This window comes from Macaca thibetana, chromosome 7, assembly GCF_024542745.1.
Source record: "Macaca thibetana thibetana isolate TM-01 chromosome 7, ASM2454274v1, whole genome shotgun sequence".
Lineage (NCBI taxonomy): Eukaryota > Metazoa > Chordata > Mammalia > Primates > Cercopithecidae > Macaca > Macaca thibetana.
Genome location: NC_065584.1, coordinates 24,615,414 through 24,687,502, shown reverse-complemented (window position 1 = coordinate 24,687,502; position 72,089 = coordinate 24,615,414). Strand labels below are relative to the sequence as shown.

The following is a 72,089-nucleotide window of genomic DNA, read 5'->3' as shown; positions in this document are numbered from 1 at the left end:
CAAATGATGATTTCTCTAAAGCTTTGCACATTCTGTTCCGTCTGCATGGTATAACCTCCATATCCCAAATCCTCCTTTATTGGACTGATGGCTATCTGTCCTGGAAAACTCTGACCTCTTCTAAGAAGGCTTTCTAAACCTAATTAAATGAGTTTTACACTCTATTCCTGTAATCTTAAAGCATCATAAAATCCGAAGTCCCAATGTGAATGTGTTGTTCTTTCTAAACCTAACCAAATGGGTTTTATGCCCTGTCCCTGTACTGTCAAAGAGTCATAAACTCCAAAGTCCCAATGTGAAGGTTCTGTAACATGTGTTTACTATGTCTTCACCTCAAGACAATAAAGGCTGTGTCACACAGTTTTTTTAGCACCAACAATACCTTACACTAAGTAGGCACTCTAAACATTGGCTGTGTGATAGTTGTATTTGCCTCTCCTTATGTGCCCCCATGTAGATACTGAGATTTCTACAAATAGTACTCAGTAGTATTAGGGTATCTAACTCTCTAAAAATATCATATGTGTAGTATACTGTCCAAAGAAAATTTCCTGAATATCAGTAGTTTAATACTAAAAATATTGTTAGGCATTTTTATTCTTGTGTTCTTGGCTATATCATTATGCTCTTATTTATAACCTAGTGTTTAATTGGTGTACCTTGTTCTTCAAAACAGATTGTAAACTTTTTGTGGATAGGATTAAGAGTTTATATTTCACTTTCTTTTCCACTTGACTTATGTTAAATCCATAGCAGGATTTTTACTTTAGAATTTATTGTTTAACTAAATGTAGTGGATGTATTTCATTTTCTTTCAAAACCATATAATCACCATCCAAATTATCTGTACTTTTAGAATAATTAAAATCTTTTATTTTTATTCTGAACAAAAGAAATGTGGCTTTGGTATAAACATTTGTCTTAAGTTTCAAAAACCTCAATCTAATTTCCTGAGACAAAACAGTTATAGACATAAAAAGCCATTTTTTAAATTAAAATTTCCCAAATTATTTCTTACAGGAAAAATATTGCTTATTTCTCTTAGAATTTTGTGAAAAATATCTCATTAGTAACAATGTTGTTTTGTAATTACCTAGAAATCTGTCTATGAATTCTGAAATATGAAGGCTTTAATATTCTTCTAATTTGCTTCTCTAATTATGTTAAATATCATTAGCTAGAATTTCACATACTCAGACCTTTAAGATAATTATACATGAGCTAGTCTGAACTTTATTTTGGAATTACTTCTAAGAAAACAATGTGCTGAGAAAATACAAGCAGGGTATAGATGCAATTTTATAGGCTATAGTTAGATTAGGAAAGAACATATACTTTAAGTGTCTTATAGTTTTCAATTACACTTCACGTATACAAAAGATAAATACCGACTATATACAAAAGAGCCAAGGTCCTGGATGAAAGGAGAAACAGACGCTGTGCAGCCAAAATAGAAGCCACATGTCTTTATGTTGATGTTACCTCTTTAGATAATTAACACAAAACTATCCACACAATTGTATCCAGCACTGTCTCTTAGTGTCCCAGTTACACAAAGGAGAAGATACCATAGCACAATGGCTGGGAATACTGCTAGAAGCAGATGAAGCTACAGAAGAAAAGAATCCTTACTGGCAGGCAGACACCAAGTTGGGGGAATCATAAAATAGGTAAAGAGCTTATGCATGAATCCAAGGTGTGGCCATTCAGCGCTATTAATGTAGAGAAAAACAAGTCTAGAAACATAACCAGTCATTTATTTGACAACATGCCACGTATTTCCTTCATGGTAACAAATAATGACTAAAAATAGAATGTTATATTTTAAAAAAGTGATTTTCATGCACACCCAGGGCAGATGACTAGAATCCATTCTGACTGGATGTTGCAGTTTTGCTACCAGCTTTTGAAAAGTTTTCAGGATTATCACTACGTGTGTTCTCTCTTGTAATCTTGAAGAAAAATCTCTCTTGCAGTTGTAATGGTTGCTCTCTGCTGCAAATGTAGATATGCACATATGTATATATTATTATATATGTAGACACATATAATAGATTTTTGTGTTAATCATTGAATCTTTTTTATATATATAATAATTTTTGGTTATTTTATTTTATTCTTTTAGATTTTTAAATCTAAAATAGTTGAGTGATTCACATAAAAAATAAAAAATCTGAGATCAGACTATGCTTTAAGACTCCAAGACTCTTTCCAGTTTACATTTTGAAATGTAAGGCAGATTATGTTGGTCCTCGAGCTTTCCATGTCTTCAAGATGGCTGCCATAATTCTAACTAACACATAGAGTGACAGGATAAGTTGTAGCCCAAGATGAGAAAGTAGCTGCTCTTCAAAGACCTGTGATCCTATTATGTAGTACAATTTTAGAATTTTAGAATGTATTGTTAAAGTAGCTGTTGTTTAACTAATACCTATTCTTTTTTATTAAATACCAAAACTTTTTTCAGAAGCTACCAGCTGATTTCTCAGTTTGCTGTTGCAAACGGTTGTCAGGGCCCATGGGAAAGCAGACAGGAGTGTAGATTTAAAATGCACTTATTTAGCACCAGGGAATAGGCTAGAGATAACTCATTTCTGACAATCAATACAACTTCTAAACCATCCAATGTTAAGTTTGGTGTAATCTTGCTTTTGTAGATAGAATAACCATCCCAGTGGAGTCCAAGTCCCTTGATAGAGCCTGTTCTCGATTTGAATTATTCTGCATAGCATCTCCTAGTTGCAATCACCAGAGAAATGAAAACAAGCCATAGAGTATCCTATTCATATTAACCTTCATGTTACTGGATACTTTATAAAATTAACTCTGTATTTTCTAGTGTTAAATGCTTTTTTCCTTCTCATTTAAAAATGTTAGATATTGTTTCAACTCAGTTATTCTCTAGTTGTGACATTTTGGACGTGTTACTAAAGTTCTCAGGCTTTTGTCCTCACCTATGAAATGAAATAATTTCATCAGATTATTTCAATTGTGCTCTAATTACAAGCAATTGAGAATATGTTACTATGTGCTTGTGTATATATACATATATGTGTGTGTATATGTGCTTGTATATATATATAAGCACATACAAATATATATTTTTATAGCAAATATATAAAATATCCATTCCTTGTTCATTTATGTGATGTTGATAAATGTCATCTACCTATTTATTAGAGATACTTTCTGGTCAAATATTCCTAAATAATTGTGTAGTTGGTTCTATTTTTTGTTCCCTTTCTCTTTCTCCATACCCCAACCTGAATAGGAGGCAACTGTTAAACTTTCATACTTTCACACGTGCATTTCCAACAATGTAAAATAAAGTATTGATTAAGGTCAATAACAATATCGTAAGCCTACACACACACATATTTTGCTTCCTACCCTCCACACACATATATATTCATTGGAAGTATATACTCTTTCTCTTCTTCCTTAGAGCAAACAGTTTTTAGAAGAACTGAATAAAGCTATTCAAGTTTCTCTGTCATTAAAAAATAAGATTAAAATATGTTAAACCTCAACCCGAAAATTAAATTAACCAGAACACCTCATTCTCCAAGCAACAAAATACTTTTCCTTAAAAAAAAATTGTTAATTGGTTTTCTGTTAGCAATACTTGAACCTGTTTACATAGGGCTCTCCAGAAACGCTTTGCATCATGAAAATATCCCAATCCAATAAAGCTCTGCTGTTGAATTCTTGAGAAATAAAATGCCTAGTACTCACACCATGGGAATGAATATACAATTGTTTTCTAAGAATGAAAGGTCTTGAACAACTGAAGCAAGCTCAATTAAGCATTGTGTTTAATGGATATCTCAGCTGAAACCGAAGTGAAGTAGCAACCCAAGGTAAACCATTGTTAATACCGTCAAGAAACAGTACAGGTTCTTATTAAACACTCAGTATAAAAAAAAGAGAGAGAGAAAAGTCAGGGGAAAGTTTGCAAGAGAGAAGAATGACAAAGTTGGAATTGGTTAAATATTTTCTTTAGAAAATTAAAAATGCTGCATTATTTGCTATCTTTCTTAAGGTGATTGATTGCAATGGCATTATACCCACATTTATGCCTCTGATAAGCAAATGTCTGTGACATCTGCTGTGGTGTCAAAAGGGTCAACAATATGAGGAAGCCTTCTACAAAAGTACTTTCCTTTTATATATGGGGTTAGGCTTTGTTCAATGGAGTATTTTTGCAGGAAAATGCACATAGGATTGTTGTGGGACATTTCCATAGTTCAGCTAAAGATGGGGTCCTTGTCACACAGCCATGAGGCCCACAGACAATTTGAAGGGTGAATAGGCCAGGGTTTTATTGGGTGAAAAGGAAGAAAAGGGGAAACAGAGACTCTTAGAAAAGTGAGAGCGTGTGTTTCCTGCCAGTGGCCTTCCCAGCTTACAAATTGAATTCCAGGTTCCACCCAGGAAGAGGAGAGGCCAGGCTCCACCCCACTGCAAATGGTGCAAACTTCTGTGGCTCCACCTGAGTGAGCGCTCCTCACAGTGAGCAGGCTGGCTGGAGCTTCTCTGGGGACCCCCTGCCCACCTGGCTGTCTCAGTATGATAGCAGTTTGAGAAAGTCAACATATTTGTTATGCCATGATAATTTAAATCCCCCATCATCTCACCATCAGCAAATGATAATGTTATTAACAAGTTAAGCCACCAGGAGCAAACTTTACACAATAAAAAGTAGGCAGAAAAACAAACATATTAGGACTTATCATCTGGCAATTTCAATGCATCAGCATGTAGACGTTAACAAGTTTTTGTTTATATTTCTCTTGGCTCTATTGAAATACTTAGATTGGACTAGCAATTTTAATACTTGGAGGCAGCATGAGGAAATTGTGAGCTGCCTTTGAATCTCACCTGTATAATTACCCTGCTCTGATATCTTGGCCATAATAATAAAACCAATTTTTTCTTTAATTTTACTTTAAATTCCAGGATACATGCACAGGAAGTACAGGTTTGTTACACAGGTATATGTGTGACATGGTTGTTCTGCACCTGTTGACCTGTCCTCTAAGTTCCTTCCCCTCCCTCCCTACCACCCAAAAGGCCCTGGTGTGTGTTATTCCCCTCCCTGTGTCCATGTGTTCTCATTGTTCAACTACCACTTATGAGTGAGAACTTATGGTGTTTGGTTTTCTGTTCCTGTGTTAGTTTGCTGAGGGTGATGGCTTCCAGCTTCATCTATGTCCCTGCAAAAGACATTATCTCATTCCTTTTTATGACTGCATAGTATTCCATTGTGTATATGTACCACATTTTCTTTATTCAGTCTATCATTCATGGGCATTTGGGTTGGTTCCATGACTTTGTTATTGTAGATAGCGCTGCAATAAACATACGTGTACATGTGCCTTTATAGTAGGATGATTTATATTCCTTTGGGTATATACCCAATAACGGGATTGCTGGGTCAAATGATATTTCTGGTTCTAGTTCCTTCAATAATTGCCATACTGTCTTCCACAATGGTTGAACTAATCTACATTCCCACCAACAGTGTAAAAGTGTTCTTATTTCTCTATAGCCTTGCCAGCATCTATTGTTTCTTGACTTTTTATTAATTGATATTCTGAATAGCATGAGATGATATCTCATTGTGATTTCAATTTGCATTTCTCTAATGATCAGTGATGAGAAACCAATCTTTATATTGAATACTTGCCATGTCTTAGGCACCTAGACACTGGGCTCATCACTTTTTTTTTTTTTTTTTTTTTTTGAGATGGAGTCTTGCTCTGTCACCCAGGCTGGAGTGGAGTGGCGCGATCTCGGCTCACTGCAACTTCCACCTCTGGGTTCGAGCAATTTTCCTGTCTCAGCCTCCCGAGTAGCTGGGACTACAGGCACCTACCACCACGCTTGGTTAATTTCTCTATTTTTAGTAGAGATGGGGTTTCACCATGTTGGCCAGGGTGGTCTCGATCTCTTGACCTCGCAATCCACCCGCCTGGGCCTCCCAAAGTGCTGGGATTATAGGCGTGAGCCACCGCTCCCAGCCTGCTAGTCACTTTTATTATCTTATTTAATACTACAAACTTATGCAGAGGTTACTACTAATAGGCCAGTTTTAAAGATGAGTAAGGAAGGTTGGAGAGATTGTCATTCGTTTCTGAGGGATATCAAGTCAAAACAAGCAAACACTGGGTTAGTAAAAGCAGTGCTTATCAAATTACCTTTATGCCCTTATTCACTGTCTCACTGTCAAAGTCTTCCCCCTTCTGTGGTTATTCCACACGCTTTTATAAGACTCTTTCAATTGCACTGAATATCTCCTCATGTTTAATAGTTGGCCCTTCTCCTTACAAGTATAAGCTCGATTTGGGCACCTATCTTACTTTACTTATTTATTTATGTATTTACTGTTTTAAAGAGATGGGGTCTTGCTGTGTTGCCCAGGCTGGAGTGCTGAGGCAACATCATAGTTCACTGCAGCCTCAAACTCCTAGGTTAAAGCAGTCCTCCCACTTCAGCCTCTCAAGTAGCTGAGACTACAGGAACATGCCACCATGCCCAGCTAATTTTTAATTTTTTTTTTTAAGAGAAGTGGTCTTGCTATGTTGCCCAGGCCAATCTCAAACTCCTGCCTCAAGGAATTCTCCCACCTCAACCTTCCAAATTGCTGGGATTACACGTGTGACCCATAATGCTTGGCCTGTTATCTCTTATTTCTTCCCGCTGTCTTCCCTGAGCCAGGAGTAGTGACTGTATAATTAGATCTCAATAAATACATATTAAGCAAAGTAATATATTTTGTGGCATGCCAAGTAAAAACAATATCTTCAAATTATCACAATCTGTCACTATAAAATATTAGTTTTGATCATGAAAATTAGTAACAAAGGATTATGAAAGGCCATGAGGAAATTTTGGGGGGTGATGTAAATGTTCGCTCTTACTTGGAATGATGGTTTCATGGGTATAGGCATATGTCATAATTTATCAGATTGTACACTTAAAATTTGTGTTATGTATTGGATGTCAATAGAACATTAACAAAGCTGTTAATAGGGCAGAAAATATTGTTGAGCAAATGATAGAATGAATTCAATTTACTTTAGGAAAGTGTTACCAAATGTTTCATATTTTATGCTTCCCTTGTTGATTAATCACATTATTTTAACAGCCTGGCATTGTGACCCAATGGATTAAATAACAGAGGTATTGTAATAGTGATTCCAATCCAGTGACACTTGCTTCAAAGTCAGTAAGTGTAACTATTAAATGGCAAAACATCTCACCTCTATTTGCCTACTTGCATTTTATATAAAATGTGCTATGCTAAAAAATATAAAGTAAATAATTGCTCTAAATATTAGCTCCTTGCCATGCTCTGCATTATTAAGAATTAATATGCATTATGACACTAATGCTTATATATATCAAATATATCTCATATATATATATCTTAAAGAGCTGTTCTTTATAGTGAAAGTGTAAACAAGATCTTATATACTAATTTACACTTGCTACTGCCTGTTATGTTTGAGCATCAAATTTATAACTCATCATTATCATGATTAGTCATTATTATAATTGTAGTTGTGCATGGGACAGATAATCCCAACATGACATATAAACCACTCATATTTCAAACTAGACTGCTATGGAAGCAAGAGAAAAAAATTAATATAAAAATGGTATTCCACATGTGGATAGTCACAATTAGCTGTGTACCTAAGCTAACATAGAGCTCCTAACATAATGTTGGGCTTATTGAGTTAGCTAATGAAGCTGCAAAGTGGGAGTTTTAGGACATCGAAAGCGTATTTAATACTTTGTTAAACAGACCAGGAAGTGAAAGACAAATCTTGCCAATTCTTGCACCATTTTCCTTATTTCCAAGTTCTCTCAGTATAATGTTGATATGCTTAATTAAAAACACTTTCACAAGTCAAATAACTCAGTGGGTTTGAAACAGAAAATGAATGATCATTTTATTTTGCATTAAATGTTTCATTATTTCATGCACAATGATAAACACTAAAAGTAGAAATCTGAGTAATATATGTTTCCTGCCATGATCTCCTGGTTAAGGAGTCTTGATGCTAATATTCAGGAGGGAATATGAATTTGGTAAAATTCAAATCATTTATCTTTCTATCATGAAAGGTAACATTTTATATAATAAACAATTTTTTTTTTGTCTTCATTAGGAAGGTCTGTTAACAAATGACCATTGTTTGAATTACCTGACTCCTTAGGGTGAAATTCACAACCCTTAGCATTTACTTACAATTGTTAGTCCAACAAGCTTTAATGTCACGGGACTAATCTTAAAGATAAAGCTCATAGTTTCTTCTATTATTGGATATGGTAATAGATTTTTTAAACATTTATAGACAACGAATAGGTAAGAAATACTTGGCTTAAAAGTAGAAATAAGAGCAAGTTATAGAATAGAAATGTTTTGCTTCTAATCCTGCAACCATCATTCATTTTTCACCCACTCCCGGTTCAACTCACACTCACACAAACACACACACACAAATAAAAAACACAGATGCCTCAGGAAACCACTCCCTAACTTTTGTGCATTGTTCAGAAGGTTGTTTATGTCTATATAAACAAAGAGCATATATGTACTTCTTTTCTACAAAACATGTTTTGTGAACTATGCTCTTTTTTCACCTGAAAATACACCTTTAAGATCTTTTTATACCAGCACATAGAATGATTCATTCATCTTTTAATCTGCATATTTAACTGGATAAATAAATAGACAGATTGATAGAAAACAGATAGATAATGCACATATGAAATAAAAATTCAAATAACTCCTATTGGTGGGCATGTTGTTATATTACAAACCTATGTGTATTTGCTAAATGTAAAATGATGTTCAGCTTTGCACATTTGGTCATTTCTTGAATGTGGGAAATATTTGTAGAGTATGCAGAGGCAATATCAATGGGTCAAAACTGGAATCCATCAAGCCGGCATGGTGGCACATGTTTTAATCCCAGACAGTCTGGAGGCTGAGGTGCGTGGATCACTTGAGCCCAGGAATTGGAGGCTATAGTGAGCTATGACCACACCATTACACTCCAGCCTGGGCGACAGAGTGAGACCCCAGCTCTAAAAAGCAAACAAACAGCAGCAACAAAACCTAGAATACACCATATCCAAGTAGTCTCTATACTTGCTGCATGGATTTGAACTCCTGTCTAAATTATGTAGAACGCTGGTTTTCTCTAGCCTGTGTGGTGAAGGAGTGTAATTTCAAACTTGGCTTTTTGCCAGTCTCATAGCCTAAACTGATATTTTACTGCAGTGTTAATTTACATTTTCCTCACAGTGAGAGAAGGTAAGCATCCTTTAATAAAATACCATTTATATTTCCCTTTCTGTGAACTAGCCATCTAACTGATTGCCATTATTTTTATTTTGGCTTGTCTTTTTTCTATATATTTTTGGTATCACTTTGTATATCAGAGATACTCTTTCACTGTCAAATAGGTCATAAATACCTTGAATTTCACCTTTTCTTTTGGGTTTGCTTGTAGTATTATGTTGTTTATATATACCAGAGATTTCTTTAGTTTTGTCAGTTTGAAGCATAATAACCATGGTCTTCTCTTATAAAACATATAAAGGAATACTACTATGAGTGTTGTTGTTTAATAATATATTCGTATTTTGTCATGTATAAATGTTAACATTTTTCATGACATTTAAATCAATATGAAATTCATGTAGAAGTTCAACTTTGTTTCTTTAGATGACTAGTCAATTTTTCTACCAGTTAGTGAAAAGTCATTCTCCCTCTGATTTAACATACATTTGTCATAAAGTGAATTTTCATGTGTCTGGGTTCATCTGTGACATGTTTATACTTTTACAACTTTTTGTGAAGTGCCTGTCTCTACCCTGGGCCAGTTCTACATTTTCTAACTTTTGGGGTTTACAATATGTTTAAATAGTTGATAGGCTGTTACCTCCATATTGTTTTATCCTGCTCTATTTTATTTTTCATGGGTCTTTTGCTAATTAATGTCACATAGGAACAGAATTGTCATTATTAAATTTGGTACAGACCTTAGTGTGTCTATGTTTATGTAATGATATTCACTCGTACAGCACTGACAATAATGATACTCACTGGCACAACACCACAAATGCGAACAAGGCCTTCTCAGCAGACTTCTCATGAACCACATGGTGGCCTGTGCTTTGGGAACGTTAATGATATATTTCAACAAGCTCACATTTCCAGAGTACTCCTTGCATGGTGAGTATTTCACTGGTATTTTAGATGCGGAAGTTAGCAGTCATTCCCAACATTTAAAATCACAGGATCAGGACTCAAATCACATGGGTTTAATTCCAGGGCTGTGGTTTTCTACCTTTGCGACTAATAATAAACAACTTAGTATTCCAAAGTCTCCACTTCTTCATGTGTAAAAGTGATGCTCCCTCTTCGCAGCATTGTCCTATAAAGTAAATGAGGCTGTAAGAGTGAAACCCTTAGCAAAACAGCTGAGGTAAATTTTAGATCTTACAATGCATACTCTATGTTGAAGAGTCTAGGAATTATTGAGAGTGGCCCAGTCACCCTTTCTTTCTAGTTCCTAGCAGTATACAGTTTCTTTTGGAAGAATCTTTTTGATAAAAGCTTTACCATCAAAAATCTGAGGAGTCTTTGATGGTTCTTTTCAGTAGATCTTTATTATGAGCAGCGCAACCATCGAGGCGTAAATTGGCCAAACAGATTTCCCAGCTGAGTCAGGAGAGTGAGCCAGAGGGATGGATATTGGAATTACCATTTCTAGAGGTGATTCCTGGATGAAATGTGGACGGGTCTGTGGGTTTGTTTCTGCTACTGAGAACATATATAACATCTTCCCTGTCACCTCTAAACTTGTTGGTCTTCCTCTCCTTTATCTTGTGAAACTTTCCTTATCCTTCCAATAAAATCTCCTTTAGATGAACTTAGTCAGAAGTAGCTTCTTTACAGTTCAAAGGGATCTAAGTGAGAAGACAATCACTATTAAAGATTAAATCTCTGGAGGATTAAATAACATCGTCCAGATCACACAGCTAGAAATGTTCTATGCACTATCATTAAACAACTACAGCTATGTTTAAACTGATGGAGACTTAGCTTGATATTTAAAAGAGGCATTTTTAAAATAAATCGTATCTGATTTAGACATCTCTGCAGGAAACTACTTTGAACTAAAAATTCTCATTCTGTTATAGGTTTTTCAGAAATTATACTTGGTTGCATATTCTTCAAGAATATAATCATTATTATTTTTGTTAAGAAATTTGTATTTCTTGTCAAGAAAACTGATTTCTCAGAAATACTGAATTGAAAACCTTCCAAGAAATTTTTATCAATTTCAGTTATTGTTGTAGAGCCTGATAATAACATTGAGCATTTGACTAAATATGAGCTTCATTAATGGTTTTATTTATTTAGTTAGTTATATCTTCATCTTCCGTTTCCAATGTGACCATTCGTTGTAGCCCAATTACAGGCTTTTTATTTACTATGAAGTCAGTCTCATTAATCCATTAATAAACAAATATTGACTTTATTTTCTGCAAACTTGTGATGCTTCAGAAGTCATTGTTACTTCGTTTTCAAAATGAGCTCTGATAAATCTTTTCTGTTGCAGAAATTGCAAAAGAAAAAATAAATTTAAAAAATCTTATTGATTTAATAACACCTGGTTTTAAGTTACCAACCTGGTTCAAGGCCAAATGCTCTAGATTCTCTAGCAACCTGACCTGACTGTGTGATTCCTTCTAGACAGAACCCCTCCTTAGCACAGGTGAGTAGTTGACCCTTGAGGAGGCAGGAACTTCTTTTTTTTGAATCTGTCTCTCAAAATCTTATAAACAATCGATGAAACTTTAATCATCTTTACCATAAGATATAATTTCTATAAACCTTCTTGTAATGTTTACAATACTGTATTAAGGAGTAGGTTAATGCTCCAAGAAAACATTGTTAAGCTGCCACAGGGACCGAGATGCTGGTTTTGTGTCAGTGTGTCTTTGATATTAGTGGTTAATTCCTAGAGAAACTGAGCTAATTTTATCTCTTAAAATCAGTCATTGCAGTCTCACATGCCCACATCTTCCTTTACAGTCCCTGGGCCTTGAGGAGTTGAATAGTTTTAATTTCTAGTCCTGTGTCTCACGAATCCCCTTTATATTTTGTTTTAGTTCTGGGATACATGTGCAGGATATGTAGGTTTTTTAACATAGGTAAATGTGTGCCATGGTGATTTGCTACGCCTATGAACCCATCACCTAGGTATTAGCGCCAGCATGCATAAGCTATTTATCCTGATGCTCTCCTTCCCCTGCCCCACTGACAGGCCCCAGAGTGAGTCCTTCCCCTCCCTGTGTCCATGTGTTCTCATTGTTTAGTTCTGACATAAGCGAGAACATGTGGTGTTTGATTTTCTGTTCCTTCATTAGTTTGCTGAAGGTAATGGCTTCCATCTCCATTCAGGTCCCTGCAAAGGACATGATCTTGTTAATTTTTATGGCTGCATAGTATTTCATAATGTTTATGTACCACATTTTCTCTATCCTGTCTATCATTGATGGACATTTGGGTTTAGTCAATGTCTTTGCTATTGCAAATAGTGCTGCAATGAACATATGTGTACATGTATCTTTACAGAAGAATAATTTATTTATATTCAATTGAATATATCCAGTAATGGGATTGCTGGATCAAGTGGTAATTCTGGTTCTACGTCTTTGAGGAATTGCCACACTGTCTTCCATAATGGTTGAATTAATTTACATTCCCACCAACCATGTAAAGATGTTCCTATTTCTCCACAGGCTTCCCAGCATCTATTGTTTCTTGACTTTCTAATCATCACCATTCTGAGTTCTGTGAGACGATATCTCATTGTGGTTTTGATTTACATTTCTCTGATGATAGTGATGTTGAGCTTTTTTTCATATATTTCTTGGCCACATAAATGTTTTCTTTTGAGAAATGTCTGTTCATGTCCTTTGCCCACTTTTTAATGCTTTTTTTTTCTTTGTAAATTTGTTTAAGTTCCTTGTAGGTTCTGGATATTAGACTTTTGTCAGATGGATAGATTGCAAACATTTTTTCCCATTCTGTAGGTTGCCTATTCACACTGATTATAGTTTCTTTTGCAGTGCAGAAGCTCTTTCGTTTAATTAGATCCCATTTGTCAATTTTTGGTTTTGTTGGAATTGCTTTTGATGTTTTCATCAGGAAATCTTTGCCCATGCCTATGTCCTAAATGGTATTGCATAGATTTTCTTCTAGGGATTTTTTTGTTGTTGTTATAGTTTTGGGCTTTACATTTAAGTCTTGAATCCATCTTGAGTTACTTTTGATATAAGGTGTAACAAAGGAGTCCAGTTTCAATTTTCTGCATATAGCCAGTTCTCCCAGCACCATTTATGATATAGGAAATCCTTTCCTCATTATTTGTTTTTGTCAGGTTTGTTGAAGATCAGATGGTTGTAGATGTGTGGTCTTATTTCTGAGTTCTCTATTCTGTTCCATTGGTCTATGTGTCTGCTTTTGTACCAGTACAATGCTGTTTTGGTTATGGTAGCATTGTAGTATAATTTGAAGTCGGGTAGTGTGATACCTCCAGCTTTGTTCTTTTTGTTTAGGATTGTCTTGACTATATGGGCTCTTTTTTGGTTCCATATGAATTTTAAGGTAGTTTGTTCTAATTCTGTGAAGAATGTCAATGGTAGTTTAATGAGAATAGCTTTGAATCTATAAACTACTTTGGGCAGTATGGCCATTTTCATGATACTGAGTTTTCCTATCCATGGGGATAGAATGTTTTTCCATTTTTCGTGTGTCTTCTCTGATTTCCTGAGCAGCAGTGGTTTGTAGTTCTCCTTCAAGAGGTCCTTTGCTTTCCTTGTTAGCTGCATTCCTAGGTATTTTATTGTCTTTGTAGCAATTGTCAATTAGAAGGAACTCTTCTTAAGGAGCAGTTAGCAGTGGATCTCACCACTCTGCATTTTCTAGTACTGTTCCAGGTCTTTTGGTTTTGATTCTATAGTACAATTTAATTATGTAAATGTTTTTGAAATCCTGCCAAATAAAAGTGTGAGGAAATAACTGGTTGATATATTTTTTTTTTTCATAAAACTTTGCTGATTTCTCATGCTGGTAGTCAACCAAGTTATCCAGATAATTGTGGCCCTTTTGACTTCTCCTGAAGTTGCCTTTTTCTCAGCTTCCTCACCTTTAATGAGTGTCTAGGTGTGTTAACTGGTGAAGGGAGAAAGATAAAAAGGAAGATACGAGAACTGAAAGAAAGTCAAACACCAATCTATAGCAATGACTTAATATTTACTTCTGTAACATGCACATTTGAGGATGCTACATGGCATTTCTTGAATTAACTCTTTTCCTAATGTTCCACTTGAAGTTATGATAAGTTATGTGTATAATAAGGACAAAAATCATTTGAGGGTCAAGTTTAATTCTAAACCTAAATAAATTATTTATATTACCATATAACTAGCCTTATTCAGTTGTGAAAACAATGCAGCCAAATTCTCTGTCTCTTTCTGATCGAGAACAACTGGTCAATAAAGAAGCCAATTTAATACTTCAGGTTAGGGCAACTAGAGGGGAGGTAAAATCTCATAGAAGATAAGCCAGGTTGCAACTCTACTACTTAGTAACTATTACTAAGTTCCTCTGAGCCTCCATTTTCTCAAATGGAAAGGAATAATAAGATCCACCTTGGAGAACACTTTTGAGGATTAAGTGAGACACATGTAAAGCACTTAAAATTGTATTTTGTTCATAGATATACTTGCAGGTATTTTTCTCACATATTAGCACTTGCAAATTTTTTATATTTTATATTTTATTTTTTTTATTGCAAATATTTTTTTAAAAGGAAATAGAAACTTACTATAGTTTAACCACATTAAAATAGGTCCTCTTGGTAATATTTCTAAAATTTAAATCTTTTATTGAAGATGGTCTTCCCAAATTCAATTTTTTAAAAGACCCTCAACCCCAGTTTCTTACTTAATTAAAATGCAGTCTAGTTTTCTGAAGACATATAGGTGGGAGAAAGTCAAGGGTAGGAGAATGTTTAATGGAAACTGGCAAGCAAATTATTAACTCGTGGGCTTTCTTTAAAAAGAACAATATGTGCATATTTTGTTGACCAAATACAACTCTTTCTGTGCAAATACTTCATAACTTGGTTGCAGAGAAGACATGAGTCTGAAAACTCCTTTTTTACTTTTATACTAAAGCTGGATTTAAGCATTATAATGATTTGAATTATTCAATACCACAGATGTCCTCAGATCTTCACAACTGTTACAATCCAAGAACCCAAATGGAGTGAAAATGAGACCTCAGGCTCCAAAGAAATTACAACGATAAGTCACAAATATGTAATGGACAGATAAGAGGAAAAAAAATAGGATGAACATGTGATAGCTGGCATGTGGCAAGACGGAATCTGAGAAATGAATTTCATCGAAATGGAAGATGAAATAGGTGATACATTTTATAGTTACCTATTTTTACTTTGAAGATTGGATGGAGAAAAGCTATCATCTTCTTGGTTATATTAGGACTCAGCAAGTAGATATTCATCTATAAGTTAATTCAACCATTCCTTTAGCAACCATAATAAGAAGTGCTGTTGACTAGAAGTAAGAATGCCAGCTCTTTCTTGAATGAGAAGCAAACTAAAGCTATTTCTTCTTTTTCTGGCTGTTTGATCTCAGGCTAGCATGACTGTAAGTAACTTCATTTCAGTTTTCTTATTTGTAAATTAAGTATGCCTACCTCATGAAGGATCACTCTAATAAAATTGCAAAAAAAAAAAAAAAAAAAGGTGGGGGGAATAAAATATGTAAATAGATTTTAGTCCAATGCCTGGCACACAGTATGATCTAAAGTAAGTAATTGTTATCATTTCTGAGTTCCTGCTGTTTACTAGGTACCATAGCTAACATTTTATATGACTTACGTCATTTAATTTGCACAACTTTAGCTTGGTTGGGAATAATTATTCTTCTTTTAAAGAGGAGAAACCCAAGATCCAGAAAACTTACATAATTTGACCATGTTTATTCAGAAGTGGTAGAAATCTGAATTGAACTCATAGCTTTCTGTCTGATGTGGTTTGACTGTGTCCCCCAAAGCTCATGTGTTGGAAACTCAGTCCCCAGTGCAATTGTATCAAAAGATGAGACCTTTAAGACATGATAAGGCCATGAGGGCTCTGCCCTCACAAATGGATTAATGTTTTTGTGGTGGGAGTGGAGGACTTATCACAGGACAACAGCTTAAAGGATTTTCATTAAAACAATGTGTTGGGCCCTCTTCCTCTCACTCTCTCTTGTGCTTGCTTTTTTACTCTTCTGCCTTTGGCCAGGGGATGACACAGCTAGAAGGCTCTTACCCAGTGTGGTTCCTTGATCTTGGTCTTCCCAGCCTCTAGAACTATAAGCCAAATAAACATCTGTTCTTTATAAATTATCCAGTTTTGGCCAGGTGCAGTGGCTCAAGCCTGCAATCCCAGCACTTTGGGAGGCTGAGGTGGGTGGATCACCTGAGGTCAGGAGTTCGAGAACAGCCTGGTCAACATGGTAAAACCCCATCTCTACTTAAAATACAAAAATTAGCTGGGAGTGGTGGTGTACGCCTATAGTCCCAGCTACTCAGGAGGCTGAGGCAGGAAAATTGCTTGAATCCTGGAGGCTGAGGTTGCAGTGAGCCAAGATTGTGCCACTGCACTCCAGCCTGGGTGACAGAGTGAGACTCTGTCTCAAGAAAATAAAAAGAGAAAAGAAATTATCCAGTCTTAACTATCTGTTATGGCAGTACAAAATGGACTAAGACACTGACCTGCAAGTCCTTGCACTACCATTTCCGTTTGTTTCCATTTGTTTTTGCTATAATTTTATCATGCATCCCTCATTTTAAGGACAAGATCATTTTCTCTACAGCCATTATTAAGAGTTATTTAAAACTGCCTCATAATGCTGTTCTCTGGGATTTTCTATATGTTTATCTTCTCTTCCAGAAACTTAATTGATTTCCCTTAAGAAAGATAATGAGTCATGACGTACTTATCTCAGCATTTCCCCTAGGACAAAATGAATACATAGGTGCATAACAGCTGCTAAATAAATGACAAAATAATACAGCATAGGCTGTATTTTGCTACACTGTAATTCAGGTTAAGACTTACATTTAAGGCATCTTTTTATCTTCAGTACTTAGAATGTTTAAATGAATGAGGAAATAACACCCAGTTCAACTAAATGAGAAAATAACCCTAACTAGCCATAAGGAATGTTACTTCATTACAAAACCATCTATTGAATGAATTGTTTATGAAATATTTTCTCCTATTTAAAATTTTCTCATTTTCCAATAACTGACATATAACTATCTTTATATCACTGAAACTTCTAGAAATGGAAAAGAACGCTTGCATCAATCAACACTTGATTGCATTCAGGTATAGTAATTCTGATTACAGTAGCTTTGATACATTTTTATGTTTTAATTTTCTCCTATATTCAAATTGACTTGTAGGATGTTCTTACAGGGAAAATAGAGCAAGCAGGACTTTTGACATAATCAATTCGATTTCAAATTTGGGTTCCATCTCTTGGGTTGTCCTTTCTTATGGGAGAACTATCAGAAAGAATGGAGGCTATTTTGAAGAGAATAGCTATCTAAATCACCTGCATTGGCAAAGAACCATAGTAAAACTGTATACATTCATACTGTTTGTGTGTGTGTGAGAGAGAAAATTTATCTTTAAATAACTACTTTTCAATCAATTAATCAGTAAGCATTTATTTAGTACATAATCTATATTGGACACTCCGCTAAATGCTTTTGGAGACAAATTTATGACATAGTTGTTCCATATACTCTTACACTAAATATTTGATATTTAGAATTTTCCCTGACAAACGTGCTCCACCTAAACTCTTCTAACATCCTATAGCTTCTTTTATTGTCCTGCTATTTTTGCCTGTCTGCTCCCATGGATTTGTCTTTTTAGACCTTCTCTGGCTCTTCAGCTTTGATGTCACCACTTACATTATATAAGTGAATTGTGCCTTGCACAATGCCAGGATGTGTCCATCCTATATGACCATTGTGGATTTATCCCAGATGAATCTTTTCTCTGACTCTTTCTATAAATTATAGGCTTCCTTTTGAAGATGAAATAATTCACTGTCCATGAGTTAAACAATTCTGGGACAGGTGACTTCACTGGTCCTGCCTTAAAACATACTATGACCAAGCAGTATTTTATCCACCAACTAATCTTTCTCAAATCCAACCACTTCCCCACTTTTCAAGACACACCTTATTCAGCTCAGGTTCTAATATCCCATATACACCCTTCTCTAGTTTTCTCACTTTGAGATACTACAAACACTCTTCTAAGTTGGTGTTCTCCATTACTACACAGTGGCCTAATAAAGTGAGCTTTTTGGGGGAGTTGGTAATCAATACCTTTTAAGTGGGATTTCCTTTCTAATATTGTACCCTCTTCAGCCTAACTTGTTTTCAGAGTGCATGGTAACCAAATAATTTAAGCATTAAAAATTCTAATGATTACAGAATAACTGCACAACAGCTGCTAAATAAATGGCAAAGTAATACAGTATAGGCTGTATTTTGCTACACTATAATTCAGCTTAAGACTTACATTTAATGCCTTTTTATCTTCAGTAATTAGAGCATCTAAATCAATGAGGAAAAACACCCAGTTTAACTAATTTTCATTGAAAATTCTTACGGTTGGCCGGGCGCGGTGGCTCAAGCCTGTAATCCCAGCACTTTGGGAGGCCGCGACGGGCGGATCACGAGGTCGGGAGATCGAGACCATCCTGGCTAACACAGTGAAACCCCGTCTCTACTAAAAAAATACAAAAAAATAGCCGGGCGAGGTGGCGGGCGCCTGTAGTCCCAGCTACTCGGGAGGCTGAGGCAGGAGAATGGCGTGAACCCGGGAGGCGGAGCTTGCAGTGAGCTGAGATCCGGCCACTGCACTCCAGCCTGGGCGACAGAGCGAGACTCCGTCTCAAAAAAAAAAAAAAAAAAAAAAAGAAAAAAAAATCCTTACGGTTACAGAATAACTACATTTTAAAGAGCAAAAGGAAAGAAAAAGAATACTCAGAAGAAAATTCCAAAACCCATAAGTAAATGCAGGTTCTGGTGTGGAAGAAATGCCTTCAGTTTTGAATCTGCAAATACATGATTCCATAGGTACATGAGCACTCTCTTTTCTCCTAGGTCTTCTACTTAACTTTCATAATTGCTAATCTCTGTGTCTGGCATGAATCTAAGGGTCTTACATAATTCATTTTGTTTAATCATTACCTCAAATAAGATTTTTATTTTTGTCCCATTTTATAGCTAAAAATACTAAGCCACAGACAGGTTAACTAACTTGTCATTAGGCATAAAGTTAGTAATTGATAAAGCCAGGTGGTATCATAGTAGAACTGAGACTTGAAGCCTCTATGGCATACTACGTTCTTGAAATGTATGTAGTCTTGTTGTCTTAAAGAGGCATAGGGGCATGCTGATTATGACCACATTTGAAACATTCACCAGATGGGTGATGAATGATTTATTCATCTTGTATTATAAATTTAAACATAATTTAATCACTGTCACCATTATCAATTGTGCATGCTAATTTATTGTATAATTTTATGTAAAATACATGAGCATCTTTTGTATGAAAATCCTAAATATCTCCACATATTAACATAATTTAATGTTTTATTTGTATGCATTGTTATGTCAAACTTGAGTGACAAGTTGAAAATATATAATATATTTTTCAATCTTGATTATAGTGGTCAATATAAGATGGTTAGTTACTTTTTAAAACAAAGATAGATTTTCTAATAAAATGACTGAAATATATATAATAAAACTATTTTTTTCACACTGTCCTTATTTCCAAGGTTACTCTCTCAATGTTGTGATTTTAATTTCCTTTATGTTTATATTACTAGGCATGATGGATTAAAAAAACACATTTATGATTAAGATTTGAGAAGATAGCTTATAATTAGTACAGTAAATTGCGAAAATACACACACATTATGGTTGTCAATTAATATGTAAAATTACATTTCTGAAGTAAGTATATTTTATAATTTTTTAAAATATTTGAATTATAATGTGACCTTCAACTTACATTAAATGTTTAAGAGCAATGTATTTCAGGAGGAATAATATAACCAATGCTTATAATGCAGTGCTCATTTACTCTTGTCTGCATTATGGTAAAACTTCCTGACTCCCTTGCCTCTTTTTCTTCTGAATTTCTCTCTACACTGGCAACAAACTGATCTTCATAAAATGTAAGAACAAAATTAACCTTTATTTGAAATTCTCAACTGTCAAATAAGTAAAATTTATTACAAGTATCTAAAAAGGTGCCCAACATCACCAATCGTTTGAGAATTGCAAATCAAAACAACAAGATCACTGCCCATCTGTTAGAATTGCTGTTATCAAAAAAAGATACAACAAAAGATAATAGTGTTGATGAGCATGTAAAGAACGGGAGCCATTGCATCCTGTTAGCAGGAACTCATACTAATACAGCCATTGTAGAAAACAGTACGGAAGTTTCTCAAAAAATTAAAAATAAGACTACCATATGATCCAGCAATCCCAATTCTGGGTATATATCCAAAGGAATTAAAATCAGGGTCTCAACTAGATAGATATCTGCACTACTGAATTAATTGCAGCAGTATTCACAATAGCCAAGATGTGGAAACAACCTAAATGTCCATCTACAGATGAATCGGTAAAGAATATGTTGGATATACATACAATAGACTACTATTCAGTCTTATAAAAAAGAAGGAAATCCTTCCATCTGTGGCAACATGATGAACCTGGAGGAGGTTATGCTAAGTGAAATAAGCTACACAGAGAAGGACACATTCTCCGTGACCCCATTTGTTTGAGGAATCTAAGCTAGTTGAACTCAAAGAAACAGAGAGTCGAATGGTGGTTCCCAGGAGTTGGCAGGGAATGAATAGGTATTAGTCAAAGAGTACAAACTTTCAGATATGCAAGATGAATAAGTCCTAGAGATATGCGGTACAGCATAATGTCTGTACTTAACAATGTTGTACTGTATACTTAAAAGTTCACTGAGGGTCAATCTTATGTTACATGTCCTATCACAAAAATGTAATAAGGAGGGCAGAAGAAACTTTTGGAGGCGATGAATAGGTTTATAGTGTAGATTGTTGTGATGGTTCCGTGGGTATACACTTATCTACAAATTCATCAAGGTTTGTACATTAAATATGTAGAGTTTCGTACATCCATCATAACTCAATAAAGTTTTTTTAAGCAAAATTTAAACTTCCTTGCATGACCTCTAATATCCTCCACAATTGGACAACAGCTACCTGATATTTGAGTCATTCAAGCCATTTTTTTTTTTGGTCTGAATTAATTATATATTTTTAAATCCGTGTGTTTCACTCCTGTTTGGCGTTTGCTCACTCTCTAGTCTGCTAATGCCCCGTGTTTTCTTGGTCCACTATCTTGAAGCTTCAAGTTATCTACTTTGTCAAAATTAGTTATTGGAGTTTACAGAGAACTTTTTAAAAATCTCTTAATTTTCATGTAATTTTTTTCTCTCATCCACCTAAAGCATTGTTTATGTGACTATTCTGTAGCCTTGAAGGTAGAAAAAGGTTTTATTTATCTTTATATACCCAAGACAGAACTAACCACGGTGCTTTCAGAAATTAGGGTTTTATCAAATTAGGTACTACGAATTATTTCCCAGGATGGTTTGTAGACAGTATGGCATATATTATCTTCTAAAAATAACTAACCTCAAAGGGTTTATAAATTGCTGTACTATGAAAGAGAGATATTAAAATCAAACCAATTATTTAACTTCACATAAATAAAGCATAAGATATATTAGAAATTTTCAGTTTCTAAATATTAATATAGAAAGGAAAAACATGAAGCATATATATTTTTAAACAAAAGTATTAATACAAGAAATTGAAAGTGAAAAATTTTAGTCTGTAAACTAAAAGAAAGAAACTAAAAGAAACTAAAACTACAGAAGTTTTAGTTTGTAAGTTTAATCTGTAAACTTATCATAATTCCAGTAAGAAAGGCCAGATTTAAAGGTGGAATAATTATTTTTAGGACTAGTAACAGTTTGTTAAGATAGACAAATAATAACATAACATACATAGTAGCTAAGTTCAAGAAAGATCTAAACAAATGTCATGTATCACTAATTCATGAGTAGTTATTCTAAAAATTTAGAAATCAAATAAGAAAATTATATTATTTTCTTATTACTTAAATACTTTTTTATTACTTAAATATATTTATTTTATAATATATAATATAATTTTAAATATATTTAAATTAATGTATATAATTACATATACGTTTGGTATATAATTATATATCTGAAAATAATACACTATTGAAGGAAGCAGTAATAATAATACTAGTAATAATATTCACCCTTATTTCTAGTAATGTATATCATAAACAAGATATCTCCCAGGGAACCAAAAATAATGGCAGCAGTTTAAACCCATGCTCCCAAATACTATTTAAAATTTAAAACAGAGTATCAAGGATACACAAAAATACCAAAACAACATTCTTTCAGCATGCCTGAAGACAAAGAAATAGTTCAAATTTTAAATTATCTGCATATTAAAAAAAAGAAGTAAAACATGAAATACCAAGAAGCAATATCTCACACTTTTGCCACAAGTCTTTGACATGAACAAGGTTAGTCCAAGAAAAACTCCATGAAAGATGGAAAAGAGGACATAGTAGTTTTTCTCAAATATGGCGCGTTACTGCTCCAAAAAAAGTACCTCCACCGTTTGTATGCAAATATTGAAAAAGTATCCTGGTAGATCAGAGTACTTAAAAACACATGCTGTTTGAGAAGCCCATCTTTGAAAAGTATAACCACTAGGGGAGAAAACTTAAATGGTATGAATAAGTATCACTTGGCAGTTGGATGGTGAAAAAAAAAAAAAAGAAGCAAATTTTATATATTAGGACACTAAAGAAAAAAACAATTATTGAATTAAGAATCATGTAAACATTCCAAATCCACAAAACGAATAGACAAAAATTAATAATATCATTAAAACTTACAAGAAGATTTCAGAAAACATGGAACAAACACGCCTTAGCTGATAACATTCATCCATCCAAACTAAATTTAGTATATTTAAACTGATTTGAGTATATCCAGAATAGTATTTGGGAAAATTAGAAACCATCAATTACAAATTCAAATTTTTTTAAAAAAAGAAATAAATATTTTTTAAAATGTTGATTGAAAGAAGGTTGGTTGGAAGACAGGAACATAATCATCTTCAACATGAAGAATAATTTACAAAAAGTCCAAGGTAAATGGATTTGAATGAAAATTGAGTAAGCCTTTAAGGAAAGTTAACACCATAAAAATAAACAGAGGTTAAAAAAGAGGTGAAAAAGTCAGAGATAAAGTGGTAAAAATGGAAGGCTAATAAAATAATAACAACACAAATAATCAGAGGCCCTAAAAAACAAATATTTAAATCTATAATCCAAGACAACTCCCCAAAAGGCCTAAGTGAATATATTAAAAGGGAATGTGAGTATTTGTGCAAAATTAAGCAACAATAATCAAATCTAAGACTTATAAAACTATTTAATTTCACAAAAGCCTCCAGGCAAAATATTGAATAACTGACTAGGACAAGGGTACTAGACTGGCATTGTCACCCAAACAACCAGAGAGCACACCTAACTTCCAGATTTTGTTTTCTAAAGGCTTACCCTCCCGTAGAAGAACCCAGAGCTCCTTGGAGAAATGGCTGACTTTCTGTTGAGGAAAGAAAAGTGCAAGATGAGCCTTGAAAATGCTGTGGTCCCAGAAAACAAGGAAGTGCTAACTGCAACATTGGCCTTTTCCATTCATCCTTCATTGATATTCCTACAGTTTCCAATGCCCAGGAGTATGGATTTTTTTTCTGTTCCACTTTCATTCAGTCTGCCCCTTCCAGCAGCAAATTCTGTTGCTTTTTGCAATGTGAAGGTTGGTGGGGAGGGTAGATTAAGAGTAGGAAGCCCCCACTGATGAACTGCAGACTCCCTCCCATTATTCTTACCTGGAGTTCAGTGATGTGTCTTGAATAAAGGACTTTCAGTTTGTTGTTTGCCTCAATTTACCGACCTGGTTTTGATAACTTCATCAGGTTTTGTCATTAAGTTTTGGGAAGAGATTTTCATGTTTCTCTCTCTGCCATTCTGGAATCCTCCCAGTCTGAGTCTTTAGTCTTTATCTCCAGTTTCCTTGGCTGAAATGGTCACACAGAACCTTCTTGACTGTCATTTTTATTCAGAATGTATAACAAAATAATGATGGGAACAACTAAAAAGTACTTAATTAGAAGAAATCCAACAATCAAATTATTTATAATAAAAGCATCATATATGTAAAAGGAAAGGCATTATATTTATCTGTAGGTTATTGTTTTCTTTCAATCTCAGCTTGACTACGGACAACGTGTTGGGCACATGCCATTGAGTTTTATCTCTAGATCACAATTTCCTGATATAAAATAAAGGTGTTTGCCTAGATTTTCTTTAGACTTCTTTCATTCAGAAATTCTATGGTTCCATGAGAAAATAGCTAAGATGTCAGTTTTTACAACAAATACGTAGGAAGCCTAAATAAATGTGAAGCCTAAAATAAGTGTGATGAATGTGTGAATTGCCCCTAACCTAGGAAGGAGGAGAATTGTGAATTCATATGACTCTGTGAGAATATTAATATCGTAATCAATGTTCAGTTTGATTTGTATGCTGGTTATACATAACTAGCCTTAGAAGGTCAGTCATGAAAAAGGTTGTACTTGCCAGAAACCTTTTTAGTCAAGACATTATAAAAGGAGAGGATGTGAAAAATACTTAAATTATATGTTATATGTAATGACATTGAACTGGCAGGAGATAGGCTAATGTATCTTTTGGATATTGAATCTCAGCGATCCCCAGGCTGGATATTAGTAAGATTTGAATGTCATTAAGTTGAACAATTTTCCTTCAAAATTTTGCTTAAATGAATTTAATTTCCTTAATTAAAGTTACTAAATATAAAATCATTTGATAGTCAAAAGGTCAGAGGCTTGCTTTATTTTAAGAAGTGTAACACTATTCAACTTGAATGATTTATTATAATGGAAATTAAATCCAATGATTCATTTGAGAAAACTGCAAAAGATTATCTTTGGTATTTGTAGTCATTCTTAAACATTTGTACTTGATACTAAATTTGCCCTAGCTTTGGTCCCTGGGTTGTGACACAAATGTAATACTTGAAAATAATTATTGTACTGCATGCCCGAGACTAGAAAGAAGTCAAGTATTTCTAAATCAGCCTCAAAAAGTGGCAATAATGAGGAATAAATGATAGCTGCATGTATTCTCCACTAATTTTCTAAATATTTCTTTTCACAATACAGAGGAATTCTGTGGCTGTGTAAAAATATATCATAAAATACATATAGAGTCAATACCAGTCAATGGATGAAAGGAACAGATTATCCTAGCAAGCTATTCCAGTAACTAGTCAGCAATTATTTATTAAGTTCCTAACACAGGTCTGTCATGTGGTAAGTTTGCGATACATCACTGAGAAAAAGTCAAATATGCACAGGTATATATGGTAAGTGATTTAGTTTAGGTAAAATCAAGATAGTATTATGTAGTTTGGATTATCCAGTGTGTTTAAGGTGCACACAAGTTATCTGGGAATTTGCTGAAATGCAATTCTGATCTGAGATTCAGCATTTCCAACAAACTGCCATCTGATGCCAATGTAACTGGTTCGTGAACCACACGTTGAGTAGCAGAAGATGAAGACTCTCTTCAATGTTCTCCAAAAGAATGACTCAACTTTTACAATCAGATGTTAAGATACATGAATTGATAATCGTGTTTCTGAGGAGCTGTTCTCACTTCCTACTTTGTTCTTGATGAATCATGTTTTAATGAACTGAGAAAGATAATAAGCAATACATGATTCTTCCACATTATTTTCTGAATTTTATATTGTTTAATATTTGTATGTTTGGTTCTGATCTTCCCGAGTTTGAAAATGCATTCTATTCAGTCATTGTATTTCATACTTACTATTCATTTCTCAAACAACTAGCGCATTTGCTTTATAAATAAGTATTATTTGAAGAGGTTGAATGTCCACCAAATACCAAGGAGTTTGCTTTGCCAAAACAGTCGTGAGGAATCTGATTTAGATTTAGAAATGTTGAAAGGAATATTAAATTAGCCAAGTTCCAAATTATTTTTGTTTGGAAAATAAATCAATCTAGTCTAATAAGTGTTTAAAGAAATAGAAAAAATAAGTTTTCTGATTTTATTTTTAAAATATTAAAATGTTTTAAAATGTTGGACTAGTATCCCCAAGAGTGTTTGTCACACATGTTCCTCATGTTCAGGTTCGTGTTTCTTGCCATGTACTGCTTTCTTTGCCATTGGTTGGACCGTTTCCTTTCTTGTATTGAAACATTTTAATAATGATCTGAATTCAATCGGTCTTGGCTTTCTCCTTTAACTCCCATCTTTTTTTCTTCCTTTCTTGCCAGTTCGGGCACATGCCACAGTATTCCAAATCCTAAATATCACCATGCCATTTATGGAAGGATTCTCCTCTTAAGTTTCACCTTGTTGTAAAATATTAGCATAGCAGAGACACTGAAGGGAAAAAAAAAGTAAAATAAAAATCAAAACGTCTTTAGTTTTTCTCTGGGGATTGGTAATCACTTCAAAATTGGTAATCACTGCAAATCACTGAAAATGTTACTCTTAAACAAGCTGATTATAAACAACAGGAAGGCATGGGGAAGCTTCCCTAATGAATGAGTTCACCTTACCTCTCAGCCATCCAACAGTCAGAGGACCTGTGGGGAATTACATCCTCCCCACTCTGGCTGATTAAAAGGCTGACTCCTTCCTTAAGTTTCCTGGAAACCCCAGAAAGAGACACAGGTGGAGGGTCCCCAAAATGAAAAATATTACAATCTGGAGCAGGGTAAAGCATACTGAGAGAAATAAATCTTCCCCTTTGGGAAAAAGATAAAGAAGCGTTGCTTGGAAAATAAATATGTTTTTGTAGCATTCGGTACTCAAATTACCATGTTAAACTTTCAATAAAGTCTCATTAATTCAGCCGCATACAATTAAAATGTTGTGTTTCAATATGCAAGACAGGGACACATGAGGAAAATATTAAGCCAGATGACAGGACACCCAGGTCAGAAGGAAAGAAAGCCCCATAATGGAGTGAAGAGTTTTTCCTTGGGAAAAGGCACATTTTTCATTGTTTCTGTATTTCTAACAAGGAAGGGAGATCCAAAATTGTGTGAAAAATCTGTTTGCTTCAACAAAGTCCTAACACATACTACTAAAGGGACATATACGGAGAGAAATTATTCTGTCGATCACCAATGTAAAGCTCTTCTTTAAATGGAAAGAGAAGTGCAAGGGTCAGATCAGAGTGAGCAATTTGTGTTTCTGTTTATGCAATAAATGACAAGGGGTTCTAAGAAGAAGAAGAAAAAAAAGCAACTGATATTTTCAGTGAAAACAATATTGTTTTCCTCCTCTAAGCGGAAAATACACAAAGAGGTTAGACTAATCTGATAGAAATAAGAGGTCAACAACTGGCTCCAGTGAAATGTCTGCAGGGTACTTCAAGTGAAATTAACCAGTAAAGCAGTTCAAATATATAAACACTTGGTTTAAATATGAAAGTATGTGTGTGCATGCTATGCAGTTCCATTTCTACTCATTGTTCTTTAAAAGTAGGCAGAATTCTGAGATAACCAACAAAATCTCCACACCTTGGTGCACAATCTCTGTATAATCCCCTCTCTTTCACTGTGGGCAGGACTAAAGATATGATAAATGTCACATGCATAATTAGATCATGTTTTATGTTAACGGTGAAGGGATTTTGCAGATATAATTATAGTCTTAATTCAGTTCATCTTGAGTTAATCAAAACTGAGATTATCCTAGGTGGGCCGGACCTAATCAGATGAGCCCTTCAAAAGAACTGGTCCCTTTCTGAAATCAGAGAGGTTCAAATCATGAGAGCAATCCTCCTGTTGGCTTTGAGAAAAACAAACAGGTAAGCTGTGAGAGGATCTATGGGGGCAGTTTTATGGCAAGGAACTCTGGGCAGCATCTAAGAGCTGAAAGTGACCTCTGACCAATAGAAAAGAATAAAAAATTGAACCTGTGTCCCACAACTGCAAGGAATTAAGTTCTGTCTACAATCTGAATAAACCTTATGAAAACCCTGAGCCTCAGATAGGACCCTAGCCAGGATGTCATATTGATTTCAGCACTGTGAGGCCTTGAGCAAAACCCCAGCTAATACATTCCAGACTCTTGATCTACAGGATCTGTGAGACAAAAATATACATGTTGTTTTAAACTTTAAAATGCTACCACCATTTTGGAAGATAATTCATCAATTCTTAAAAAATTGAAACAGTCTTACCATGCAATCATCAGTTGTGCTCTTTGACAGTTACCCAACTAATTTCAAAATTTAAGTCCACAAAAAATCTTGTATGCAAATGTTCATAGCAGCTTTGGTGATAATTGTCAAAAAGTAGAAGCAACTAAGATGTTTGTACATCATCAGACTAAGGACTTTGTTAAACCAAGCAGAACAAACTGTGCTGCATTCATCGGATAAAATGTTATTTAATAATTAAAAACACATGTGTGTGCACACACACACACACAAAGCTACCAAATTATGAACATATATGGAGAAATCTTAAATATGAATTCCTATGTGAAAGAAACTAATGTGATAAGGCTATATACTGTATGATTCTAATTATATGAGATTATGGAAAAGACAATCTAGAGAGTGAAAATATCAATGTTTACTGTGGGTTTCAGGGAAAGGGAGGAGAATGAATTGGTGAAGCAAGAGAGATTCTAGGGATAGTGAAACAATTCTGTGTGTTACTGTAACGGTGAATGCATGACATCATGCATTTGTTGAAACTCATGCAACTGTACAATGTGAAGAATAAAACTTAAACTACAGACTTTAGTTGATAATAACACATCAGAATTGATTTATGAATTGTAACAAAGGTACAACACTAGTGCAAGCTGTTAATAATAGGGAAAATTGTGTGCATAGAAAGGGAAATATGGGAACTTTGTCCTATTTGCTCAAATTTTCTATAAATCTAAAACTGTTCTAAAACATAAAGTCTATTAATTTTTTTTAAAGTATCTCAAATGATAACGAATTTTGGTTACAGAAAGAGGGCATGGTGAGTGTTTGGCAAACTGGAGATTTTATATATCTTCCAAAGGAGGCTCTCACTACTCAACTCTGCAATTTTTAACATATAGGAAAATGGAGCCAATATCTCAAGATACTCTGATTTCTTAGGAAAAACAAAAACAAAAACAAAAATGGTTTCATATACACAGTATTCTTATTTCAAAATATTGAAAATCAAGTCAATTTGACAAAAATTAAAATAATATGTTCTAGTCAGATTTATACCAAAACCAAAACAGTTCTATTTCTCCTTAAAGAAAATTCACTTGTTTGTAAACTGGCAATAAATTAATATGTAGCTATGGCAAGTTCCATTTTGTTTGATATTATTCACACAGGAAAATTCAGTCCTAAAATAAATCAGCGCATCATGTGCCAGTGTTTTGTCTTATATAAGCCGATTTCCCAAAAGTTGTATTGTATCTGGGGTAGTTTCTTTTTGGTTTATTCAACAAAATCTAATTTACTTTCAACCAACCCTTTTTGTAAGTACAGGAAATCCTCTTCCTCTGTCATGGGAGTCACAAATTATGCCATTAAAAAGATTTATTTTGGACTGGGTGTGGTGGCTCACGCCTGTAATCCCAGTACTTTGGGAGGCCGAGGTGGGTGGATAACCTGAGGTCGGGAGTTTAAGACCAGCCCGACCAACATGGAGAAACCCCATCTCTATTAAAAATACAAAATCAGCTGTGTGTGGTGGCACGTGCTTGTTATCCCAGCTACTCAGGAGGCTGAGGTAGGAGAATTATTTGGACCTGGGAGGTGGAGGTTGCAGTGAGCTGAGATCACGCTATTGCACTCCAGCTTGGGCAACAAGAGTGAAACTGTCTCAAAAAAAAAAAAAAAAAGAGATATATTTTAGTTGCATTAGTCAAATGGTGGGTATAATGCAGAGACATACCTGGAATGAATGGTGGCCTTTAAATCCCTTGATGTTCATATTAGCATCAGTTAAGCAACAGTGCTACAGTGTGGTATACTCACTCTATATTTTTTCTAGCCACAAGACTCAAGAGAGAGGAGTCCAGTATGAATTAATGAAAAATCCAAATGGCAAATTGCTTTTAAAAAAATTAAAATTTACATCCAAACACATAAAGGAATTGCAAGCAGTACAGCAAAATAGTGCTTAAGTGGAATTCCCAGACCATTAGCTGTAATGGAAACACAAGCACACATTGTAGAAAGGCATGCATTAAAACTTGTGTAATTAGAATAGGCAATTATAAAAATTTTAAAAATATACTTGATTACACCTTACATTTGTGTTTGTTGTAAATACACAGAAACACAAAACCAATATATACTTGACTAGCAATGTTAACAAAGCTTATTATATCATAGCTAAGAAAATGTTTATTGAACTATGAAAAATTACTGAATGAGCTTTACAGATAATGCAACAATTAAGATTTGGTCCCTTCTCTTAAGGAATTTATATTTTACAGAATATATTAAAACAGTTATATTTTAATGTAACTTGAGTAAAAAATATGCTTTGAGAACCCTAAAGGTGAAAAAACTAATTTCAAAAAGAAATGAGAGAAGGCTTTCTTAAAAAGAAGTTGCATATGAGATGTATTAAAAATGGAAGATTCCAACAGAGAATGTGCAAGTAAATTCAAATTATGATACAGAGTTTGGAAAATGTAGGTAAGGCTTTGTGTCCTCGACAGATAATATATTCAGGATATTCTATTTCATACTCCCTGAATATATAGTAAAAGGATATATATCAACATGTCACTACAGTTAGTGGTAGTGGAAGGTAAATTAATTTCTGGATTTATGTATTTACTTTAGAATAATGTATACAATCAATACACTTTGATTATTAGGCTCTGAATAATTCAAAAAGGTATAATTCTATACTACTCTAACACAATGAGAATTAAAATTCAGTGGTCATAATTCTAGATAATTATTGATGTCCAAATGTAAAAAAAAGATTAATTGCAAGATGGATGCATAGATAGAAAAACAGTTGTAAGAATTGAGTCAAACTATACCTGTTATTGTTAAAACAGCATTCACTTTATTGAATTATTCATAATTTGATTTAATCAAATGGAAAAAAAGCTGTATGACATAGGAAGAAATAGCCAAACTACAAATTATGTTTTCATCACACAAAAAAATACTAGCTAAAAGGTCATTTATAACTTTTAAAAAACTGTTAAATAATGAGTTTTTTAAACCAAATAATTTGAGTTTCACAGTATTAATACATATTCTTTCATGAAAGATTGCATCATCTTCTCTTTTTCACACCTTCTGCCTCCTTCCTTTTATCTACCAATTTTAATGCTGATACTTTTCACCTTGTCAGGGATTTTAATATTTACATTTATTATCTAATCACTTTTTCAGTTATTTAATCTTAGTTTGATATTTAAATAAATTTGATTCTTGTACCACTTGTATACATCACCTTTCAATTACCTGCTTATTTATTTCAATTCATTATTGTTTGACTTGATTGCCTGCTTATTTATTTCAATTCATTATTGTTTGACTTGATTGCATCCTCAAATAACTTTCCTTTTTCTTCATTTTTTAAAGACCATATGACCTCAATGATACAATAGTCTCATTTTTATTATCTTAAATGTCTAGCTATTGCCTATATGTTATAAAGGGTGCTTGATGGCATGTATTTGTGGGTAACCCGTTTGTTTGGTCTCCACCTCTGTATATAGCCATTGACTCTTTATATTCTTACTATAGATACTATAGAAGAGAAAGATGAGGTCAGTCTATTTTTCAACTCTTGTTGGCTACTTGCTTTTCCACCTGGAGGCCTGAACAATACCTTTATTTGTGATGATATTGTTGTTAATGCAGTAAGTTAATGCAGTAAGTTAACCAAATTTTATAACCGTATTGAGGTAATGACCTAGAACATATTATGCTCCTTTAAAAATACATTATCTGTTTTTTCTTCCTCGATGCCTACATACTGCCTTTCTTACTATTGTTTCTGAAGTTCAATAGCTTAACAACAAGATGGTTTGATGTTGAGTACTCCAAATCATTTTTGTTGTCATACATACAATGTGTGTTTTCACCATATAGAGCCAATGACTAATTTCCTAACAATTTTTCCATATTTTCTTTCTGAATTTTTTGTGTTAAACCTTGTATTAGTTAGCTCAGGCTGTCATAACAACATACCAGAGACCAGGCCAACAGAACAACAGAAACTCGTATTCCTCACAGTTCTAGCGGCTGGAAAGTCCAAGATGAAGGTTCAGCATGTTGAGATTCTGGTAAGGGCTGTCCACCTGGCTTGCAGAAGGCTACCTTCTCACTCACTGTGTCCTTACATGGTAGAGGAAGAAAAGGAATGCAAGATTTCCAATATCACATTTTATGTTGGCGGCCACACCCTCATGATTTAATCTCAACTTTATTATCTCTCAAAACTCTATCTCCAAACATGATTGTGAGTTCTATGACTTGAACATACAAATTTTGAAGGGACACATTCAGTCCATAGAAAATATATTGAGATAGATATATATTTTGCACACATACACACACACACACACAATACATATATTTGTCCCTTGTGTATATAATAGATACAATATATTCATAACAAATACATTGACATGTCAATTTCAGGATACAAGTAAACTGTAGGTTACATTAGTTTCCTATGGTCTTTGTATTTGTCATCTTTTCCTGAATTGCTTTAGTCTCTTTTTTCTAACCCTTCACAGCAACTGCATCATTTTTTTCTGTGCAATATGTTTTTGATTAAATTAACTAATATTTGGCCATGTCTATTTTGTTATTTGTTGTTTCCAATGCATGATTACTTTATACTCAATGTTTTCCCTTGGTGCTGCTTTAAAAACAAAATCTCATGCATTTTTCATAATTAATGTGCATTATACACTTATTTCATTGAATTCAAACTATCACCTAATCCTTATCAGATGGTACAATTTTAGAGAACTATTTTATTGAAGTAGTTTCTATTCCTTTGGTTATGTTTTGCTCACACTACATTTGAAGAGTTGCTAGCTGATTTGGTTTTCATCTTGCTCTTAATATGGGCAGCTAGATTCAGATAACGTTGTGTTCTGACGTAGTTAGGGCAATTCTTTTTGATATCTTGTCTAGCTTATCTAGCTGGACCAATAGGTATGGCCTTAACTTTTCCAAGTCTGTGACATAATATTGCTGATGAAATTATACCTATTGTAATATTTTAAACTTTATGTTTATTTTTCTCTACTTGATTATGAAATAAAGAAGGAACCATTTGTGCATCAGCCTTATTGTTTTTCATCTTTACCCAGCAACTCCAAGGCCATAAAATTAAATAGTAGTTATTGGTAGGACACAGTTTCCAAGACCCAAAAGGAGGAGACAGCAAGAAGAAATTTCTTATAGGTGAAGGAGAGTTAAGTAAGCTTAGAGAAAAGAGTAAATTTGAGGTCTTTTTCAAGAACTTGATAAGAAGAAAAGATTTTTAGTTTTAACTGGGTGTATTCTGCAGGCTTTAAGGAACAATAGTAAGTGGCCATGTAAGTTTGATTTCAGTTGTAATGATGAAAATTAATGTATTATGTTTCTGCACATTAACTGACAAGCATAAATAAATAAGAAATAAATGTTTTTTTTGATTAAAAGACATGTGGAAGACTGAAACACATTATATATATATAAATAAATATATGTTAATAATTCATGGTAAACTATATGAACATTAACTTCAGGATATGAGCTTAATTATTTAAAAAATGACATTTATGAACTACGTAAATTGATATCCAATTAACTTGCTGCAGCTATCTTATTAAATGTCAATTAAGTGTATTAACATTCTATACAATTTCATATATCAATATGAATTTAACTGTACCTTTATTGCCATTGTAATTTTGAGTTAATTACATGGTTAGATGATTTATCTTTTGCATAACTATTAAGTCTTAGGCTCTGTTCTTCAAAAAATAAAATTGGTAGCTTTAAAACTCTGAAAATACATCTCAAAGCATCACTAATTTTTTGTCTTTATAGAAATATTTGTTTTGAAGCAAAAGGCAGATTTCACATGGTTTGTGGTTTCTGGATAGCATTTTCTACTCTTTTTAAAAATAAAATATGAAGCACCTACATAATGCATCATTAAAGTTATTATCAGGTCTTTCAAATTGTTTTTATTTGCTATTCCATTTTGACTGTCTGTCTAATTATAGGAAGATTTTCTGATAACTGAGAAATATCTTAATAAAACAGGATATAATATACCCTATTAAAATACACACATTTTTATTATTTTGATAAAACAAGTTTTATTTTGCTCCAACAATTCCCTGAATGTCTGTCATGGTATCAGTCACTTACCAAGTTTGAAGTAGTTGAAAAGATTATGGGTTTTATAATCAGATAATTTGGGGATCAAGTATCTCTCATACCAGTTTATATTTCTTTGGCTGGAGAAATGGTTAACATTTATGCCATTTTAGCCTGTTTCCTTATTGTTAAAATATGAGTAACTACTGCATATTGTTGTGCTGAATATTAAGTCTAAGTATATGCATGAAAACATAATGCTATGAATAATAGGTATGAAAATCCATAATCAGTAAATACTTGCTTTTATTTCTATCATTTCTAAATTTTGGATTTTTGAAACTACTCCATTGATTGGTACATACCACAAGCCTACTCCCAAATAATTTTACATGTGATTTAGGAATGGGATGCATCTCAGGGCAACTATTAGTCTAAAAATCTGCACATGAAAGATAAATTAGTTATATAAATGTGAGCATGTACAGGATCATTGTCTTGTCTCATTTACCTTGTTAAAATAAAATATAAATGATGAATGATTCACTCCATGCTTGTACAAAACAAGAACCTCTTAGGCATATATTTGCTTATGGTTCAAGTGCTCACAAATTGATACATCCAAATTCAAAATATTGAGAAAAGAGATGCCAGAGAATCAATTCCTGGCTCTGGGCTGAAAGATGGCCATTCAGCAGAGGCCTGAAAGTAAATTTGGCAGTGGGACTTTTTGCTTTTCTGCTTTAGTTTCACATAGCTCAGTGCTCTCGGCAATGTGACCTGGTTACCACTTTGTTGTGTGAAATTTCGAGGTATGTTTCAATTGTAGAACCACTTTTTCTATTAGCTATTCTCATTAACTCTGTCTAATGCCATTTTTCCATCTTATCAACCTTCACATTGCTTCCGTGTGAAAAAAAAATGATGAGTGGTAGACTCTTCACCTTTCCTCCCCTTTCTCTGCCTACGCAGTGATGACCACCTCCCTGCTTGACAACGTCACTTGTTACTTTGCTAATCTCTGCCTGTTTAAGTCTTCTCTGAAACCTCCAATAAAATCACCTATAAAGCCATCAGTTGTCAGGTACGATAATGAATGCCCATGGAAATAAAATCACCCTGATGAAATAGAAGGAAACTTAAAATCCTTGCCCATGTGCTTCCAATTAAAAATTTTTCCTCTGGCTTACCATTATTTATAGCACTGTTAATGATGGAATTCACATGGAAATAAATGTATTTCTTGTCGGTGATAATTCATGAGGCCCATGAGCGTATAAGTGCCTCGAACAGAACATCCTACGTGGTGGTTTGAGACTGAGGGTCACTGGGGACTGATGTAGAAGGCCGGGAACGGATTTCACCTGCAGTTTCACAATGGCCCTGTTGAGCTCTGGGTCTGACTGATAAAGATGAACAATTGTGACCACCAGAAGCAATTCGTAGAACAATTGCAATGTGACTCTGCAATATCAAAATTGCAATATGTATGGATGGCGACCCTTTCCAGTCAACTAAGCAATGAAAATAAGGTTGCTGCTAGTGGTCAGAACACCAGCATTTCGATAAAATGCTTTTTTAGCACCTCTAGGCCACATGGCAGGTAGGTAGCAGGCAGAAGACTGAATTGGAAGTTGTTAGATTTTTATTTTCTAAGATTTAATAGCCTAAGGTCATATTTTACTTCTTCCCAGAGTTCTCAAGTTTGACAGGAATTTCAAGGATTTCTCCCCATTTCATGGACACAAAAGATATTCATGAAAAGAGAAGGACATTATTAGTCCTAATGAGAGTGTTCATGCATTGACTGCATCTTCAGGCACTTTATATATTTACAGCTCACAAAACAGCTTTGCAATGTAGGCATTTTTTTACAGTGATTTTATATGTGAGAAAACTGTACCTGAGAGACTAAACACTGAGAAAGCTATTATCCAAACAGACCTATTGGTCTCTCGAACTCAGATTCTTTGAGCTATACCATTCTGCTCATGAGTTAATTGACTAACTCACGAGTTCATATTTTCCATATCATTACAGATCTCATTCCTATTAACATATTGTCCCCAAATCTCCAAGTTTTTCTTGCATAATTACATTAATACTATTTTTCTGGAGGAGTCTGTAGAAGTTTAGTTGCTCAAGAGTATTTCCTTCTGTGTTGTCAGGAATATATTTTGTTGGTACACTCCATGCATTCTCTAAATTATCTGATTTTCATTGATTTTGACTGGTGAAATCATCTATTAGTATTCATTAGGAATGAATACATGAATGCTATGTCTGCTATTGCATGCCTGATATGGAATGGCAAGGTAAACATTTGCTGCCTCAAGTACTTCAAATTCCTACATCTTTGTTTTGAAATGTTTAGTGAGTTGAAGTTCTCCTGCATTTTACATCCTGTTTTTCTTTTTTCCACACACAAACACAGACATGTTTGAGTAACCAGTTCTCTAAACTCTAAATCTATTAGGAATAATTATAGCAATGATGATTGTGCCAGCCAAAAGTTTTAATGTACGTTCATAATTTATTTAAATCACCTGTTGTGTTTCATTAACTCATCATTCAAACACTGCAGCCATCTCTTGTTTTTTAAAATAATTAACAGTTATTCTATTGAAGTTGCTAAAATCTTGCTCAATTTATGTTATACATTTTCAACACAACCTTTTTTCTTACTTTTAATTATTTTAAAAATGATTTTTGTAGCATTTCAATTTTTAAACCCATTAAATATTTCCCTTAAGTAATAGATTTTATCCAATAGTATTTAGTAAATTATACAGGGGGGGGGGGGGGGGGGGGGGGGGGGGGGGGGGGGGGGGGGGGGGGGGGGGGGGGGTGGGGGGGGGGGGGGGGGGGGGGCATTTCTTAACAATGGTGAGCATGTCTAAAATTCCAGAAAAGCCTTATTATATCTAAGTTACTTTGTGTTTAATTGATTAGAAAACATTATGTATCCATAATTAACTCTTCTTACTATGTATAAATATTGGGATATTTCCTAAGAGAACTCAGATATATATTTGCTTATCTCTCTAGCAAATGAGAAGGCTGAAACTGTCTACTGCCTCTTGATTCTGACAGTTGTGGAACCCCTAAATCTGTTTCCTTTAGGCCTCCTGGAGAAACTCTACTGTTGCTTGGATTAATATAGGCCAGTATCTAAGGTATCTTATACTGCAGTAACCTAAAGAAAGTGTCTGCATATTTTTGCCAAAATCATGAAAAAATGATTTCTCTTTGACTGAAGCTTTTATTTACTGCAGGAACTTATTGCTGATCCTGTGGAAGGGTTTTCAGAAATGTATTTTATTTGTTCTAAGACCACCACCTTTCTTTTTTAAAAGTCATTTTCTGTGCCCTTTGAATAATCCAATCACTCTGTTATTTCTTAGGTTGCTATGATGACACATTCCTGGATTCCAGTCTTCCTACATTTTTAGGCATACAACATAGAGGCAGGGGATAAAGTCCAGTGGATGAATTTTTCAACAGTGAAGGTAACTAGTAAAACCTTCCCCCGTGTTTTTTCTATAGCATAGGAGGAGCGTTTACAGTTTTCAACAGAGTTTTAAGGGGATTTGTGAAACAAAATAGAACAAAATGGTCTTTTATGCAGGTGATTAGGCATATTATAAATAGGTTGACTTCCACTGCCACTTAAAATTTAATAGAGAAACCATAAAGCATGTGGAAGATAATATAGGAGAATATCCTTATGACATGGGGTGGACAAATACTTCTTAAATGGTGGAGAATTCACAAAAGAAAGGTTTGATAAGCTGGATGTAGTTAAAGAAAGGAATTAAGAGTTCCTTTCCATCAAAATAAACTATTCAGAGAAATAAAATGCAAAGTAGAGAAAGAAAATGTTTGCTATGCACACGTCTGACAAAAGACTTACATCTAATATTTATAAAGAATATCTTTAAAGCAATAAGAAAAAGACAAAAAACACTTTATAGAAAAAAACAAACACAAAAAATAGCACAGGCAGTTCAAAAAAGAACGTATCTAGAAGGTCAACACACATATGTGAATCGTATTGGTCCTTTCTCATGCTGCTAATAAAGACATACGTGAGACTAGGTAATTTATAAAAGAAAGAGGTTTAATTGACTCACAGGTCCCTATGGCTGGAGAGGTCTCAGGAAACTTACAAGCATGACAGAAGGGGAAGCAAACATGTCCTTCACATGACGGCAACAAGAAGAAGTGCTGAGCAAAAGGGGGAAAAGCCACTTATAAAATCATCAGATCTCATGAGAATTCACTCACTGTCACTAGGGCAGCATGAGGGTAACCATCCCCCTTATTAAATTACCTCCCATCAGGTCCCTCCCACGATACATGGGGATTATGGGAAATGCAATTCAAAATAAGATTTGGGTGGGAACACAGCTAAATCATACCATAAAGTTTTACAAAATGGTACTTCATTAGAGAAATGCCAATTAAAAGGCAATGATATCAAAGACATACCAGTATACGCTCATCAGAATTGCCAGCTCAGTCTCCTGAGTCTAGTATCACCATCACACCTCTCTAGCTGACCACAGGACCCTGGAGGCCCGAAGTGATGCTGTCAAGTGTGAGTCTTTCACGGTCTTTCTGGCACTCTGCTGTGTTTGGGTTACAGAGCTGTCCTCATCGTGGTGCTCTCCACTGACCCCAGGCTTGGACACCAAACTCCCCCACCTTAATGATCAAGAAGGTATCATCTGCCATGTCCATCCAAGACCTGCCATCTCCTGATATGCAACAGGAAAGCTTCTCTGAGACTCATTTTTTTCTCATCTGTAAACTGACTTGACATTTGTATCTACCAAGTTTCGTGTGAGGCTTAAATGTAATAAAACATGTTAAACCAAAAAATAAAAAATAAATAATTGCTTAAATTAAACAAACAAATAAAAAATAAATAAATAGACAATAGACAATATTAAGTGTGTTGACTAGCATGTTGAACAATTACAGGTCTTAATAATTAAGGGTAAATTAAATGTTACAAATACTTCTGAAAACTTGTTTCCAGTATCTATTAAAATAACATGTCACCTAATATTTTGTACACACACACACACACTCGCACAGGATAAATTCTAAATTGTAATGTGTCTGTGTTTCAGTCAACTGGTATATCCATATATATGCATTGAAAGATACAAAGAAGAATGTCAACAGCAGCATCATTTATATTGGCCCCAATTTTGTCAAATTTTCCAATGCTCCTCACAAGTGAATTGGATACATAAATTATTGTATATACAATGAAGTACTGTACATCAATTAAAAACAACAAATTACTCCTATTCGTAAGAACAGAGATAAACCACACACATGATTTTGAGTTTGAGTGAAAGAAGTCACTGATGAACGAGTACAAATGGCTGCTATTAAGATGTATTACTTGAGTGAGATGGTATCTCATTGTGGTTTGGATTTGCATTTCTCTAATGATCAGTGATGTTGAGCTACTTTTCATGCATTTGTTGGCTGCATGTATGTATTCTTTTGAATAATGTGGCAATTCCTCAAAGACCTAGAGGCAGAAATACCATTTGACACAGCAATCCCATTACTGGGTATATTCCCAAAAGAATGTAAATCACTTTATTATAAAGATACATGCATGTGCATGTTCATTGCATCATTATATATATATAATGTTATTCATCATGAATAACATTAGCAAAGATGCTGAATCAATCTAAATGCCCAACAATGATAGACATAGACAGGATAAGGAAAATGTGGTACATACGCACCATGGAATACTGTGCAGCCATACAAAGGAACAGGGTCATGTCCTTTGCAGGAAGGTGGATGGAGCTGTAAGCCGTTATCCTCATCAAACTAATGCAGGAACAGAAAAACAAACACCAGATGTTCACACTTACAATGGGAGCTGAATGACGACAACACGTGGACGGGGGAGCAACACACACAGAAGCTTGTAAGGATAAGGGAAGGGAGAGCATCAGAAAGAATAGCTAATGGATGCTGGGCTTAACACCTATGTGATGGAATGATCTGTGCAGCAAACCACCATGACACACGTTTACCTATGTAATAAATCTGCACAACCTGTACATGTATCCCTGAGCTTAAAATAAAAGTTTAAAAAATATGCATATGTATGTGTGTATATATAAACTTACATATGTGTATATATATGCATATATATACACACACACACATATATATATATGTAGCTATAAAACCAAGAAATTAATCCACAGTGGTAAAAGCCACAATGGCACTTTTATTTCATTGGATGGGCAATGACCATGGGAGGCTATGAGGCCGAGTGCTGGGCTGCTGGAAATGTTATACATATTAATCTTGGTGGAAGTTGTCTAAGTGTGCACACTTTGTAAAAGTTAAACTGTACAAGTGATATTGGTGTACTTTATGTGTTACACTTCAATAAAATAAAGTTAAAAAAATAAACACTAGACAAATAAAGACAATATCTAGCAAGGAGCATAGGAAGTTCCCAAGGGAAAACTATTTTTCTCAGTTTTGTAATTGCTGTATGGGCAGAGCCAGATTAAATATGACTAAAGCAACACTATCTAGCTATAATTTGAAGAAACCACTTTGAGAAAAACAAATATATTTATTCCTGTTCATTCTGCCATTTTACTTTCTTTTTTTCCCCCTTCCACCTTTGATTTTAGGTTCAAGGGGTATATGTTCAGGTGTGTTCCATGGATAAGTTGCCTGACATGGGGGTTTGGTGTAGAGATTATTTCATCATCCAAGTAATGAGCATAGTACCTGATGGGTAGTTTGTTGATCCTCACCTTCCTGCCACCCTCTACCCTCCAGCAGGCCCCGATGTCTATTGCTCCTTTCTTAGTACCTATGGGTAGTCAGTGTTCAACTTTCACATTGAACGTCAGCAAGTTTCCTGCTCTGTAAAGTCACATAATATTATCTACTTTATAGGATTATTAGGGAAATTCAGTGATAAAATGCTATACAAGTGCTTATCACAGTGCTTTCCTGATATCGTAGCACTCACATATGCTAAATATTATTCCTATTATTACAATCATTCTTCTTCTTATTATTATTATGTAGACAGAGTCTCACTCTGTCACCCAGACTGGAGTGCAGTGGCACGATCTCAGCTCACTGCAAGCTCTGCCTCCCAGGTTCACGTCATTCTCCTGACTCAGCCTCCTGAGTAGCTGGGACTACAGGTGCCTGCCACCACTCCTGGCTAATTTTTTGTATTTTTAGTAGAGACAGGGTTTCACCATGTTAGCCAGGATACAATCATCACTATTTTTATCTATATTAGCATTGTAGACACTGATTCGATTTTTGTCCATTATGAAATTTAAAGGTCAATTTTAATTGAAAATTCTGGTCCTTTTTCTTACTTTCTCCTATGCATTACAAATTTCCTTCTAAATGTGTTGTGAGACATAGTTAGAAAATTACTTTGGGTTTTGTAAAACACAGTTAATAAAATGTCCTGTAAGACTGTTTTTAAGAATGCACACACATTTTTTATAGTATCATCTGTTATTGTTTAGTATTTTCTCTAAACATGTAAGCATTTTTGAACTAGGACCAACCAACGGTACAAAACCAACCAACCAATGTAATTTGATTACTTATTTAGAGCAGTTTTTAATGCCCTGATAATTAATTTAAATGTATACCCTACAAATCTAGTTTTGGTCAACCTCTTTGGCTATATTAGTGTCTACATTTGAAGCACAAAGCAAAACAATGACCCTTTTGTGTTGGGGTCAGGCCTCCCAAAATCTGGTCATAAACTGGCCCCAAAACTGGCCATAAACAAAATCTCTGCAGCACTGTGACGTGTTCGTGATGGCCATGACGCCCACATTGGAAGGTTGTGGGTTTACCGGAATGAGGGCAAGGGACACCTGGCCCATCCAGGGCAGAAAACAGCTTAAAGGCATTCTTAAACCACAAACAGTAGCATGAGTGATCAGTGCCTTAAGGACATGCTCCTGCTGCAGATAATTAGCCCAACCCATCCCTATATTTCAGCCCATCCCTTCGTTTCCCATAAGGAATTCTTAATCTATAGAAACAATGCTAATCACTGGCTTGCTGTCAATAAATACATGGGTAAATCTCTCTTCGAGGTTCTCGGCTCTGAAGACTGTGAAACCTCTGATTTCCCTTCCACTCCACACCTCTATATTTCTCTGTGTGTGTCTTTAATTCCTCTAGCGCCACTGGGTTAGGGTCTCCCTGACCGAGCTGGTCTCGGCACTTTTGTAGTAATGTAATTCATCTCTAGCACTTTGATTTTTTTTTCAGAATGAGTTGTATTTTGTCAAATAATATGGTCCCTTTACTTCGGTTTCACATCTTTATTCATAGGAGATGGATTTTTAAGACTGCAGAGTCAGTTGATATTATAATACAGTGGTCAATCCTCATGTTGCCCAGGAGAACACTGTGGTCCAGAGATGCTTAGAACTTGCTTTGAGTCATTTTTTATAAGATAGATACAGACCTAGAACCCAGGTCACCTGAATCCAGATCCCTTGCTCTGTTAATTGCTCCATGTTGCTCTAGTATACCCTCTCTGTGATGGGAATAACAAGACAAATGTTCAAAGAGACAAATAGAAGAGATCCATCAATATGTTGCATTTCTTGAAATGAATATCTAACTCAGAGAGGTTTGTATCTAGCAAGCTGTGATCTTAACACAAACTAGAAGGCTAAAATCAATGCAGCCCTACCTTGCTTAAACCATGAATTAGCCATATGGCAACATAAATATTAAAGTTGTTAATCACTTACATAGACCCATCATCTCTTATTAGGGCTTCTTATTGTCAGAAGGTTTTACTACCAACTGTTTGAAGGATGATTTTCTTCTTTGGAAATTTCAAAGGCATTGAAAGAGAGCATTTCATGTAATTGCATGAGATCTTTGTGGTATTTCTATGCTAGAGAAGATAGGATCTCCAGAATAAATACATTAAGTATCAGACAATGAAGGGGTGAAGCCAAATTTTCTGTAATCACAGTTCTTTCTAAAGTCATATATCCCCTATAAATGAGATAATAAAGTAACTCACATTGGTTCCTTCCATTCCCTGGAGTTTAAAGTGTATTAATGGCTGTCGGATTCAGAATAAATACACTGGCTGCAAAAATCATTATGTGAGTTTTATTTTCCAAGTATCAATTTGGTTTCCAAGCACTCCAATAACTTACCCTTCATTTCCAGATTGGAGCTTCTGAGAAAAATAGTTAACATTTGGGGCATCATTTATTTTCCCCCCTCTTATGATAATGAAATGTGAATTTAGCAGCTGAGTTTATCGAATTTGGCATTAGAGCTGATTCATCTCTTAAAAAAACATATTTTACATATTGAATTTCATCCTTTTAGGGATAACAAACAATAAAAAGTACAATGAAAAAATTAGTTTGAATGGGTGAATGAATGAATAGACCCTTTCTTCTCTTTATTGAATTTAATAGTATCATGTAAACCCCACCCAGTCCCTCTGCTAAGATTTTACACTCAGAGTTAGTGAGCATAGTTGTTAAACCAAATTACATCCTTCCCGGGACAAATGTTTAAATTTCCTCATTTTTAAGTTTGCATACACTGGGACTTTTATATTTTAATATGCCATAAGTGGGAAAGGTCAGAAACGGAGGTTGAATTGTTGGGATATTAAGAGCAGCGTGTGTTATCTACATGCCTCACTGTGTGTGGATCCTAAGCATGACTTGCTGACAAAAATGCATTTTGTATCACTAAATCTCACTTCCATTGACATGAAAGGAAAGAACTGGCAAGAGTGAGAAAAAGACAAACTGCAGCTCATAACTGTAACAGATCAACAATTCATACTCAAAGTCCAAGGTCTTGTAAAGTGGTGAAAATATTCACAAAAGGTTAGTTTTTACACTCAACAAACAATCATTGTGTTTCAACCACTTGTGTAGGTGTTTTGTTTTGTTTTGTTTTGTTTTGGTAGTTTATTGTTTTTCTTTCTCAAATCTCCTTTTCTACTCAGGCAAGTCATAAAACAATGCATCATTTTATTGCCTTTTTCTCTTTTTTTTTAACTTAAGTTCTTCCCTTTCTATATTCATACCTTCTTTCTTTTCTTCTTCCTACCTTCCCTTTCTTCTGATTTTTGTAATTGTAACATAATTCCATAATTGCTGAAAGGCTAGAATAATTAAATAAGTATTTATAGTCTCATTTCTCAGAGACAATAACAGATAATATTCTGATATAGTTACTTTCAAAATGTTCTTTTTATTGTAAATGTTTGTTGAGTACAGAAATATAAAGAAATAAATTAGTTAAGATCATAGTATATACAGATTTCATGACTTATTTTTACTTTATATGTATTTTAGATTATATACTTAAAATTAGTTTTCAAAGTTTACTTTTTTCTTAGTTTTAAAAATAATGATATTGATTTACTGATGTTCCAAGTTGTGATAATAAGTTTTTTGCCTTGTTTTGAGTCAAACTAAAGTTTATGAAATGTATCACTTACATGAATATACACATTAACACTGCACATTTTTTCATAAATGTGAATTTAACTCACTTGTGACAGTGATAATCTTGAGCTACTACTAAATTAAATATGAAATTTAAGATACTTCAGGTGGAGGATGTATACTCTACAGGCATACCTTGGAAATATTGCAGGTTCATTTCCAGACCACTGCAACAAAGCAAATATTACAATAAAGCAAGTCACACAATTTTTTGTTTTCCAGTGCATATAAACATTGTGTTTATACTGTAGTCTGTTAAGTGATCAGTAGCATTATGTCTAAAAAACAGTGTATATACCTTAATTACAAAATACTGTATTGCTAAAAAAAGCTAACAATCATGTGAGCCTTTAGTGGGTTGTAATCTTTTTACTGACAGCAGGTCTTGCCTCCACGTTAAAGGCTGGTGACTGATGAGGGTGGTGGTTGCTGAAGATTGGAGTGGCTGTGACAATTACTTAAAATAAGACAACAATAAAGTTTGCCACATTTATTGACTCTTCTTTTCATGAAAGATTTCTCCGTAGCATGCAAGGCTGTTTGTTATTTGGTATTTTACTCACAGTGGAACTTCTCTCAAATTTGGAGTCAGTCCTCTCTAACCCTGCCACTGCTTTATCAATGAAGTTTATGTGCTATTATAAATACTTTGTTGTCATTTCACCAATGTTCACAGCATTGTCACCAGGAGTAGATTGTCCTCAAGAAACTACTTTCTTTGTTCATCCATAACAAACAACTCTTCATTCATTTAAGTTTTATCATGAGATAACATCAATTCAGTCACATCTTTAGGCTTCACTTCTAATTCTTGTTCTTTTGCGATTTCTATCACATCTGCAGTTACTTCCTCTACTGAAGTCTTGAGCTCTTCAAAGTCATCCATGAAAGTTGGGATCAACTTTTTCTAAAATCCTGTTAAGGTTGATATTTTGACCTCCCATGAATCATGATTATTCTTTTTTAAAATTGACAAGTTATAATTGTACATATTCATAGGGTAAATAGTGATATTTTAAAACATATATAGTGATTAGATTTGGGTAATTAACACATTCATAATGTAAGGCATTTATTATTTCTTTATGTTGGGAACAAATAATCTTAATAGCAGCTAGAATGATGAAAGATCCAGGAGGTTTTCAATTGACTTTGCCCAGATCTATCAGAGGAATCAATATCTATGGTAGTTATGGCCTTATAAAATGTATTTTTTAAATAATAGGATATGAAAGTCAAATTTATTCTTTGATGCATGGGTCACAGGATAGATGTTGTGTTAGCAAGCATGAATACATTAATCTCCTCATTCATTTCATCAGAGCTGTTGAGTGACCTGGTACATTGTCAATAAGCAGTAATATTTTAAAATAAACTTTTTTTCTAAGCAGTAGGTCTTGAAACTAGGCTTGAAATATTCAGTAAACCATGCTGTAAACAGGAGTGCTGTCATCTAGGCCTTGTGTTTTCCTCTATATCATACAGGTACAGTAGATTTAGCATAATTCTTAAGGACTTAGAATTTTTGAAATGGTAAATGAGCATTGGCTTCCACTAAATGTCACCAACTACAGTTAGTCCCTAATGAGAGAATCAGCCTGTCCTTTGATGCTTTGAAGATTTTTGTCTACATTGAAAATGTGTTGTTGAGTGTAGCTACCTTTCTGCAATTGTCTTAGTTAGATCTTCTGGATAACTCGCTGCAGCTTCCACATCAGAACTTGATGCTTCACCTTGCACTTTTATGTTATAAAAATGTCTTAGACAAGGCACAGTGGCTAACACCTGTAGTCCCAGCATTTTGGGAGGCAAAGGTGGGCAGATCACTTGAGGTCAGTAGTTCAACACCAGCCTGGCCAACATAGTGAAACCATCTCTACTAAAAAATACAAAAACTAGCTGGACATGGTGGTGTTTTCCTATAGTCGCAGCTACTTGGGAAGCTGAGGCAAGAGAATCACTTGAACCTGGGAGGTGGAGGTTGTAGTGAGTCAAGATCATGCCACTGCACTCTAGCATGGGTAACAGAGCAAGACTCAGTCTCAAGGCAGAAAAAAAAAAAAAAGACTTATTTCCTCAAACCTCATGAACCAAACTGCTGGCTTCCAAGTTTTCTTTTGCAGCTTCATCATTTCTCTTCATTTTCATAGACTTGAAGAGAGTTAGGGCCTTGCTCTAAATTAGGCTTTGGCTTAAGGGAATGTTGTGGCTGGTTTGATCTTCTATCCAGATCACTTAAAACATTTTTCACATCCGCAATAAGGCTTTTTTGCTTTCTTATCATTCATGTGTTCATTGAAGTGGCACTTTTAATTTCCTTCAAGAACTTTTTCCTTTGTCCTCACAACTTGGCTAACTGTTTGGCACAAGAGTCCTAGCTTTCAGTCTATTCGGGCTTTTGACATACTTTCCTCACTAAGCTTAATTATTTCTAGCTTTTGATTTAACATCAGAGATGGGGTGACTCTTCCTTTCACTTGAACACTTGGAAACCATTGTAGGGTTATTAATTGGCTTAATTTCAATGGCATCTCAGGGAATAGAGAGGCCCAAGGAAGAGAGAGATAGGGGAGTGGCCAGTAGGTGGTGCAATCAGAACACACACAGCATTTACTGATTAAGTTCACCATCTTATATGGGTGCAGTTCTTGGTGCCCCAAAGTAATTATATTATTAACACCAAAGGTCCCTGATCACAGATCTCCGTAATAGACATAATATTGAGTAAACGTTTAAAATATTGTAAGAACTACCAAAATGTGACAGAGACACACAAAATTAGCACATTCTGTTGGAATAATGGTGCTGATAACTTGCTTAATGCAGGATTGCCACAAACTTTCAATTTGTGAAAAACAAAATATCGCCAAATCACAATACAGCAAAGTGTGATACAAGGAGGTATGCTTGTATTTACTGAGACTAGTTTTTTTCTAATTACTTTTTCTCTTCTTCTATACAGTAACCATATATATTATACATAATATATATTACATAATATATTACATATATTATGTATAATATATATGACATATGTTATATATATTACATATATTATATATATACAAATATATATTCTGAAACACAGACCTGATGTAACACACTTCTCTATATGCCTCATGTTCTTTGTAAATTAGAGCATTCATATATTATATTGTCTAATAAATGGTTTCGCTGTTTAAATGTTCCGTGGTGGTTCCTTCTTGCCTATTGGATGTTTCTCAGAGAGAGAGTACAATGCCCTTTAACTTTCAGTAGTATGAAACTACTTAAGATTCTCTAAACATGCAATGTATCTTCATATTGCTATAGATTCCTCAAAATCGAAGTGTTTCATCACAAAAATCCTTGACCTTGTGCTCTTCCCAAACTTTCCTTTTCCGGTGCACGTACACATAGACGCACTCATAGACAAGATTCGTTTTCTATTTAGTGAAATGTGCTAAATCATTCATTGGAGTTCAAACTCTGTATTATCTTCTCAGGGATGGCTATCCTGCCCAACTACCCAACTACAAGCGGGGCAGTTTTTCTTTGGAGATATGTTTATATGATATTAATCACCACAAGGTTTAGCCACTTCATAATTTGTGCTTTTTGGGGGTAAGAACTTTGCCTCACTTACTGTGCATCAGACTTTGCAATAGGACATAGGATTTTTACTGGATGAGGAAATAAGTTAATGTGATCAATGTATATATTTAAGACACAGAACAAAAACCTTTTACCTCTAGATGGAGAAAATGATTTAAAAAAACCCACACTAGATTGAGTTAAAGAAAAATAAAGGACAATTATTTGAACAATGTGAATGTGATTTAATACATGCATCTGGGTTTATAAGAGAGCTATAATACAGGGACTGTCTTGTATAAGGGGCAGAAACAAGGCAATGTGAATGTGCTAGTTTTCAAGAGGTTAATGAGAAATCATGACCTACAGTTAAGTGGTCATAGTTCAACTACTACTTGAATGTATCTAAGCCCCCAATTCTCCAGGCTCTAGCGAATTGCATTTTCAACCAGAAACAATGCTCATTAGTGACAAAAGAGCTTATGAAAATACCAGAATTTTTACCCAAATAAAAATTCAATTTAAAAAGTAAGGCACTAAATTTAAAAAATACATGTATCCTCAGTACTTGTATTTTTCTATTTTCAAAATGCTTGTGGTCATTTTTTAGGGAAAAAGCAAGAACATTTAGGTAGAAATGTATAAAACTGGAAAGAAGAAAAATAGTCACAAGGTTAAAAAGTTAGAAAAAAGCTGAAGGGAAACCAACACAGCTGCCTAGAAGCATGGAGAAAAGCCTTTTGGGAATCTATAATAAATGAACATAGGTGATTAAATTTAATTCAGTAGTTGATGGTTCCTAGGGGCCCAGCCTGCCTCTCAGTACATAAAATATATAACACTATGTTGGCTTAAACATCCGCTGCCAGGCTATAAGAAACACACTTAATTCCACCTCTAACCATCTTTCACATGAGAAGTAATTTATTAAAGTCCTTGCCCTTTCCTTTGCTATACAGCTTGGGTTGCCTGTTTCTCCTCTATCATAATGATATCATTTTCCCCCAGAAATGGTGGTTTTGTCAAAGAGATTTCCATGGGCAAAGAATGAGGCAGAATGCTTTATCATTCTTTTATTACTGTGGCCTTCAGCATATTCGTTAAAATTACATAAAAATGAGAACTATCATTATTTACTCAGTCAAGTTTTTGAGTCCCTACTATGTGCCAGGCCATAAGGACACAGAAATGGAGAATTGAATAAGGCGATAACTGGACCCTGGGCGAGTTTACATTTTAGAGGGAAGAGTGATATGAAAAAGAAAAAAAAAAAAGAAAAAAATAGTATAACTCTAATGAAAGGAGAAAGTCTGTCTTTATGCGCTGGATTCTGAATGATCAACCACGAAAATACCTAGAGAATTTTTTGGCTGGTTTCATGTTGTAGCTGTTTGTCCGTTTTTCTTCAGAAAAGTGGAGAGAAATGGGTGAGGATTTTACACTGCCTAGATAATTAGAAAACCTAAATCCAAAGGACATAACCTAGTTACTGTTACTGCAAGACGAAGATGTTTCTCGAACAACTGATTTGCGTGTTATGAAGAGAGGGACTGTGCTTCCTCATGACATGGCATATAGAATCACAATGGGTTTCTTAGATTTTAAACAGTTCTTATCAATAGTAGGGCACAACTAGCTAGACCCTGGTGAATGGCTGATTGATTGATAACTGCCCCAAACCTATCCATATACCTCAACCTTGGATCACCTCTTTATTTTAAAGAACTGGGTTTAGAATTTCCAAAATGAATTGTCGGTCTATAAGTAATGTTTTTAACATAGTCAAGAAAACTGCAATATTAATTGCAAATATCTGGATATAAAAGAAGTTTAGTTTATCTGAATGTATCAAAAGGGCTACATGTTCAGAATTATACAGTTTAAATTCCCTTCTCCCTTGCCTTGTGGCCATTTATTGGAGAGATTGCTTAAATTTTCTTTGAATCTTATGCATTTTGGCAATATTATAGGCTCACCTTAAAAGAGCAGTCTGTCTCTGAGTACACACGTTGTCAGCCGTGTCTACAGCACCTGCATTTATATATTAAATAGAAAATATTATTTTTAAGATTCACTTTAGCAGTGAAAATTCCCATAGATTTAAGATTTTTAAAAAAGCAATTATTATCAAACTCTTAAAATCTCTTAAAACCTGGGGATGTTAGTTTTAAGCATTGCTATCACAGCTCATTTAATTTCCCACCCAACTATCTTTACAGAGCAATAGATTACATTTTTATATTTGTACGTGGAATTGTCATATCAGTATAAGATTTTAGCTCAATACTGTCTTGTATTCCTGTTACTTAGCTTAGTGCTGTGTTTCATAAAATCTCTTCCCTTTATAAAAGGATAAAAGGTAAAACATAAATGTCCTTCAAACATGATTCAATATTTTATCCTAAAATCTTCCCTGTCAACTCTTTCTATCCTTGACACTGCAATTAATTCCATTGTCCATTTTTGGATTTACAAAGATACTGATACACTTTTGTTATAAAAAAGATCCTCAAGAGGCTCAATACTGAATGATGAATGGCAGATCGTACTGCTGTGCAAGCTGCCCAATGCAGAACAGAGTTGGGACTATGAAAAATAAGGTTGATGAGAAGAGACTTTGAACTGTACCATTTTAGAAAAGGAACAATTTCTCAAGCTTTATCTTTATGAACGATTGATAATATTGTTAAAAAATCTCTGCGTATTAGCTAGTGATATCTGGACTTGTGCACAGGTAATCACCGAGCTGTCTGGAGGTGGTCTGGAACACATGTGGGGTACCCACCTGTGATTATGGTATCCAGCTACCTAAATTGACATATTAAGATAGGTCTCTTTCTTTGATATAAAATGAACAAAATAAAATGTTTAATTGACTATAAATATTCTTTGTTGTTCATAACATTTTTTTTTGCATTTATTCTATGAACAAAATAAGAGGTGTATTACCATAATTATAAGAATTTAAGAAAAATGATTTATTTTAGTTCCTAACCCTCTTAGAAGGTAAAACAATTCAATGTGAGTGTCTATAAGCCATCTTAACAGGAATCTCCTTACAGCCACAATTTTGAGTATGGAAGAAATCAGATGTTTCTATTACTTTTTATCCCCCCTTAAATTAAATTAAATGTAGAATGCTTTGTTGTTAGATCACCAGTTGTATTAGTCTGTTCTCACACTGCCACAAAGATACTATCCCAAACTTGGTAATTTATGAAAAATAAAGGAGGTTTAATTGACTCACAGTTCCACATGGCTAGGGAGGCCTCAGGAGACTTACAATCATGGTGGAAGGGGAAGCAGGCATATCTTTTATGGCAGCAGGTTAGACAGAAGTGATAGCAGGTTAGAGAGAAGAGAAGTGACTACCATGTATCAAATCATCAGATCTCACGAGAATTCACTCATTGTCATGAGAACAGCATGGGGGAAACTACTCACATAATCCAATCACCTCCTTCCCTTGACACATGGGGATTGCAATTCCAGATGAGAGTTGTGTAGGAACACAGAGCCAAACCATATCACCAGGATTTCACAACCTCAATCTTTATGAATGATTGCTATATTGTTGACATATCTCAACACTACTGACATGTGGCCAGTATTGTTTTGTGTGTGGTGGTGGCTTTCTTGTGCACTGTATGATATTTCACGGCATGCTTGGTCTCTACAACTAAACACCTGTAACAACACCCCACCCCCATTTGCCACAACAAAAAATGCTTTCAGAGAATGCCAAATGTCTGCTGGCAACAAAAGGATTTTGAATTGAGGAAAACTGTGCTAGGCTGATAGAAATGTCAGGTCCCTATCATGATCTGATTTCCCTTGCATCTCCTGCAGTGTTATGGAAAGGCCACCAAAACGTACAAGAGTAAGCCATTTGGAAAGATATCCATAGTCTTGGGTAGTTATCACTAAGACATTTGCATGACCCCCCAAAAGTTAAATGACTCCTTTTAGGCCATGCTGGGGACACAGCAAGCCCTGCCACAGCTGGAATACCCCATGCCTAGGGCCATTCTCCCAAGTCTTACTCCACAACTATTACCCTCTGACCACTGCACCTTCCCAGTTCTCTGCCACAAAGCAGACAAAGAACCTATTAGTTGAGTAAACTGCTAACCTCCTCATTCACAAAAGTCTCTTTCTTCTCATCCATCTCTCAAAGACCTGACCTTCTTCTCCTACCTCTTCCTAAACACTTTGCTTGCCTAATCTTGACAATAAATATAGACTTACGAATTAGGGATACGGGCAACTGAAAGCAAGCACCTTCATTTTACATAGTTCTGACGATCTTGGAGCAATAAATTACGAGGAACATGATCATTGCTTTAGAGTGGAAATGAGGGAAAAATACAAAGAACATAATATGTATAACTGGTAACTTTGAAGGAGGAGCAGATACTTGTGATTCCAGAGGCCATATGTGGTCCTGAGGAAACTGTTGATTTCATATTTCTGAATGTTCCATCTCTGTCCTTGGAGACAGGCAAGCTACCTCCCTCCTGCCCAACAATGGATTTTAAGAAAGACAAGCTTCCTGTAACATCCCGGTGAGCAATATGAAGAGAGTAGACTCCTGAGCCCAGTTAGAAATTGCCATTTTAAAAAAATGTGAAGTAGGTATTGAAAACCCTGATGTGAATGAGGTGAGAAAGCAAGGTGTTTGGGTATGCGTTTTGGAGATTTCAACACCCAGTTGTTTCTCATGCAATTTAGTTAATTTCTCTGGGACTCAGTTTCCTCCAATATACTAATAAAATGTCCTACTTTATAAGGTGGTTTGGCACTTAAATAAGCACGGAAAGCTTAGAGTGGTGTTTTCCCTAGAGTCAGCACTCCATAAATTACGTCATTACTCTATTGTTTCCCTGGTAAAAAGGATTAAATCCTCTTAAAATGCATCAAGCCGTCAGATAGGACTAGAGAAAAGGCAGAGACGAGTAAACCCAGAGTGATATGGAATAATGATCTTAGTGAGAATTTTGAATCTATTCAGGCCTCTGCCCAAACCTTTTCCTGACCTATTAAGTCAAAGCCTGGCTTATGTCTGTGTCTAATCCGCCACTCCTGACCGCTCAAGGCCTAATTTGTCAGAAGCGAAATGCACCTGATAACACAGCATCTAGTTTAGCTTCCGTGTGGGCTGACCTCAGATAATCCCAATACCTGCTTTCTAATACCTACTTCTACCTGATCCCAGCCCAAGCATATGTTGACACCGGCTATTCCCTGAGCCTTTGGGCCAGTAGCGAAGAAGTCAGGGACAGCTAATGCTTAGCACCTGGTTATAGATGCCTTGGAAGAAAGAAAGTTTTAACTTCATTTTGCTCAGATTTTTCGAATCTTATCTCACCAATGAATCGTTTTTGCATTTTCCATCAATATTCTGTGGAACTGTGGTTCTAAGGAATATAGTTAGAAATATGCCATCTTATGGTACCCTTTCATTTTGATTAAAATCGCTCTGTTCTCTAGTCACTCTTGTGAATCTTAACTTTGCAAAATCTATAGGTTACTTTTTCATTTGTCTTTTGCCAACCTGTGCGAATTATGACTTGATTTCAGTACATGTCTTAAGTCTGTTTTCTGTTTATAATAGCATACCTGTAACTGGAAATTTATAAATGAAAGTAATTTATTTCTCATAGTTATGGAGGCTCAGAAGTTCAAGGTCTAGTGATTGCATTTGGTGAGGGACTTCTTGATGGTGGGGACTCTTTGCAGAGTCCCAAGGCAACACAGGGCATCACACGGCAAGGAGGCTTAGCTTGTTAGCTCAGGCCTGTCTTATTCCTCTTATAAGGCCACCAGTTTCACTCTATGAAAATGCATTAATTCATTAACTCATTAGTCGATTCATTCATTAATCCATTCATACAGTAATCCCTAGGACCAGAGCCCTCATGATCCAGTCACCTTTTTTATTTTGTTATTATTATTTTTATTTTTTTGAGACACAGTGCGGCTCTGTCACCCAGGCTGGAGTGCAGTGGCACAATCTTGGCTCACTGCAAGCTCTGCCTCCCAAGTTCATGCCATTCTCCCATCTCAGCCTCCTAAGTAGCTGGGCCTACAGGCGCCCACCACCACACCCAGTTAATTTTTTGTATTTCTAGTAGAGACAGAGTTTCACCATGTCAGCCAGGATGATCTTCATCTCCTGACCTTGTGATCCACCCTCCTCAGCCTCCCAAAGCGCTGAGCCACTGCACGCAGCCAATCCAGTCACCTTTTAAAGGCCCCCACCTTACAGCACTGCCAAATTGGGTACTAAGTTTCACATGAGATTTGAAGGGGGCAAACATTCAAACCATAGCACCACACACTCATTAAGTTGTTTGCATTGGTTCCATGGATTACAGTAATATTCAGTCTCATCATTGTTTTTCCAGATGAGCACCCTAACTCAGAACAAGTGCTGGTTTACATGCCACACACTTACACCATCTCTCTTTAGCTAATTTTTTTGCCTATTCATATCTTACTTGTATCTAACTCTGAGATGAAGGAGAGTTGGGGGCAATTAGTGCTTCACTACTTAATCACTTTGGCTTTAGTAATGGTTAACCAGGAAAGGTTCACATTAAAACACAGTTAATTACTAAGTGCTTTTCTGAGATGAATGAACTACTTGGGCCTCAAGAAAAGAAAAAGCAAATACTGTTGGTTTTGTGAAAGAATTTTCAGCAGTTTCAGAATTTCTTATTTATGAATCAGACAGAAATAGCTAAAATGTACTCATTTATTAGATATTTCAGGATGCAAGATTTTTCTCTCTCCTAATCTAAGTTCATTTGGTTTAGATGGGGTAGCTACTTGGACATGTAACACAGATATCCAAAACAAAACATTTATACCCTCCCAACCTCACAATTACACTAGTGTGTACTGGAATTTTTTTTTGGTTTGTTTTGTTTTTGAGACATAGTCTCGCTCTGTCACCCAGGCTTGAGTACAGTGGTGTGACCTCAGCTCGCTGCAACCTCCACCTCCCAGGTTCAAGTAATCCCCTGCCTCAGCCTCCCAAGTAGCTGAGATTACAGGCACCCACCACCATGTTCTGCTAATTTTTTTTTTTTTTTTGTATTTTTAGTAGAGATGGAGTTTCACCATGTTGGCCAGGCTTTTAAACCCATGACCTTAAGTGATCTGCCTGCCTTGGCCTCTCAAAGTGCTAGGGTTATTGGCGTGAGTCACCACGCCCAGCCTGGAATGGTTAAAAATGTTGCAAGCTGATATGGTTATCTGTGTCCCCACCCAAATCTCATCTTGAATTCCCATGTGTTGTTGGGGGGACCTCGTGGGAGGTAATTGAATCATGGGGCAGGTCTTTCCAATGTTGTTCCCTGAGAGTGAATAAGTCTTATGAGATCGGATGATTTTATAAGAAGGAGTCTCCCTGCACAAGCTCTCTCTTTGCCTACTGCTATCCATGTCAAATTTGACTTGCTCTGCCTTGCTTTCCACCATGATTGTGAGGCCTTCCCAGCCACATGGACTGTAAGTCCATTAAACCTCTCTTTATTTTGTAAATCACCCAGTTTCAGGTATGTCTTTATCAGCAGTGTGAAACAGACTAATACAGTAAATTGGTACCAATAGAGTGAGGCACTACTGCAAAGATACCTGCAAATATGGACGTGACTTTGGAACTGGATAACAGGCAGAGGTAGGAACAGTTTGGAGGACTCAGAAGAAGACATGAAAATGCAGGAAAGTTTGGTACTCTCTAGAGACTTGTTGAATGGCTTTGACCAAAATGATTATTTTATGTACAGTGAAATCCAGGCTGAGATGTTCTCAGATGGAAATGAAGAACTTGTTGGGAACTGGAGCAAAGGTGATTCTTATTATGTTTTAACACAGAAACTGGTAGCATTTTGCCCATGTACCAGGGATTTGTGGAACTTTGAACTTGAGAGAGATGATTCAGGGTATATGGAGGAAAAAATCTCTAAGCAGCAAAGCATTCAAGAGGTGACTTGGGTGCTGTTAAAGGCATTCAGTTTTATAAGGGAAGTAGAACATAAAAGTTCAGAAAATTTGCAGCCTGACAGTGTGATAGAGAAGAAAATCCCATTTTCTGAGGAGAAATTCAAGCAGGCTGCAGAAATTTGTATAAGTAATGAGGATGTTAATTTCCAAGACAACAGGAAAAATGTCTCCAGGGCATGTTAGAGGTCTTCATGGCAGCCCCTCCCATCACAAACCAGAGGCCCAGGAGGAGAAAATGGTTTTGTGGGCTGGACCTAGTGTCCCTGTGCTGTGTGCAGCCTAGGAACTTGGTGCTTTGTCTCCCAGCAACTTCACCTGTGACTAAAGGGGCCAAAGCACAGCTTGGGTTGTTGCTTCAGAGGGTGCAAGCACCAAGTCTTGGAAGCTTCCATGTGGTATTGAGCTCGCAGGTGCATGGAAGTCAAGAATTGAGGTTTGGGAACCTCTGCCTAGATTTCAAAAGGTGTATGGATATGCATGGATGCAGAAGCAGAAGTTTGCTGCAGTGGCAGGGCCCTCATGGAGAACCTCTGCTAGGGCAGTGCAGAAGGGAAATGTGAGGTCAGAGTCCCCACACAGAGTCCCTACTTGGGTACCACTTAGTGGAGCTGTGAGAAAAGGGCTACTGTCCTCCAGACCCCGGAATGGTAGATCCACCTACAGCTTGCACTGTCTGCCTGGAAAGCCACAGACACTCAACACTGGCCCAGAAAGCAGCTTGGAGGGAGGCTGTACCTTGAAGAGCCACAGGGGCGGAGCTACCCAAGACCATGGGAGCTCAACTCTTACATCAGCATGACCTGGGTATGATACTTGTAGTCAAAGGAGATCATTTTGGAGCTTTAAGATTTGACTGTCCTGCTGGATTTAGGACTTGCAAGGGGCCAGTAGTCCCTTTATTTTGGCCAATTTCTCCCATTTGGAATGATTGTATTTTCCCAATGCCCGTATCCCCGTTGTATCTACTAAGTAAATAACTTGCTTTTGATTTCACAGACTCATTAATGGAAGGGATTTGCCTTGTCTCAGATGAGATGTTGAACTGTGGACTTTTGAGTGAATGCTGAAATAAGTTAAGACTTTGGGGGACTGTTGGGAAGGCATGACTGGTTTTGAAATTTGAGAACATAAAATTTGTGGGGCCAGGGTGGAATCATATAGTTTGGCTGTGTCCCCACCCCTGAATCTCATCTTGAATTTCCACATGTTGTCGGAGGGACCTGGTGGGAGGTAATAGAATCATGGGGGCAGGTCTTTCCCATGCTGTTCTCATGAGAGTGAATAAGTCTCACAAGATCTGATGGTTTTATAAGGGAAAGTTTCCCTGAACAATCTCTCTCTTTGCCTGCTGCCATCCATGTGACTTGCTCCTCATTGCTTTCCACCATGATTGTGAGGCCTCTCCAACCACATGGACTGTAAGTCCATTAAACCTCTTTCTTCTGTAAATTGCCCAGCCTCAGGTAGGTCTTTGGCAGCATCATGAAAATGAACTAATACAGAAGCTATACCAATGAGTGCCAGCCCAGCCCTGGGATTTTGCTAGGAACTGTTTCAAAATAAACGCTCTCTCTTGTTGGAGTTGCTCAAATGAGAGACATACGTAAAGAACAGTGCTTGAATTGACACCATGAGAGAGCCTGCACCAACACAAAGACAATCTTGGGCAGAGGGTATAGCCAGACCGAGTTTCAAAGATGTTGTTTGAACCTCTGTATCATGCCATACCTCACAAGAGTTACCTTCCTTTGGCCTTCAACTAATTGCTTTTGTCAATCATGAATAAAAGTGCCTAGCTGTACAACTGCTAATATGTACATTTAGAATAAACCACTTGAAATACAAAGCACAGAATAGTGAGGCAAAACATTTTAAAACAGCAAAACTGGCAATACTTACATGTAAAGTAACTTCTAAATAGTCCTTTTAGAGTTCTTACCTTTTATATCAGAGTTCTTGGATTATGTTACCCATCATCATATACATGCCATTAGAAAATGTGTATGTTTTGATAAGCAAGGACTCTTGCATATCTTTGAGACCCTCCTTTAGGCATCAAAATGATTGTGCTGGATATTATGGCCAGAAGATAACTTTTTTGAATGGTCAATAGAATGCTATGAATTAAGTGATGGGAGTTATCCAATTAAATTTGTTATTTTGGACACATTTTAGAGAGGACAATATTCATATAATGAGCAGTGGCATTTCAAAAATGAAAACACTAAAATTGGACATTTGTAAGCATTTTGTTCAAATTTAGGTTGATATATCCTATTTATCATTGTATTATTTTATTATCACTTAACTTGTTAAATTTTGTATTTCTTTAGAGAAATGATAAGTTATCATCAAACTTGCTGTAAAACTCGTTTTGCTACCTATCACATGAATCTAAAGTCATTAAAAATATTCTGCGCTGGAGAAAGTTAATTTAATGTACTTCAGATTGTTGTCTTTTGAAGGAAAATACTTATTGTCACTCAGATGTGCAAAACAATCTGCTTCAATTGTGAGCCAAATATGAGACCCAAACTTCCCTGTACTCTTTGTATGCATGAGCCACCAGTACTATAAATATATGTTAAGTCTGTTTTCCATGGGAATTTCTGATTATAAAGTTGTGGACCAAATAGCAGATCTAGATGGATAACTCATAAAATGCCAGAGAAGTGTTTAGGTTGGAGACAGGAAGTTATGTGATAATTGCGGGAGGAAGTTATAATTTAAAAGATGTATTGCTTACACTACACCAATAATTTAAAGATAGTCTTAAAGAAGCAGAATATAAATTAGATAGAATATGATAGAGAGAACTCTACAAAGCTAGGCAGAGCCGCAGGTAATAGCAAAGAGATCCACACGCCCACGTCCACACATCTACAAGTGAGCAAAAATCACAATTCATTCTGTTTCCTATTTTAACTTCCTTTATTCCTGCTCATTTTGCACACTGATAAAAAATGAAATACAAATGATATTCCAATTCCTGAGTGCAATTGTGTTAAAAAAATTCTGAAAAATATTAAAAGGAAAACACCCAACTCTTGAGAAACTACATCAAGGCATGAGTTCCATTGTCATTGTCATCCTCACTATCACCATCATTATCATCATTGTTGTCATCATCATGATCAATCATCATCATTCATCTTGCTCAATGAATATGTATTTGGCTACATGACAAATGTCAGATGCTTAAGGTTGCTAAATGTGAATAAAAATGCAGCAAGGTAAAGGGATTACAGAAGCATTTTTTTCTTGAATTAATTTTAGCTAATGTTAATCTAAAATAATATATGCTAATGGACATCATTGACTTAGGCTTTGTCAGACATTAAAAAGGCATAATTTACAGACTTTTCTTTGTCATTGTCTTTTGTAAGAGTCACACCCCTAAACATAATAACTTCACAACTGTTATATGCAAGATGTTTCTCCCTCTCTACTAGTCAAATATACACAACTAAACAACACTGGAGTTTATTTTAGGTGGACAGACATCAGCATCAAGTTGACAGCAGTGTTGGAAAGACTTGATGGAACACACATTTTCTTCTACTATTTTTATGAGTATAAATGTCTACCTTTTCTGAATAGTAATCTGAAATTATTTATCAATGTTACAACAGCCATACTCATTGATCTAGCAATTCCACTTCTAGAAAAGATAAAAGCATAAAGGGTACATGCAAGAAATTTATTGCATAATTTTTTGTGACTGAAAAGAAAAGAAAGTACAATCTCCATGTTACTAAATCCAATGAATATCATTATATGCTCATCATACTTGATTCCTCAGAGGTGTTTGACGCTGTTGTCATCAGAATGATTACTCTAATTGTGTGTTATCCCACCATCCTCTTTGGCTACTCTTTCTGTCTCCTTTGAGGGTAATCTTTATCCAGTTTAGAGGCTCTAGAGCCAGACTATCTGCTCTTCTGCTTTCTAGACACATGACCTTCTGAGGCATAATTTCTACATTGCCAAAAGTGTACAGAAGTGCCTGTCTTCATAAATATAAGCTATATCATCAGTATTTTAAATATTAAGGTATCCAAACTTTCTAAGAAAATTTTAGGCCTTTTTCTCTTTGTATACTTTACCTCCTGTAAAATCTCATAATATTTATGGATTCAGCTTTTGTGTATTTGAACTATTTCTATCTCTTGGCTTCACCTGTCGGTAAAACTTTAAACTCATTGACATAATTTGGCTGACACGTGTTCCCACCCAAATCTCATCTTGAATTCCCACAAGTTATAGAAGGGACTTGAAGGGAGGTAATTGAGTCATGGAGGGAGATCTTTCCTGTGCTGTTTCCATGATAATGAACAAGTCTCAGGAGACCTGATGGTTTTATAAGGGGGAGTTTCCCTGCACAAGCTCTCTCTTTGCCTGCTGCTATCCATGTAAAACGTGACTTGTTCCTCCTTGCCTTCCACCATGATTGTGAGGCCTCCCCAGTCACAGGTATGTCTTTATCAGCAGAATGAAAAGAGACTAATGTACTCATGTATCCAACCTCCTACTTAATGTTTCCACCTGTTTGTTGGTATGATACTTCAAGGGTTACCTATCCAATCCGAGCAAATCTACTCTCTGCCCTGAGCCAGCCCTTCCCATATATGATTCTCTTCTAGGTTAATCTATCACAGTGCATATGATCACCATTTGGGTGAGAGATACTTGAATTCACTACATGCAATAGTGAAAAAGGGGCTAAGCACTTGGGTTAGATTTGAAATCCATACATGGAATTGATGGCATCCTCAGAGAGAGTAAATTGAAGATAATTCACGGTGAAACTATTTACAATGAATTGGCCATAGACTGGGATAATGTAATTCCCAGACCTAGTATATCACCCCTAGGCCTAAAGGGGGTAATAGAAAAGAGCATGTGCCAGATTCAGAAGAAGGGAAGGGGAGCGGGCCACCAATAGACATTATGATGTTTGGTTAAGTGATGCAGTCAGTTCACAATGACTCATGGGGAGAAAACCGAGTAAAACGCAAACAAGAAGAATGAATATGAAGGAAATATGGTGAATATAATGAAAATAAATTATAAAAGGAAACAAATGAATGCTCTGGCCTCACTCTCTTCCCTCCCTCCAGCCCCTTGCCAGTGCTTCTCATTGGTTAAATTCAAATCAAAACAAGAGGACAGGAGAATTTATTTCTGTAGTCTCTATAGAACAACCTCCAGGGAAGGAAGGCAGAGAGAGGGTAGAAATTGATATAGAAAAAGTATATGTTTTTAGCACAATCCTCATTGTCCCTATTACCCAGCACACTTCCTAAAACATCTTCAGTTGAATGAGTAAAAGAAGTAGCACATTCTTTATGGACACTGATTTTCTTTTTTAAAATCTCCATTACTGCATCTTTTACTCTTCGTTCAAGATACTGTCTTCTTTGTCCTAGATTATTTCAAATGCTTCCTAACAGATCTTTCCACTGTTTCTGCACGTACTCGAGAATTCTTTCTTTCTTCACTCTGTCTCTGTCTCTCTCTGTCTCTCTCTCTCTCCATTTCCCCAGAGAGTGACATTTTCAAAATGCAAATCAAATTTTGATACTGCTTTGTCTTATATTTTCCATTACCTTTAGTTTTCTATTACTGCAGGCAATTACCAAAAACTTTATGACTTAAAATGACATCAATTTATTATCTTAGAGTTTTGTAGGTCAGTAGTCCAAGTAGACTCAACTGAATTTTCTGCTCAGTGTCTCAGGAGGCTAAAACAAAGGAGTCTTCCGGCTAGAATCTTATCTGGAGACTCTGGGAAAGAATTCATTTCCAGGCTCATTTCTGTTTTGGGCAGAATTTCATTTCATCAGGTTTAGGACTAAAGTTCCTGCTGCTTTGCTGGCTGTCAGCCAGGGGTTGCTTTTCGCTTCCAGAGACCACCTAGACTCTAGGATGAGGACCCATTCACCTTCAAAAGAAGGAATGATGCATTGAGTCGCTTGCATGCTGCAAATCTCTCTGGCTTTTATTTCTTCTACCAGTTAGAAAAAACTCTAAAAGCCCTAATGTGATTAAATGTGGTTCACCTTTTTGCCAAGTTAAGTAACATAATTATGGTGAAATGATATCTCATCATGTTTAGAGGGTCTTCAGACACTCAAGTGAGAGAAAATTAACAACAGAGAGGGTCATTTAATGTCATTCCTAGGATTCATTTACAACATTGTTCTTATGATAAAGACCAAAGTTCTTACCTCCTTTGTGATCTTCCCTTGTCCAGATTCCAGCCTCATTTCACGTCATATTTCCCATTTTTTATATGTATTTGACACACATGCCAGCTTTCTCAGGGTATCTGCTTGCCCTTAGCCTCTCAAATATTAATTCCATGGGGCAGCAATTGCTAATACCTCCCCATTGTTCAAACTTCCTCACCTCCAAACTCCACAGAATACAGTCAATAATGCTGAAATATATGTACCTGGTGTTTGTACATAGAAAGTGGTTTAGAATAATATGTTCAAAAATATTACAGATTATCTGTGTAGTGGGTTTGTTCACAATTTATAATTGGAGTTCCAAGCTTCCCACATGTCTGATATGTGTTATAAGTTACCTTTATCATCATTAAAGTTCATTTTATTTTAAAGTTTATGACAATAATGGAACACACAACAAATATTTCAAAGGTGTTGTCTACATCTGAATCAGCAGTAATTAGATATATACTATGACATTATTATTATTTATATTTCTCAACTATTATAAAGTTCAATGACATGCACAGAGTAAAAGTAAGTTAATGTTGATAAGCCATACAAATTCCAGTCACTCTAAGTAAATGGTAGAAATGTTTTTCCTTCATAATATTAACTACAAAATCATCCCTTTATAATTTCTGACCTAAATTTTAAACTTAAATATTAACTTAAATCAGTTAAGTTCACACTATCTTAAAACTCATTACAAATGTAAACAGATATTTTAAATTTCAGTTAGGTCTGTTTCATGGTTTTATGTACTTATGTGGAACTTACTATAGATGATGACATAAATATTAACTGACATAGAACATTTAAAATTAAGTAAAACCTGTAGATATTCAGTCATATCACATTAGATTCAACAAAGTTTTCTGGTTGCAGTGAAAAGGGAACACTTTTACACTGCTGGTTAGAATGTAAACTAGTACAACCACTATGGAAAACAGTGTGGAGATTCCTTAAAGAACTAAAAGTTAGAACTATCATTTGATCCAGCGATCCTACTATTGTGTGCCTACCCAGAGCAAAAGAACTCATTATACAAAGAAAGACACTTATGCACATGATTATAGCAGCATAATTCACAGTTGCAAAAACATGCAACCAGCCCAAATGCTCATCAATCAATGAGTGGATAAAGAAATTGTAAAATATGTATCTATATTTCATATATATATTTGAAATTATGGCATTCACCTCAACCTGGATGGAATTGGAGACCATTATTCTAAGTGAAGTAACTCAGTCAAGGAAAACCAAATATTGTATGTTCTCACTCATAAGCGGGAGCTAAGCAATTAGGATGCAAAAGCATAAAAATGATACAATGGACCTTGGGAACTTGGGGGAAAGTTTGGGAAGGGGGTGAGGGGTAAAGGACTACAAATTAGGTACAGTGAATACTGCTCAGGTGATTTTGGTGCACCGAAATCTCACAAATCACCACTAAAGAGCTTACTCATGTGACCAAACACCACCTGTTCCCCAAAAACCTAAGGAAATTTTAAAAAATAATAAAAAATTCCTCTTACGTTACTGCATAATTAATACATATATAACTTTTTCCTTTGAAGGATTATATTATATGCAGAAGACATTCCTCAGAGCATGAGAAAAAGAAATGAGGGGCAGGAGGCAAAAGCAACAATTTTAGTTTCTCATTTCTTTGTTAGACACATTACATATCCATAATAGAAAACTGCAGCACGAGCAAAATGTATCTCAACTGCTGGATCTAATGTGAAAGAACTCAGAGCGAAAACAAATGAAATTTTAAATACTCAGTAAAATGTGATGGATTCCTGACATGTGTGACATGTGAAGTTTGAATAATGTTTGATTTAAAAGGACAATGAATTGTTACTACTTTGTATTTTTACCCTAAATAACACCCCTCCCCCACCTCTTTCTCTCTCTCTCACTCTTTCTCTCTCAAACACATACACACACACACACACACACACACACACACACACACACACACTCTAGGGGTGAAGGTGGGAGAAAAGAAAGAAAACGGGATAACTCACCTTAATGTCCTCTTCTCAGATTTCAAATTAAGGAAACATTTGTCAAGTGCCTCCAATGTACTAGAAATTGAGCTAGTCCCTGGATATGCCATGGTGATCACAATGCTCATAGAGGTAATAGACTAGTGCTCAGCACTTGCATGTACATAAGTCATATTTAATCATCATGACAACACGATCAGGTAAATTGTCTTCCTATTCCAAAGATGAATAACCAGTCAAAGGTCACTTTAGCAATTGTCAGTGGTTTTCCAATTCAAATACTCCTAAAGACACACGTTTTGAAGTTCACTTTTTTCCTGCTGATTTATTTATCATCTCAGACATGATTAACTTAAACAAAATTGTTTCAAAGTTTGAAAACATTCTGCTGGTTCGTCCTTTTAATATGTTGTAGAGAAAATCTTTTTATTCAAAAGTCTATAGCATGACATTTGCTTTTATTCATTCATTTATTTATTCTTCTTTTATGAGGTGCTTATCTGGGGCAGGCTTCATAGCAAGCCTAAAAGAGTTATAAGGTAAGTTTCTAAAGTTTAGAAGATTACCATGCAGAAAGTGGGAAGTGAAATATACATAACCCAGATGTCAATCAGTTTCTAAAGCCTGAACCAAAGTTAGATTTGTTTAAACTTTATAGTGGAACAGTGCTAGTTTTTTTTGTTTGTTTGTTTGTTTGTTTTCTTACATTTTTTTCTTTTGTTTTTGTTTTGGCCATAAAGTATTTATAACCCCTCTTTTGTACATAATATCCCAATATCTTCTCACGATTCATCATCTTTTCTCAGTTGTTTTAATGTCAAATGACTGTGTCTCTAGCTTTTATTGTGAGCATACAGCTCAGGTCAGGCCTATCAAAACATCCTCTTCATGTACACATCTTTTTGTCCAGAGATATTAAGCATGCAATTCAATAAAAACCAAAGCACTTCAGTGAAACGTCTCTGGACCTGCTGCAACGGAATGGATAAGCTTCTCTGCTCATACTGTAGGTGAGAAATGCAACACAGCCTATACCCATTTTGCAACATTGAGAATAGAGCAAGTTCGGAAGAAATGGAAAGAGAGAAATAAGGTTCTGATTTTAGTCGTGTTAAAGTCAGAACTACACATGATTTCTTAATTATCACTTTATGCCAGACTTTGCCACCATCCCTCCAACAATATAATTTTATGTTAACCCTTTTCCTCATCAAACCACTTATCCAAGCTTTACGTAGTGGCCTTTTAAAGGAATGTGAGTCTAAAATTGAGAAGGTATATATTATGGCACCGTATACCATTTGATTTAAAACTGTACAGTAAACCTCATTGTTTTGTGTGTTTGTGTGTTTTTTAATTTTTACATCCTGCATGGCCTACGACCAGGTATTTTCTTCTTCACTAACTCATCTTTCTCCTACCTACATTTTAATGCAGATGAAGTTGTCAGGTGTTGGGTAAAATGTGAATTTAAATAAATAACAGATAAGTTTGCAGTTAAAGCATGTTCAAGTTATTACATGGAACATACTTGTGTGAATAACATTTATTTACTTAAAATTCTAATGAATTGAGAACGCTCTGTTTTTATCTTTTAAGTACCACAACCCTAACAGTGGAGTTATTGGCTGTCTCCACCCAACACTTGCCCTGAGGATCTCACTTACCAAGTATTTGTTTCAACTTTTTCTCTTCTTATATTATTAAAGAAATATGGATTCAAATCTCTCATTTAATTATAGAAGTAGTTATTATAATTTATGCATAGTAATTTAAGGTTTTATTTTTCTCTTCATCCTGGCACAAAAGAGCACATTATAAATCAGTGAAGTAGATGAACTCTACAAGTAAGTTCTCTTTTCTATTTCTCCATCCTTTGAGGCTCCTTTTATGCTGCATTCCCTTTTGTTCACCACACTCTCTCTAAACCTCCTAAATACTGCACACACATTCATTCTTCATTCAGCCAACTTGTCCAGTGTTTTTCCAACTGCTCCCTTTTTGATTATTTAAAAAACAAACAAACAAACAAACTGCAAAACCTAGCAAAGTCACAACGAAAAAAGAAAACTACAGGCCAATATCCCTGAAGAACATAGATGCAAAAATTTTTAACCAAATACTATTAAACTAAATCAAGCTGCACATCAACAAGTTAATTTACCACGATCAAGTAGGCTTCATTCCTGGAAAGCAAGGTTGATTCAACATACACAAATCAATAAATATGATTCACCATATAAACAGATTTAAAGACAAAAAACAAGATGATCATCTCAATATACAAAGAAAAAGCTTTCAATCACATTTATTCATGATAAAAACTCCCTCAATAAACTAGGCATCAAAGGGACATACCTAAAAATAATGAGAGTCGTCTATACAAACCCACAGCCTACTTTATACTGAATGACAGAAGCTAGAAGCATTCCCCTTGAGAACTGGAACAAAACAAGGATATCCACTCTTACTTCTCCTATTCAGCATAGTACTGGAAGTCCCAGCCACAACAATCTGGCAAGAGAAATAAATAAAAGACATTCAAATAGGAAAAATTAAAATTTAAAAAAAAGATCACTCTCTTCACTATCTGAGTCTAGACCTAGAAAATCCTATAGACTCCAGCAAAAGCCTCCTGGAACTGATAAACAACTTCAGTAAAGTGTCAGGACACAAAATCAAGGTACAAAAATCAGTATCATTTCTATACACCAATAACATTCAAGCTGAGAGTGAAATCAAGAATGCAATCCCATTTACAATAGACACACACACACACACACACATACACACACACCTAGGAATACAGTTAACGAAGGAGGTAAAAATCTCTAAAAGAAGAACCACAGAACACTGCTGAAAGAAATAATAGAAAACACAAACAGATGAAAAAACATTACATGCTCACGGACTGGAAGAATCAATATCATTAACATGACCATGCTACTCAAAGCTATCTATAGATTCAGTACAATTTCTATCAAACTACCAATGTCTTTTTTTTTTTTCACAGAATTAGAAAAACTATTTTAAAATTCACATGGAACCAATGAAGAGCCTGAATAGCCAAAACAATCCTAAGCAAAAACAAATCCAGAGGCATCATGTTGCCTGACTTCAAATTATACCACATGGCTACAATAACCAAAACAGGATGGTACTGATACAAAAACAAATAGAGCAATGAAACAAGTTAGAGAACATAGAAATAAAGCTGTGCACCTATAGCCATTTGATCTTTGACAGAGTCAGCAAAAATAAACAGTAAGAAAAGGATTCCCTATTCAATAAATTGTGCTGGGAGAGCTGACTAACCATATACAAAACAATGAAATTGTACCCCAACTTTTCACCACATACAAAAATTAACTAAAGAGGGATTAGAGATTTAATCAAATCATAAATATCCTTGAAAGAAACATAGGAAACACCAGTCTAGATATCTGCCTTGGGAAAATTTATGACTAAGTTTTCAAAAGCAATTGCAACAAAAACAAAAATTGACAACTGGGACTCAAATTAAAGAGCTTCTGCACAGCAAAAGAAACTCAACAGAGTAAACGTACAACCTACAGAATGACAGAAAATATATTCCAACTATGCATCCAACAAAGGTCTAATATCCAGAATCTATAAGAAACTTCAGTTCAACAAGCAAAGACATTTCTCTAAAGAAGACGTACAAGCAGCCAACAAACATATAAAAAACAACGCTCAACATCATTAACCATTAGATAAATGCAAGTTAAAGTCTCAACGTGATATCATCACACACGAGTCAGAATGGCTAGTACTAAAAAGGAAAAAAAAAGCAATAGATGCTGACAAGGCTGTGGAGAGGAGGGAATGCTTATACACTGTTGGTGGAAATGTAAATTACTTCAGCCACTGTAAAGAGCATTTTGGAGATTTCTCAAAGAACATAAAACAGATCTACCATTCAACCCAGCAATCCCATTCCTGGAGGAATATCAAAAGATAATATATCAAGCTACCAAATAGACACATGCATTCATATGCTCAACCCTGCTCCATTCACAATAAGAAAGCCATAGAATCAATCTAGGCACCCATCAATGGTGGACTGGAGAAGAAAATGTGGTACTTATACACCATGAAATACAACACAGCCATAAAAAAAGAATGAAATCACATCCTTTACAGCAATATGGATGCAGCTGGGGGCCATTATCCTAAGTAAATAAATGCAGGGGCAGAAAACCACATACCACATGTTGTCACTTATAAGTGGGAGCTAAACATTGGGTCTTTATGAACATAAACATAGCAACAATAGATACTGAGGACTTCTAGAGGGGATAGGAGGGAGGAAAGGGTTAAAAAATCTAATGGATACTATGCTCAGTACCTCAGTAGCAGGATCAGTCATACCCCAAACCTCAGTATTTTGCAATGCACTCATGTAACAAACCTGCACATGTACCCCCTGTTGAATATAAAACAAAAATTGAAATTATTAAGAAAAAAAAACACCTCTTCTTAGGAACAAGATTTTTTTTACTAATTTCAATCAAAATAGGATTCTACTGTTTTGATACTTGATCTGAAACTTCTCCAGAAATTATTTTTATCTTGCTATATGAATAGTGTTCACTTAAACCTGTGGAAGTCATCTACTATTTTTAATGGGTCCATAAGTTTGAGATTTTTCTTTCTGTCTAGCTTAGATTGAAAATGTTTTAATTATCTTTGCCTATTCTGGGAAAGGAATTTGCCAGTCTCCTTATTTCAACATCTCACTCATAGAAAATCTACTTACTTATACACCTTTTATCACCACTTGTAAATCTAATCCTTCCCAGCAGTTAAAAAAACAAACAATAAGCAAACAAAAATTTCTGATCCATTATATCTCACATATTTCAATTTTTTTAATTCTGCAAGTAAAGTTGTTAGTCCAGAGGTAGATATTTTGCATATTTCATCTTTATACTGATGAGTGCGCTCTATAAGACATTAATGAAGGTTTTCAGAAAATTATTATTGCAATCTCATACACCATGCAATTTAGGGGAAGAATTTCACTTAGATATCATGGCTTTCATGACTCACACTTCTCTAATGCCATTCTTTTGATGTGCTTGTAGCAATACACAAGTTTCTTTCTTAAGAGCTAAACATTACTAGGAGCTAGGCAGGAAAAAGGTATTAAAGATCAATATCTGTCTTAAAGAAAGAGTTTAGAATCTTCAAGTGAGACACCCATTCACAAGTATTTATATGATTATACATTTTAGGTGAATAGATGTGTCTAGAGAATGTTTGACAGTTGGAAAATTTTAAGTAACTCATCGTTTCCTGTAGACCATTTCCCATACATATTTCTTTAATATTTCCCCCCTTAAATCTCAAGGCTGTTTTGTTAAGTTTGTTCTAAGGCTTTTATATTTTGTTCATTTCTGGTGACTCAATAATAAATGTTCACTGAGTGTACAGAAAGTAGTAATCCTCTCCCTGAGACTTTGTGGAGGAAGATTCTTCCTGTCAAAAATAAAGGCAGTTTGTTCTGAAAATAAATTACTATTTTGTCTGCCAACTTTGGGTGGTCTGCTGTTATTAAAGACCAGATTATCAGGATTCATTTTAGATGCTTCAAGAGCTCACAAGTGGATTTCTCTGGGGCTTGTGAATACAAGGAGGAGTTTGTTATGTCTAGGGGACCAGAGCTCTGAATCTGGGAGGTAGCTTTGATTGGCAGGTTTATGTTTTATAATTCTGTGGGAAAAAACAAATCCTAGTTTCAGCATGGTTTCTGTTGTTACATTTGTTTCTTTTATAAAGTATTTTGACACCAGGTAAAACTGACACATTAAATATCTATACAATCATTTGATATTTACTTCCATAAAAGCCTTCTAGATCATTCTGATGTAGGCAAAACTATCAAGTTATCTAGCATTTAGAACCTTCTTTCTTTCCCACCTGTGCCGGTTCACCATTATTCCCTGCAGTGGACTGAAAGTTTGTGTTTCCCCAAATTCATATGTTGAAGTGCTAATCCCCAATGTGACAGTATTTTGAGGTGGGTCTTTAAGAAAGTAATTAGGTCAAGATGGTAGACCCTTATGCATGGGATTAGTACCCTTTTAAAAAAAAGATGCAAGAGAGATAATTTTGCCACCATGTGAGGATACAACAAGGTTTTCCTCTGCAAACCAGAAAGAGGGCCCTGCCCAGAAACTGAATTATCTGGCACCTTGATTTTGTACTTCCCAGTCTTCAGAACTGTAGTGAATAAATGTTTGTTGTTTACTTCTACAGTACTTTTTGTTATAACTGCCGAAACTAAGACATCTCCCAATTTTAGAAGCCCATAGATTATTTTAGATTCTCATTTGACCAAAAACTCCTCTTTGAACAGCATGCTAGGAACATTTAGCTTAATAATACCATAGATATTTATTGAACACCTACTATGTGAGAGTAGTGCCGGGAAATACCTCTTGTATTTGAAAACAACATGGCTTAAAGTAAAATATTTTTTGTAACAATTTGCACTTAAATTGCTGCATTTTAGGAACTCACACACCGTTTAAAAAACATGCTTTATGTGCAAGTACTACTATGGTTATTGATTCAGAAATCATATCAATTGTGAGGCAGGGGAGTTTGAAAACCAATCTATGAATGCACCTACGCAGCATTAAGATAAATCCTGCAAGATCAACCCAGGCAAGTCTCAACACTCATATTGAAACCCAAATGAAGAGGTACGAGTTTTTTCTACATTTTGTTTTGCCCATCCATTCTCAGAGAAATGTCTGTACTTTGATCATATTATCGTACCATTCTTCTCTGCACGATTTAAGTTCTAACCAGATCATCTTTGTATCATTGAGAGATATTGGATAAAGAATAACACACCTTAAATTTCATATGAACCCTTACTAAAATAAAAATTTTACAGAATTTTTTTTATTTTCCATTTTT

At 35.2% G+C, this 72,089-nt stretch overlaps 1 long non-coding RNA gene across 1 annotated transcript; it reads left to right on the top strand.

Annotated features, from left to right (window-relative positions):
- The first annotated feature begins 15,431 nt into the window (after positions 1-15,431).
- LOC126958211 (uncharacterized) lies at positions 15,432-39,623 on the top strand. The gene is made up of 3 exons (XR_007727149.1): positions 15,432-15,771; positions 38,156-38,260; positions 39,400-39,623. It is a non-coding gene; the product is annotated as an uncharacterized LOC126958211 (long non-coding RNA).
- Positions 39,624-72,089: the final 32,466 nt, after the last annotated feature.